We start from the raw sequence: 70044 nt of genomic DNA on the forward strand, positions 1-70044 counted from the left end.
GTTCCTTGAAGGCCAGGGGTAGCGAAGGGAACCTGCACCTCGGCCACTAGACCCATCCCGGGCTGAGTCCCAAAAGGCTCCGTTCTCTCCGTGACGCTATTCAATATTTCCACAAGATTCCGTAGCTCCGTTGCCAGCACGAGGCCGATGCGACACAACTCTATTGTGCTTCACAATCTAAGGTAACACCACAGGCGTCCAGCCAGTGCAGCCACTGACCGATAGCCGCACCGGGGGAGGAAGAGCTGCTAAAATCAAACAGAGATTGTGCTCGTAGGCAGAAGGAGGCGTTTTAAAGGCGCTGCAGCATGCAGGTGACCACTGCTGTAGGACGTCTCCCCACAAACCCTACTTACAGCTCCCCCGTGGAGCACATAGCCCGGTTCCCGCCCCGGAGTGGCGTGCTTGGGCCCAAGACCCCTGCAGGAACTCCTGATGCTGAGACCCTGATCACCCCCACAACTCCTCTCCTGAGGCTCAGTGGAGCTGCCCACAATAAGAGTGGTGGTCTGGTGTGCAGGAGACAGAGCTTTCTCAGGGGCCGGCCTGCAACTGTGGACCTCTCTCCTGTTGGAACGAAGACCCACCACAAACCTCCCCCCATCGCAGTGCAAATGCAAAGCGCACATCGGCAGCCTGGCCTTCCCACATACCCTCACACAGCACACCAGCGAAATCAACATCAATAACTCATTAAAAACATGTCTTTCCTCTTGTGGCAGGATGGTGCAAAGAGGCTCCCCCTGGGAAAGATATTAGTCACTATGTTTGTGTGTTCAGATACCACGGTGATGGGCGCAGTGTAAGAATCTGAACAGTAATGCAGCAACTTTGGTTCCTCTCATTCAGGGGGCACTTGAGGATCCTAGTCTCTGAGTGTGTCCACTGCAGCACAGGAAAGGAGTGAGAACCCCTCGGCCCCACCCCCACCACATGAATTTTATGTGCACCGATATAAAGGTGATGTGTCACACGTCACCTCCATGTTGGTGCACATAGAATCATAGAACTGGAAGGGACCTCGAGAGGTCATCTAGTCCAGTCCCCTGCACTCATGGCAGGTCTAAGTATTATCTAGACCATCCCTGACAGGTGTTTGTCCAACCTGCTCTTAAAAATCCCCAATGATGGAGATTCCACCACCACCCTAGGCAATTTATTCCAGTGTTTAACCACCATGACAGTTAGGAAGTTTTTCCTAATGTCCAACCTAAACCGCCCTTGCTGCAATTAAAGCCCATTGCTTCTTGTCTTATCCTCACAGGTTAAGAAGAACAATTGTTCTCCCTCCTCCTTGTAACAACCTTTTATGTACTTGAAAACTGTTATGATGTCCCCTCTCAGTCTTCTCTTCTCCAGACTAAACAAACCCAATTTTTTCAATGTTCCCTCATAGATCATGTTTTCTAGACCTTTAATCATTTTTGTCGCTCTTCTCTGGACTTTCTCCAATATGTCCACATCTTTCCTGAAATGTGGCACCCACAACAGGACAAAATTCTCCAGTTGAAGCCTAATCGGCGCGGAGTAGAGCAGAATTACTTCTCGTGTCTTGCTTACAATACTCCTGCTAATACATCCCTGAATGATGTTTGCTTTTTTTGTAACAGCGTTACACTGTTGACTCATATTTAGCTTGTGATCCACTATGACCCCCAGATCCCTTTCCGCAGTATTCCTTCCTAGGCAGTCATTTTCCATTTTGTATGTGTGCAACTGATTGCACTCATAACAAAATTCATTCCGCACATGGGTGGGAAAAATTAGAGGGAACACTGCTCACAAGGCATATTTTTACAATGATATGTAGGGTGTGAATACAGAGGTGCATTTGGTCACACCTGGGATGCAGTATTTCCTACAGGAGATAGCTCTGAACATAACCGCTGAGCTGGCAAGGCATTCACAGAACTGTGCATAGTCCATCACAGAATAATGTACTTAGTGTATGGAAGGATGGATTGGAAATCTCCCTGACAACCTGCACCAGGTTTAGCCGGTCACTGACTGTAGCAGCAATTGCAGGTTGGGCAGCTGATATCCATCTTGAGCGCAAGTCCTAGACTAGACAGTCTGTAGAACAGCCTGGAATACACAGGCTCTTTCTCCTATGTTGACATGGTCTTAGATGCAACCTCCATCCTCATATCCATCTCCTGTCTTGTCTCCTGATAAATTTCACAGGCCACCTGCGATCGAACCCACACAGCCAGTCACACCCTGGCCCTTTATCTTTGGATTAGATGTGGACATCACCACCCAGTCACAGTCTTGGACAGGCCATTATCTCATTCAGGCAGTGCTCAGAGCTCTCTGCATCTCCAGGTAATACGAAGGTCAGAATCCTGGCTTAAACCTACCAAATTCCAAACCATGCCCAAGGACAGCTGTAGCCACCAACAGGACAAGGAGCTGTGAATGATTGTCATCAGACACTGGCCGTTATCTTTGACACACGGGTGTTGAATTAGCTTTTTGCTCCTCATTGCCTGCACAGACCTTCCTGATTTTCCAGTGAAGAGCGGGGGATGGAAAACTGAGCATCGGTGTTAAACAGATAGGTCTGAAACAGTCAGACTGATACAAAAATGATTTCTCCAAGCTTATGCGGAGGCTACATTGCAGGCTAAGAGATCACTCATCTCCACCTTGGTAGGCCCTACCAAAACATGCCTTAAAGAGCTGCTCAAGATGGTGAACTTATTGTGTAGAATATAATTAAAGTAGGTGAACGAGTTTGACTTGAAAATATTAATTTAGGAATCAAATCGTCCTTTTTCATTTTATTTGATCTGATCAATAGGGGTAGCAGTCTGATTCTTCCTGGGAGCAATGGTTGTGCTTATCCTGAATGAAATGAATATATCAGAGGGGTAGCCGTGTTTGTCTGTATCCACAAAATCAACGAGAAATCTGGTGGCACCCTAAAGACTGACAGGAACAGTATCCCTGATGAGGCCATGGCACACCTGGTGGCTGAGCTTTGTGTCTTTGTCCTCACCCACAACCCTTTCAGATTTGGGGACAACTTATACCTTCAAGTCAGCAGCACTGCTATGGGTACTCGCATGGCCCCACAGTATGCCAACATTTTCATGGCTGACTTGGAACAACACTTCCTCAGCTCTCGTCCCCTGGTGCCCCTCCTCTACTTGCACTACATTGATGACATCTTCACCATATGGACCCATGGGAAGGAGGACCTTGAAGAATTCCACCTGGATTTCAACAATTTCCACCCCACCATCAACCTCAGCCTGGACCAGTCCACACAAGAGATCCACTTCCTGGACACTACAGTGCAAATAAGTGATGGTCACATAACCACCACCCTACACCAGAAACCGACTGACCACTATTCTTACCTACATGACTCCAGCTTCCATCCAGGACACATCACATGATCCATTGTCTCTAGCCAAGCCCTAAGGTACAACTGTATTTGCTCAAATCCCTCAGACAGAGACAAACACCTACAAAATCTGTATTAAGGTTTCTTAAAACTACAGTACCCACCTGGGGAAGTGAGGAAACAGATTGACAGAGCGAGGCGGGTACCCAGAAGTCACCTACTACCCGACAGGCCCAACAAGGAAAATAACAGAATACCACCGCCCATCACGTACAGCCCCCAGCTAAAACCTCTCCAGCAAATCATCAACTATCTCAACCTATCCTGGAAAACGATCCCTCACTCTCACAGATCTTGGGAGGCAGGCCAGTCCTCGCTTACAGACAGCCCCCCAACCTACACCAGCAACTACACACCACACCACAGAAACACTAACCCAGGAACCAATCCCTGTAACAAACCCTGTTGCCTACTCTGTCCCCATATCTACTCTAGCGACACCATCATAGGATGCAGCCACACCATCAGGGGCTCATTCACCTGCACATCTACTAATGTGATATATGCCATCATGTGCCAGCAATGCCCCTCTGCCATGTACATTGGCCAAACCGGACAGTCTCTACGTAAAAGAATAAATGGACACAAATCAGACATCAGGAATGGTAACATACAAAAGCCAGTAGGAGACCACTTCAGTCTCCCTGGACATTTAATAACAGATTTAAAAGTAGCCATCCTTCAACAAAAAAACTTCAAAAACAGACTTCAAAGAGAAACTGCAGAGCTACAATTCATTTGCTAATTTAACACCATTCATTTGGGCTTGAATAGGGACTAGGAGTGGCTGGCTCACTACAAAAGCAATTTTCTCTCTCTTGGTTTTGACACCTCCTCATCAGTTTTTAAGAGTGGACCACATCCACCCTGACTGCACTGGCCTTGTCATTACTGGTTCTCCACTTGTAAGGTATCTCCCTTCTCTCTGTGTGCCAGTATATTTATGTCTGTACCTGTAATTTTCACTCCATGCATCTGAAGGAGTGTTTTTTTTACTCATGAAATCTTATGCCCACATAAATCTTTGAGGTGACACCGGACTCCTCGAAATGAATATATATATATATATATATATATATATATATGTGCTTTCTATTTGGTATGTATACTCATTACATTCTTATTATTCACATCAACTGTGAGTGCCTGCAATCCCAAGCTATTGTCCTTCTTCTCTGGGAAGGTCACCTGCATTTGGGAAGGGTTCCCAGGACACATGGATCAGGTTCCTCTACAGAGGTCAACAACCAGGTCACCATCATCCACAACTTCATCTGCAGGACACTTTAGAGACATAACTCACTGCCTGCAATTCAGACGCCGGCCCTTCCTGGATCGTTAGGGATGCCAGGAGCAACTGGGTTCCTGTCTGGCAGAAATTGGGCTTTTTTTGCCTTGGAAACCTTCCGAAAATCATGCACAGCTCTGGCTAATGATGAAGTAACTGTATTTGGCTGCAATGTACCACCCGATATCAAATCTTCCATTCTTGAGCAAGCTCGCTGCAAAGTTAACAAAGAAACCTCTTCCAGCTGATCTCTCCACAGCTCCAGTACAGGAAGACAAACCTTTGCGTGCTATTCACTGGTTTAATTCAGGATTTACTCCTGATTTCTATTTTGTCTTCAAGGTCCACTGACTCACACGACTTCACGGCTAGAAGAACTAGGAAGAAGCGGAGGCAGAGGAGAGGAAAGGCTGTGGTGCAGCAATGTCTGTAATCACAGGACTTGTGTTTGTATGGCCGGGTTAGGCAGAACTGAGCACCACGGTTTTATTCCGCACACTAAGGGCTTGTCTTCACGTACAGCGCTTCTCCCTTCCGTGTAGTTAATCCACCTCCCCGAGAGGTGTCTACCCCTGGCATTAGGTCGGGAATTTTTCACACCTCTGAGCGACGTACTGATACCGATATAGGTCTGTAGTGCAAACCTGGCCTAACTCTTAAACTCTTGTCCCAGCCACCACTGGGCTCCTCATAAAATCTGGGATGGATTCTCAGGACTGTCCTTTGACGGTTTCTAAATCCTGGTCCAGTATCTGGCGGGGATAACCCCTGGGCATTGCAAGGGTCCTTCCATAAGAGAGATCATCTCCCAGCCCACTCCCAGCCTCTTGCTTCCCTGGCCTTCCCCGCTGCAGTTTATGTCCTGTTCTAATGACATGATGACCTACCACAAAGTGTTTTTTGGATCACGGTGATGTCCAGAGTTTCAAAAGCATTGAATTAGACTGTCGAGCCGCTAAGCCTAGCATCTGCGGTGACACAAGAGAGGACCCAAATTATACTTACTATCAGTCCTCATCCTCCAGGATATAAACTGATCATCAGCTGAGGTCAAGAAGACCCTTCTACCCATTGTATAGGTTTGCACAATTAAGGGGATGTGAAATGTGATCAGCCCTGTTGCTGGTAGCACGAGGTACAGATTTCATCTTGAACCAAGTCTAATTTAAGTTTTAGCACTAGAAAGCTTTTTAATCTGTATTTCTCTTGTAACCATTTCTGGCTTCAATGCCTTGTACTTGCACTCACTTAAAATCCCTCTCTTTGGAGTTAAATAAACTGGTTTTATTCTTTAATCAAAACTAATTCAGTGGCATGGTTAAACTGGGCTGGGTGGTAATTCCAGTTAAAGTAGCAGACTGCTCGATATTATTTCCTTACGGGGAGATGAAGCTAAAATAGCTGATCTGTCTAAAAAAGGGCTGGGCAGTGCAGAATACACTTTTCTGTGCGGGAAATCCAGGACTGGGAGTGTGCGGAGGTCACCCTGCAAGTGGTGGCCAAAGCTGTCAGAAGCCAGGCTATCAGACCACTGGCTGTTTTACTCAGAATGCGGAAGTGATGTGTTCTGGTTTCCAGGGCTGTTCTCAGGGTTTCCTTCCTCAAGAGTTAAAATCAAACACATTTTGTAGAATCTCGCCACACTTTCCGGGTTGGTTTTTCTCTGAACTCTGCTGACACGTGGCTTGTGAAGGCAGCAAAGACAGAATAAATTGCCTGCCTTTTCCTCCAAGCTCTAACTTCACCGCTTCCTGGGGAAGAAAGGAACAGTTCTACAGCAGAAGAAAACCCACTTCAAAGTCACCATGATCAGCCTGAGGACAGCTCTCCTGGCCACCTTCCTCCTGGGGGTTTCTTATCAATATGCAACAGGTAAGTAGGAACCTTGATACAGGAGCAGAGGCCAGATCCTGAGCTGGTGTAGACAGGAGTAGTTCCATTGAAATCTGTGGAGCTATATTGATTTAGACTAGACATAATTCAGCCCGGAACTGAGCAGGTCAAGCTCTCAGTGGTGTCAATGGAAATTGCACCCACTTATGGCAGGGCTGAATATAACATTAAGATTTTATTCCTTCCTCCTTCATTAATGAGATTTGCATGTAAATAGGATCTGTGTTTAAGGGTTCATCTCCTCTTGCCGCTTGACCCCCATTTGATTTCCATAATCCTCTTGTGACCTTATGATAATTTCCAGGGCAAGTAATTGTGATACGACAGACACAGGATTCTGACTTCAGGTGGGGGTTATGTTGCAGCAGAGAGCAAGCTTTTAGGAAACAAAAATCTGTTTTCATGGAAGTGTCCTTAAGTACTAGAGAATAAAGGGAGGGAAAACCAGAATAATACATTTCAGCAAATTTGTTTCTAATTACTCTAGTGTACAGGCTACTGTGTATTTGTACCATTGCCCCCTACAGGATGGAATTAGTATTATTCAACTGTGTGTCATGTGTCCTATAGGGCTAACAGTTAATGGAGAGTTCCCTTTAGTGTAAGTGGTAAAAGGCTGGGCTGTTTTGAATCAGGAGAATCTGACCCACATTTTCCAAGGTGACAAGTCAGTTTGGGTAGCTGAAGTTCTGGGTACACAAAGGGAGACATTTTCCAGGGGTCTAGTTTTCAGATGGTGGATGCTCAGCACATTCTGAAAAGCAGCCTCTTGAAGGCATCTCAAGTTGTGCACCCAAAATTGGAGACACCTGAAATCATTAGCCCCTTTGGAGAACCATGGCCAGAGCTGAGCTCAAACCCAGTGTAGCTGTGAAATTCATTGTAACCATAGTGCGTCTCAGAATGACGCCAGTGAAGTACCAGGTGGCCCAGGTGTGTTTCCATACGCAGCTTTGCCATCAACTTTAACGTGTCCTTTCAGATTCAGGTCTCCAATACAGTAGCCAAAATGGACAGAGATTCTTAAACTTAACTGCATCTTAGCTTGGGAATTCCCACTCCTGTGGAGACAATGTCAGCCACACACAGTTTTAATGTAGTTTTTCTGAGATGACTAAAAGGGAGAACAGAGCCCCTGAGAAATCCCAATACCAGTCAGTTCTAATGCAATGGCTTTGGGATTAACGAACTCTCTCTTTCACAGCCCTATCAGCTACTCCCGTGGAGTGTTGCTTTAATTACGTGACTGGAGCCATTCAGCTTTCTAAACTGGTGGATTTCTACAATACCCCCCGCGAGTGTCACTTACCAGCTGTTGTGTAAGTAGAGACAATTCCCTCCAGGGCTGATTGTCCTCCTACCCTGTTACAGTGCACCTCACTGGCAAGCCAGAGAAGGTGTCCGCCTGAGATACCAGCTGTCACAACAGGTTACAGAGACCACAGGGTCCCGTTAAGCTCTTGTATATGGGCGGTTTTCTTTATAAAGAGAGTAACACTGGGTAAGCTCCAGAAGTGAGAAGTATCGTTAATCTTACTGCAGGGTATTATTGAAACCAATAGCCTAGCGACACTCAAGAGCATGAGTTATCTATATGGATGGTCTAGCACTTATTAATTATAATTTGTATAATAATTGCATGTAAAGTCCCCAGTCTTGATCAGGGCCCCGATGCGCCAGGTGCTGTAGATACGTATATAAAGTAAAGTCCCTGCTCCAAAGAGATTACAATCTAAATTGACAAGACAGACAAGGGTGTGGGAAACTAATGCAAGGAAAGGGAAGGGGAAGATGTTTGCAAATAAAAATACAAAGGTGGCCCTTTTTAATGAGCTCTCTTGCTTTTCCATTTGCAGGTTGGAGACGGTTGCTGACCGCAAGGTCTGTGCTGACCCCTCAAAGCCTTGGGTGAAGAGGGCAATCAGGGTCTTGGAGGCAAAGAGGAAACAAACCTCACTTTCTGAGAACCACAGATAAACACTCCACCCCAGAGCCACGCCAGACCCAACTGCCTCCGGTTGCCTCTGCACATTTCCTGTCTTCATTCCACATACCTCACTGGACTGTTCTTGTTTCAGCACTGACAGACAGACAGCTCAGTCCTGACAGTGAGCGAGCTCTGTGCACTTACAGAAGGACACACTGTGCACTACAGCCAAAGACATTGTGTTTCAGACTGTAAGTGTTCTTGCAAGAACACCCATAAGCTGTAACAGACGCATATATAATAAAGCTTCATTGCTACTCTGCAAGCATTTGTGATTGTTCCTAATCCTCACGGGTTGGCATTAACGGCTCGTCGGGCTACACTTTGCAGATTCATTGAAAGAGCCACAATCAGGAAGCCTCATTGTAAGTCGGGGCGGGGGGGGGGGAAGCTCCTTTCTGTCGACCTCCCAGCTCCAGCTGTAGGGGGCAGTGCTGCAGCTCATTGAACTCGTGTAGAGCCAATGAGGCCAGTAGAGGGCAGGCCACCACCCAATCAAAGGCAATTCCTCATGGCACGACATGCATGTGCCCTGGGCAACCGGCTCCCCTACCAAAGAGGTGTTTGATGAAGGGAAGGTACAGCTCAGTGAAATGCTGCCCGGCCTCCAGCTTCTCATCTCTGGCACCTACCTTCAAACAGAGTGTAGCCCAGTGGTTCTCAAACGTTTGTACCGGTGACCCCTTCATACAGCAAGCCTCTGAGTGCGACACCCCCCCCCCCTTATGAATTAAAAACACTTTTTTTATAGTTAACACCATTATAAATGCTGGAGGCAAAGTGGGGTTTGGGGTGGAGGCTGACAGCTCATGACCCCCCAACGTAATAACCTCGCGATCCCCTGAGGTGTCCTGACCCGCAGTTTGAGAACCCCGGTTTAGTCCAATCTTTCAACAGAGCCAGGGATCAGTATTCCCCATCTGTGACTACTTCACTGCCATTGCCGGACCATTTATTCCTTACGGGTCCATCCTGCGTGTAGCCACAGGTTACCCCCATCCCCCATGGGAGTCACACATCTGCACTCATTTTGCACCTCCCAATATCTCTCCACTGTTTGCCCCCCCACACAAGAAGGGTCTGCCATTTCTCCACAGGAGCTGCCCACGGGATTAGGGGGCCTGCCAAGCAGGTGGAACCCCCAACAGTTTAAAGCAGAATGCCAGGTAGAGGTGCACCCCCACAGCTGTCAGGTAGCAGAACTGGCTTCCCTGTATAATCCATGGTCCTGGGGTGGAGACATAAACTCCTCTTAGTGTATTTCTGTGGTGCGTGCAACCCTACTGGCTGCTCATGTAATTCAGTTAGAACACGACTGGTAGCAGGTAACACTGGCGCCCCCACCCCCATACCGCCGCCTCACACACACTTTGGGAAGGGAGATTTTTGACTGCTCCGGAACTCAGCTGGGCAGTGGGATCTTTGCTTGCACAGCTCCTACGGGTTAGAGGTTGTCCCAGGTCACACAGCGGGTCAGAGGCAAAACCAGGAGTAGACACTAAATCCCTTGACTCCCAGGCCAAATGCCCTATTCTTTCAGCCACGCTGCCATCCTGTGGGCAAAGGGGGGAATTGAGCTTTTCCAGGAAGTGCTTAAGAATGAGGACAGGGCCCTGCCGTTGACCCTCTTCCCCTCAGCTCCCTGGAAAGAGCCCTGCCCATTAGCACCACATAGATAGAAACCCCACCCCCACCTCAGCTTCATGGCTAAACCGCCCCCCCGCCCCAGTCTCTATTTGCTCTCACAACCTCAGTACATTTAGAAGGGATTTGGCATGACAAAATGCACATGGGAAAAGAGACTCCCCAGGCCCCATAAGCACAGCAAGTTCGCTGGAGTGTGTAGGACAAAGGGAATGGCCCCTCTCCGGGGGAGGCAGGCAGCATGCATGAGGGATCTGAGTTGATAATGGAGGGGAAAGCAGTCCACACATGCCAGGAGCGCTACAGTCCAGGAAACAGAGATACATGAAGAGAGTGAGGGGGGATTTGACAGCAGCCTTCAACTACCTGAAGGGGGGTTCCAAAGAGGATGGAGCTCGGCTGTTCTCAGTGGTGGCAGATGACAGAACAAGGAACAATGATCTCAAGTTGCAGTGGGGGGGGAGGGGTCTAGGTTGGATATTAAGAAACACTATTTCACTAGGAGGGTGGTGTAGCACTGGAATGGGTTACCTAGGGAGGTGGTGGAATCTCCTTCCTTAGAGGTTTTTAAGGTCAGGCTTGGGGTTGGTCCTGCTTTGAGCAGGGGGTGGGACTAGATACCTCCTGAGGTCTCTTCCAACCCTATGTATTAAAATGTCAGCATTGGTCTGGAGGTCGCAGCTTTATTCTCAGGCCCCAAGCGCGCTGGGTTGTTTATTGAGCCATTCGAAGATCATGGGCTGTATTCCGCTCTCAGGAACTGAGCTGTGCTTGAAGTACCTCACGCCATCCAAACTCGGCCCTAGTGTCGCATGGCAGGAGCATTCAGGGGTGTTGTGGGGGAGACTTTTGTAAGTCACGCTGGGCAGGGCTATGTTTGCATGCCCCTCCCATTTTGCACCCCCCCAAACCCTCCAGGTCCCAGAGTAGCCCTGAGTTTATCATACCATGGACAGTTGTGCTCCGTGGAAAGGCCGGTGACCACACTAGTCAGGAGCGCTGGTGGCAGGGACCGAAGAGCAAGCGATTTTGCTGGTGAGTTCTCCTTAGCTTTTCTGTGCTTTCTGGTTTCTCCTCTCTCCCTCTCCACCAGCACCTGCTCCTCTCTCTGTCAAGCTCTGGCCTCAGTCCCCTTCTTTTCTCACTATTCTTTGTCACTGGGTGACCCTCTCTGCCCCCCAGCCTCCACTACTATCTGCATGCTGCAACTCAACCGCTCCACCCTGGCATGCTCGCATCAGGGCTGAATTAACCTTTTGTGGGCCTGACGCCAATCATATTTGTGGGCCCCCATGGGGGCAATGGAGCATGGCGTGGGGAGGTCAGTCCCCAGAGCGAGAGGCCAGCCAGAGGCAATGGGGCATGGCAGGGACGGCCCAGTGCAAGGGCACTAGTTACAAACCAGCAGTTGCCAGACACACAGTGGCCCACCCAGCCCTGTGCTGCCAGCGTGCCCCTTCCCCTCCGGGGTGGGCCTATGGCACAACACACAGCCCCCCCACCTCACCCAACACCCCCCAAATCCCTATGGCCAGATCCCCCCCAGACCCACTGTGTCCAGCACCACTCCCCAGACCCACCTACAAATGAACAGTGCCCTGTACATCATCACCCCTGCCCACAGCCCCACAACTGCCCAGCATCCCCCACAGAACCCCCACTGCCTAGTGCCCCAACACACACATCTTTCCCACCCCCTGCACAACCCAGCACCCCCCCAAGCTCCTCCCAGCCTCACTCCCCCAAGCCCTGCCTCTCAGCCCCACTCACCAGCCCTGCTGGGAGGCAACTGTGTCTCCTCTCTGGGGAGGCCTATGCGCCTCCCCAGAAAGAAACTTATCTCCCTGCTGCCTCCAGCCTTGCAGCAGTTTGTCTCTCCTCCCCCATGCCCAGGAGAGAGATTTTAACAGGTTTCAGGCAGCCCTTAATTGGACTCAGGTGTCCCTAATTGACCTGAAGTAACCCTTTCCCAGCTTATAGGGAAAAGGGCCTTTAGCATTGTAGGGCTAACATACCCGTTTTCCCAGATCCTCCTGCAACCGTCCGGCCTGACTTTGTCACACTCCCTAAAGCCCCAGGCTGGCACTTTTTTGTCTTCTACAAAAATTCAGCACCTGCTGAATGTCTTGCCATTGAGTGCAATAGGAGCACAGATTTCAGTGTGGGCCTTGCAAGTGTCCAGAGACAGCAGGCTCATTCTAGATCCACACTTGTTTCCTAACATCTCCCTTTGGTAGTGCTACACTTGTCACTCCAGATATTCCTGACGTCACAGTGAGTGGGTGCCTAGAATCGTTGGGTGCGGGTGTCTAGGAGACATTTCACTGACCTGTGAAATCCACCACTGAAAATAAAGTCCTCTTGGACTATTTTTTTGGCTCTCTCTTTGGCAGCAAGCACGAAACTGCACACAGAACCTAGCGAGACAAAGATCTAACATATGAAATCATATGCCATGGGCAGGAACCAGTACAAGAGGAAGCATGTGAGTGGAAAGGGGAACTAACTGCGAGAAAAGGAGGGAGCAGAGAGAGCAATCTCAAGAATAACAGCAGGAGAGAGAGGGCACTTAAGCATTCGCTGACATCCCAGGCTCAAGAAGTGAATATTCTGGTAGAGAGAGAAAGAGAGAGAGAGACAGGAAGCCCCAGACTCAGCGAGTGGCTCATAGAAGCCCCTGTTGGCTGCTGCAGAGTCAGTGTCAAGGAAAGACTACATCCTACAAGCCAACATGAACCTCCAGCTGGCAAACATCTTCCTGCCTTTGCTCTTCCTCCTTTGTCTGCATCTGGGTGAGTTTCCCCTTTGAACAATGTGCTTTCATTGTGGTGTCAGAGTCAGGAGTCTCCATTGCTTGCAAAGTAAAAGCTTCTGAAAGAAAGAAACCCAACAACAAAACCCTTTCTCCCGGGGTACACGCAGAAGCTCTGTAAGCAGGTGATACCCACAGCACATGGGAACTGGTAGAGTGAATGGTGGGAACCAATGACATACAGATTCCTGGTTGTCTTTGGATTTGGGGGGTTTGTCTTTGGATTTTTGGTTTTGCCATTTCAAAAAGCGCAGGATTAGACGCGCGGGCTACCTCAATGTTCCCAACTTCCTTTTATCCTATTTAGTTCACCAGCAACTTAAAAAAAGGGGGCGGGGGAAATCACAGAGAGAGCCCCTCCTCCTCCGCCCTCAGTTAGGTCCATCTTGGGGTTATGGGGCACCACAGCCCCATTGAGGGGTCAGAGCCCCATCTGGGCTCCCCTCCATTACACCAGCCAGCTCCTGAAACTCTAACTCTCTCCAGCGTCTCTCCCCCAGCCTCTCCCCGGCTCCTCCCCCAGCCTTTGTCCAGTTTCCCGGGCAGAGGTGTCACCTGGCCTCCAACCCCCTTCCTGGGTTCTCACATTACATGCTCAGATCCTCCCTCAAGGCCGGTCTCCCATCCCCCAATGCAACCGTCCCAGCCAAACTCCCCTGCAACCTTCCCAGGCCAACACACCCCACTCAGCATTCAAAGACCACATTAAGAACAGTCCCAGTTTGTCACAGGGTCTGCCCCTAAATTCTTACAGCACTCACTTAGCCCTGATGAGAACGTGCTTGCTACGATTTGTTTTCACTGATGCAGGGCGCTTCCTTTTAAGGTTGCCAAATTTGAAAGCAGGCTTTTCCTTTCTCCACGCAGGAGAGCTCCTTTCGTTGCATCCAGAGCACAAGCTGATACTTATGTTGATTTTTTTTTTTTTTTTGCCTTAGGACAACCCAAAGCACCTGTGAAGTGCAAAAAATTATGCACCGAATTTTCACAAAAAAGAATACCCCAGAAGCTGTTGAAGACCTATAGGAAGACAGAACCATCATGTCCTAAAGCCGCTATCATGTAAGTACTTTTCTACCATGTGGTCCTCTTCATAATCGATTCAATTAATGTGCAACTCTGAGAATAAATGGGCCAAAATCCTGCAAAGGGCCTCGTTTTGGTGTAAAACGCATTCTGGAAACTGCCCACAGGCCCCAGCTGGACTCAGGGCCCCGTTGTGCTAGGTGCTGTACACACACATAGTGAGGTAGGCCCTTCCCTGAAACAGTTCGCAGGCTAAATACACAAGACAGACAAAGGGCAGAAGAAAGGAAAGATCGTGAGGACTGTTTTACAGATGGGGACCAAGGGACATTAAGGCCTTGTCCACACTTACAGTGCTGCTGCAGCACCACTGGAGCGCTTAGTGAAGACGCTGCCTACGTCGACAGGAGAGCTCCTCCCCTTCCCGGAGAGATGGTAGCTATGTTGACGCGAGAAGCCCTCCCGTTGACCGTGCTGTCTACACCAGGAGTTATGTCGGTATCACTGCGTCGCTCAGGGGTGTGGATTTTCCCTGGGCAATGTAGTTATACAGACATGAATGGATAGTGTGTAGACCAAGCCTAAGGGTTTTGGCCCAGTTTCTACAGGAAGCATGTGGCAGAATCAGGACCTGAAGAGTAGGCCTCTGCCTTAAGCACAAGTCCAGCCTTCCACTCCGAGAGCCCCCGGGAACTCATTAATTCATTTTAAACAAACCTGACAATTGCTACATGTGGTTTTAATTTATAAACACTTTACACAGTTACCAGAAATTCAGCCCTGGAGAAAAGGCTGGGGAAATATGTCACACCTTTTTAATAGTTTACTTAGCCTGGGCCAAATTCAGCCCTGGTTTTAAGTAGGTGCAACTCTCCAAATCAAATTTGTTACAGATTTGGGGCCAGATCCTCAGCTGATGTAAACTGACATAGCTCTATTGACATGGGCGAGACTAGAGCATGATCGAGTGGATCGGGAACCAGGCTGGGAGTCATGAGTAGAGCTGCTCAGAAAGTATTTTTGCTCTCTTCCCCGCCCCCCAGGGATTTTTTTGGATGAAAAATTGGAAATCAGAAATTTTTGGCAAAAACCTTTCAGCTGAAAATATGAAAGTCTTCATTTAAAACTGATACCTTGGTGCCTCATGGTAACTGTAGTTTGGGTGCTTCAAGCTCCCATTTTCCAAAATGGCCTGGGCTCCCTGGATGAACTACATCTCCCATGTTGCACTATGGTCTCCCCCTCTTGATGCAACACGTCATAGAAGTCCCTGGTTGTAGTGCCTCATGGGAGATGTAGTCTAGCTGGGGAACCCAGCCGCAGGAGGTGGAGGGAAGGGGAATGAGGCAGTCAGGATACAACTCCCAGGAGGAACCATGGCAGAATTTCCAAATCACAGCATTTCCATTTCAGTTTCCGGCTGAAAACTCTTCAGGTTTTGGGCATTCGTTTTGTTTGTTTGGGTTTTTTTGGTTTTTCTGGACAAAAAGTCAAACATTTCCTGGGAAAGCGGACACTTTTTCTTAACACTTGGATTGAGTCAAAAACCTACCAGCTCTAGTCAGGAAAGCTGAGTTCTGTTCCCTGTCTGGCCAGTGACCTGCCTCTTTCTCCTCCCACTGTTTATCTGCTCTATTAGACTGTAAACTCCTCTAGCTTCTGCCAAAGTAGCACGAGCTTCCTCACGGCTGCTTTTATCCAGGCTTTGCATATCTCTTCCTTTCTGTTTCTTGTGATTGTTGCTGTTTCTGGTCTCTCTTCAGATTTGTCACTCAGAAGAATAAAGAGTTCTGTGCAGATCCAGAGGCGAGCTGGGTGAAGGAAGCAGTCCGACAGCTAAACCAAGCAAGTGCCCCTCTGAATCCTAGAGTGACCAGACAGCAAATGTGAAAAATCGGGACAGGGGTGGGGGGGGTAATAGGAGCCTATATAAGAAAAAGACCCAAAAATCGAGACTGTCCCTATAAAATTGGGATACCTGGTCACCCTACTGAATCCGCCACTTTCAAGCACCGTCACTTCTGCAGTTGTGGAAGAAGGGGCAGGCGTTTTTCACAGATTCGTTGGCGATGCTGTCTCTAAACCAACACAGCCCAGTGTTCCGGCCAATCCCATTCACGGGGCTGGCACACTAGGTTCACAAGCAGTACATGTTTCTGTTGTGAGGACGGAGGAGCCCAACACATCCATATTGACTGTGCAAGAGGCCAAGAGGTCTTCTACAAAATCCCCCTCTGCTTTACAAGAGACTGTTACTCCATCTACTATCCACCCTGAGCCTGTTGCCAGTGACAGCGAAGTTTCCATAGGACCTATTTGTGACGGGTTGGATCACAGAAACCCCCTTGGGAGTGCCAACAGAGACACCCTCCTATTTTCCCAGCAGTCCATGTGACCTCACCCCCTCCACCCCCCGCCCCCCGGCTTTTAGCATAAGATTCCTTCTTGCTGCTAACCACCCTGGGACAGATTCTGCCATATTAAAGAAATCATTCTCCAGTAGAAATGGTGCAAAATTGTGTGCCACTGTTGCGACAGTCAGTTCAGTCTTCAAATCACTAGTTTGCATGTGTCCCTTAGCTAAAGGTGCAAGGACTTTGTAACCTCCCACCAGTTCTAATTCTGCCATTTTCCCTGGCAACAAATCCTTCTCCTGGATCAGGTCCCTCCTGACCACAGAAATCTCAGCACCCGTATCTCTCAATCCAACAAGTACTTTCCCATTAAGTTTAACAGCATGAATATGCTCACTGCTTGGCTGTGTGGAAGCTTTACAAATCCTGTGTGGAAAGAGGCAGCAGCCTGGCTCTGAGAAGCAGCAGCTTCATGTGTTACCTACTGCCTGTTCCCTCTTAGCCAAGGGCAATTATTCCTCAGGTGCTCGGTGGACTTACAATGATAGCACCTCTTGGGCTCCTCTGCTTGTACAGGAGACTTGGGACGAGTAACAGGGGAAAGGGGAGGTGAACGGCCAGGTTCCTTTTTCCCAGGGGTAAAATGGTGATTCTGCTTTCCACAGGGCCGGCTCCATAGTTTTTGCCGCCCCAAGCAAAAAAAAAAAAGCCGCAATCGCCATCGGGAACTCTAACACCGCTACTTCATCCTTCGGTGGTAGGTCCTTCCCTCCAACATGGACTGAGGGACCTGCCGCCGAATTGCTGCCGAAAAGCCGGATGTGCCGCCCCCTTCCAGGGGCCGCCCCAAGCACCTGCTTGCTGGGCTGGTGCCTGGAGCCAGCGCTGGCTTTCCACCAACCCTGTACCCCTCTGCCAGTGGTTTATGTTTAATTGCTGCTTGTGCTGGCTCATAAGAGTCTGCGAACCCAGCTAATTCACCCACTGCAACCACCTTTTTGTCCCACAAATACTGGTTTACATCATCACTGCACATATTCAGGAATTGTTCCTGAGTAACCAAATCACACGTTCCTTCAAAGCTTGTAATGCCTTTTCTCCTCACCCACTTATCTACCAAATCTCTCATTTCATTTACATAAGCCACATTACTCAATCCAGATCCCCCCTTAAGACTCCTGAATTTAACCCTGTAGGTTTCAGGTGTAATCTGAAACTGTTTCAAAACCAATTGCTTAAATCTACCGTAGTTTGAAGCATCAACAATAGGCATCTTATTGAATATGTCCAGAGCTCTGTCAGTCAATTTTGCTATCAATGTGGTTATCTTTTGATCTTCAGGGATAGCATAGAGGGTGCACAGTCTCTCAAAGGTGATGACATATTCGGCAATATCACTGGATTCATCATACTGTGGACATAGTCACTCCCATTTGTGGATTTTTGGGGAAGTGGAGCCAGCAGCTGGAGGGTTTTGTCTCTTCCACTCCATAACAGCCAGTTCACGCTTCTGGGCCTCAATCTGGGCCTGTATTTCTTTGTCTCTTAACTCCAGGGCTCTTTTGTCTCTGACTGCTTCTGCTTCCGTAGCCCTTTTGTGAGCAGCTTCCTCTCTGGCTGTCTCCGCATTAATTTCCATTTGTTTTAATTCCATCAGTCTTTTATGTTCATTTTCTTTCTCACCCATTTGCAACCTGTGCAGTTCTAGCTTTTTCCGAATCTCACTCACGTTGCTGATTTTCCTGCCTCTATTCCCTTCCCCAAAATAAGCAAACAGAAAATAACAAACCAGCAACCACTTTGTCTGTTCTCCAGCCACCACACCCAAAACTCACTTAAAATCACTACCAGTATCTCAAAGCAATCAGCTGTACACAGACCCTGCTGGACTACGCCACTGAAATGGGTTGGATCACAGAAACCTCTTCGGGACTGCCAACTAATGTGTTGAGACTACCTCTGAGCCGGTTTTCCCTGCCAGATTGGGACTCCAGAACCTTGCCTTGTTTGAGCCAGACAGCTTGCCTACTGCAAACCCAGACCCAGGTCTGAACCACGTCCCCTAAAAGCTGTAGGCTTAACTGAAAACAGCTTAAGAAGTGTTCCTGTCTCCAGCACCCAGATGCCCAGTTCCCAACGGGGTCCAAACCCCAAATAAATCCGTTTTACCCTGTATAAAGTTTATACAGGGTAAACTCATAGGTTGTTCGCCCTTTACAACACTGATAGAGAGATATGCACAGCTGTTTGCCGCCGCCCCCCCCCCCCAGGTATTAATGCATACTCTGGGTTAATTAATAAGTAAAAAGTGATTTTATTAAATACAAAAAGTAGGATTTATGTGGTTCCAAGTAAGAAAAGACAGAACAAAGTGATTACCAAGCAAAATAAAATAAAACACGCAAGCCTATGCCTAATACAGTAAGAAAGCGATTACAAATGAAATCTCCCCCTCAGAGATGTTCTAGTAACCTTCTTTTACAGACTAGCCTCCTTCTAGTCTGGGTCCAACAATCACTCACACCCCCATGGTTATTGTCCTTTATTCCAGTTTCTTTCAGATATCCTTTGGGGATGGAAAGGCTTGAGCCAGCTGAAGACAAAATGGAGGGGTCTCCCAGGGGTTTAAATAGACTTTCTCTTGTGGGTGGACATCCCTCCCTCCCTCCTCCTGTGTAGAATCCCATCTTCAAGATGGAGTTTTGGAGTCACATAGGCAAGTCACATGTCCATGCATGACTCAGAATTTATAGGTAGCAGCCATTGTTCACATGCTACCTTGAACATCCTCAGGTAGACTTCTTATGTGGATTGGAGCCTTCCAAGATCCATTGTCCGTTAAGTTTTTTTTGATTGGGCACTTAACTTGCAAATTCCTTTCTAAAGAAGCTGCCCAAATGCCTTACTAAGGCTACTTAAAATCAAACAAGTACACAGACAATATTAATAACTTTGAATACAAAAATGATACATGCATACAAATAGGATGAATATATTCAGTAGATCGTAACCTTTGCAGAAATATGTTACATGGCATATTTAGCATAAAACATATTCCAGTTATGTCGTATTTACATTCATAAGCATATTTCCATAAAGCACATCGTCACACTATTACAACACCAGAAGCTGACATACCAGACAGCACTTCCAGAAGATTTCATTGAGATCCCACCCCTGTCATGAAAAGCTCTGAGAGTTTTGTAGAATCTACAAAGAAGTCCACAGTATCTACTATCAGTCTAACAACTGATATAACTGGCACAGCTCCTAGCAGATCCAACCCCATGTTCAAAGGGTTTGAGAGTCCCATACAACCTACATACAATTCTGTAGGCTCTTCTAGAAATCAAACAGCTGATGGACTTGCCAGTGCTCCCAGTAAACTTATTTCAGATGCTCCATCCATTGTAAATGGCCCTGCGATTGCCAAGTTATCACCTACGTTCCTGACAACACCTTCTCTACTAGAATCTGTCCCCCGCAAGCCTGTTATAGGCATTGCATCTATAGGGCAAGTGACTGAGAACTCTACCATGAAACCCATAGCTGTTCTAAAAGGAAATGATGCCACCAAGGGATCCACTCCACACCCCACATCTCCTGGAGGAGAAAGTAGTTCTGTCAGTCCCAACAGTGGTGATGAAAGAGATGCTGTTAGTGACTCTACGGCTGATGCTCACACAGGTAGCTACTTATCTCCTTTAGGAAAGAAAGATCCTCCTCGCTCTTTTCCTGAATCCATTTCACCTACAGAAATGTCATGATTTCAGCTTCTGTTCCTAACTTTACACACAGTGGTGTTACACACATTTCACCGGGATATCACTGAGCAGTGAGTTCTTCGTTTTCAAATGACACCTCACAAGCCAAGTTCCCTCTAAGCTGCACGGCCGCGCAGCCGCCTATTTAGCGCCGCAGTCCTGGAGCTGCCACAGCTGGGATAGAGGCACCTATCCCCCCCAGCCCAGGTGCTGCTGCAGGGAGAGAAAGCTGGGGGGAGTCTTCTCTCCCTGCCGTAGCCCCGGAGCACCCTTCGGCACCCTCATCCCCGGCCCCACTCCAGAGCCCGCACCGCCAGCCAGAGCCCTCACACCCCTGCACCCCAACCCTCTGTCCCAGCCCTGAGCCCCCTCCCCCACTCCGAACCCCTCGGCACCACCCCACCACATGAATTTTGTTATGTGCACCGATATAAAGGTGATGTGTCACACGTCACCTCCATGTTGGTGCACATAGACTCATAGGACTGGAAGGGACCTCGAGAGGTCATCTAGTCCAGTCCCCTGCCTCATGGCAGGTCTAAGTATTATCTAGACCATCCCTGACAGGTGTTTGTCCAACCTGCTCTTAAAAATCCCCAATGATGGCGATTCCACCACCTCCCTAGGCAATTTATTCCAGTGCTTCACCACCCTGACAGTTAGGAAGTTTTTCCTAATGTCCAACCTAAACCGCCCTTGCTGCAATTTAAGCCCGTTGCTTCTTGTCCCATCCTCACAGGTTAAGAAGAACAATTGTTCTCCCTCCTCCTTGTAACAACCTTTTATGTACTTGAAAACTGTTATCATGTTTCCTCTCTGTCTTCTCTTCTCCAGACTAAGCAAACCCAATTTTTTCAATTTTCCCTCACAGGTCATGTTTTCTAGACCTTTAATCATTTTTGTTGCTTGACTCTGGAGTTTCTCCAATTTGTCCACATCTTTCCTGAAACGTGGCACCCAGAACTGGACACAATACTCCAGTTGAGGCCTAATCAGCGCGGAGTAGAGCAGAAGAATTATTTTTCATGTCTTGCTTACAATACTCTTGCTAATACATCCCAGAAGGATGTTTTCTTTTTTTGCAACAGCGTTACACTGTTAACTCATATTTAGCTTGTGATCCACTATGACCCCCAGATCCCTTTCCACAGCACTCCTTCCTAGGCAGTGATTTTCCATTTTGTATGTGTGCAACTGATTGCACACATAATAAAATTAATTCCACACATGGGTGGGAAAAATTAGAGGGAACACTGCTCACAAAGCATATTGTTACAATGATGTGTAGGGTGTGAATACAAGGGTGCATTCGGTCACACCTGGGATGCAGTATTTCCTACAGGAGAGGGATCTGAACATCACCGCTGAGCTTGCAAGTCATTCACAGAACTGTGCATAGTCCGTCACAGAGTTATGTAGTTAGTGTATGAAAGAATGGATTGGAAATCTCCCTGAAAACCTGCACCAGGTTTCAGCCAGTGACTGACTGTAGCAGCGATTGCAGGTTGGGCAGCTGATATCCATCTTGAGCACAAGTCCTAGAATAGACAGTCCCTAGAACAGCCTAGACTACACAGGCTCTTTCTCCTATGTTGTCTTAGATGCAACCTCCATTCTCATATGCATCTCCTCTCTTATCTCCTGATAAATTTCACAGGCCACATGTGATCTAACCTACACAGCCGGTCACACCCTGGCTCTTTGTCTTTGGATTAGATGTGGACATCACCAGGGCCGGCTCCAGGGTTTTGGCCGCCCCAAGCAGCCAAACAAAACAAAAAACAAAACAAAACAAAACGCCGCAATCGCGATCTGTGGCGGCAATTTGGCGGCAGGTCCTTCGCTCCGAGCAGGAGTGAGGGACCGTCCGCCAATTTGCTGCCGAACAGCTGGACCTGCTGTCCCTCTCCGAAGTGGCCGCCCCAAGCACCTGCTTGGTAAGCTGGTGCCTGGAGCCGGCCCCTGGACATCACCACCCAGTCACAGTCTTGGACAGGCCATTATCTCATTCAGGCAGTGTTCAGAGCTCTCTGCATCTCCAGGTAATACGAAGGTCAGAATCCTCGCTTAAACCTACCAAATTCCAAACCTTGCCCAAGGACAGCTGTAGCCACCGACAGGACAAGGAGTTGTAAATCATTGTCATCAGGCACTGGCCATTATCTGGTCTTGAATTAGCTTTTCCTCCTCATTGCCTGAACAGACCTTCCTGGTTTTCCAGGTGAAGAGAGGGGGATGGAAAACTGAGCATCGGTGTTGGACAGCTAGGTCTGAAACAGTCAGACAGATACATAAATAATATCTCCAAGTTTATGCAGAGGCTATATTGCAGGATAAGAGATCACTCACCTCTACCTCGGTAGGCCCTACCAAAACATGCCTTAAAGAGCTGCTCAAGATGGCAAACTTATTGTGTAGAATATAATTATAGGAGGTGAATTTGCTTGATTTGAAAATATTAATTTAGGAATCAAATCCTCCTTTTTAATTTTATTTGATCTGATCAATGGGGTAGCAGTTTGCTTTTTCCTGGGAGCAATGGTTGTGCTAATCCTAAATGAAATGAATATATCAGAGGGGTAGCCATGTTAGTCTGTATCCACAAAAATAACGAGAAGTCTGGTGGCACTAACTTCAGATTTATCTGGGAGAAGAAGAATAATTCTAGAAGAAGAAGTCTGCGTGGACTCCTGCTGACGGTCAAAATGTCAGATTGGACTTCTACGTAGAGTGTTTCCGCAAACGTGCACAGACTGAAATTGTGAACAAACAGCATCACTTGCCCCATAACCTCAGCCGTACAGAACGCAATGCCACCCACAGCCTCAGAAACAATTCTGACATTATAATCAAAGGAGCTGACAAAGGAGGTGCTGCAGTCATCATGAACAAGTCGGATTATGAATAGGAGGCTGCCAGGCAACTCTCCAACACCACATTCTACAGGCCACTATCCTCCAATCCCACTGAGGAGTACCAAAAGAAACTACACCATCTGCTCAACAAACCCCTGCTAAAGCACGGGAACAAATCTACACAGACACACCCCTAGAGCCTTGACCAGGAGGATTCTATCTTCTACCCAAGATCCATAAACCTGTAAATCCTGGACGCCCCATCATCTCAGGTATTAGCACTCTTACAGCAGGATTATCTGGCTATTTGGATTCTCTCCTCAGACCCTACGCTACCAACACTCCTAGCTGTCTTCAAGACACCACCAACTTCCTGAGGAAACTACAATGCATTGGTGATCTTCCTGAAAACACCATCCTGGCCACCATGGATGCAGAAGCTCTTTATACCAATATTGCACACGAGGATGGACTACAAGCTGTCAGGAACAGTATCCCTGATGAGGCCACGGCACGCCTGGTGGCTGAACTTTGTAACTTTGTCCTACCCACAACCATTTCAGATTTGGGGACAACTTATATCTTCAAGTCAGCAGCACTGCTATGGGTACCCGCATGGCCCCACAGCATGCCAACATTTTCATGGTTGACTTTGAATAACGCTTCCTCAGCTCTCGTCCCCTAGCGCCGCTCCTCTACTTGTGCTACATTGATGAAATCTTCACCATATGGACCCACGGGAAGGAGGCCCTTGAAGAATTCCACCTGGATTTTAACAATTTCCACCCCACCATCAACCTCAGCCTGGAACAATCCACACAAGGGATCCACTTCCTGGACACTACAGTGCAAATAAGTGATGGTCACATAACCACCTCCCTATACCGGAAACCTACTGACCGCTATTCTTACCTACATGCTTCCAGCTTCCATCCAGGACACATCACATGATCCATTGTCTACAGCCAAGCCCTAAGATACAACTGTATTTGCTCCAATCCCTTAGACAGAGACAAACACCTACACGATCTTTATCAAGCATTCTTAAAACTACAGTACCCACCTGGGGAAGTGAGGAAACAGATTGACAGAGCGAGATGGTACCCAGAAGTCACCTACTACAGGACAGGCCCAACGAGGAAAATAACAGAACACCACTGCCCATCACTTATAGCCCCCAGCTAAAACCTCTCCAGCAAATCATCAATGATCTCAACCTATCCTGGGAAACGATCCCTCACTCTCACAGACCTTGGGAGGCAGGCCAGTCCTCGCTTACAGACAGCCCCCCAACCTAAAGCAAATGCTCACCAGCAACTACACACCACACCACAGAAACACGAACCCAGGAACCAATCCCTGTAACAAACCCCGTTGCCTACTCTGTCCCCATATCTACTCTAGCGACACCATCATAGGACCCAGCCACACCATCAGGGGCTCATTCACCTGCACATCTATGTTAGGGGGCTTATTCCTTCACCCTCTCACTTCCCTGGTCCTTCTCACATGAACAGAGAGCAACAATACCCGAAGTCCAAAGGTGCAAACAATTCGATGTTTATTGGGGTGAACTTCCAGCAAGCATGATTCCAGTTTCCTTCCCCGGTGTCCCCCTTCCCAGCTCTGACACCACAGAGCCATCCCTGTTCCCATTCCCCCCTTAGCAAAACATGATTCCAATTTCCCCACCCCCATTCCCTGTTCCCATTCCCCCCTTACTTCCTGATTGACTGCAGACTATATAGCACAACTTGAGTTCTGCTTAGCTATACCTTAACCAATCATTTTACTGACATTTAACTAACCAATCCTAACATATTGTAACATGATTAGCTAACCAATTATATCCTACCACCTTAATTAGCTTACACCCAGCAAAATTAATTATACAGCAGACAGAAACAATTACAGAACCAGACAGAGACCATGCAAATAAACATACAAAACAATACAGAAGTAAGGGTTTTACAACTACAGGTCTGTCGCGTCTTAGGCGCATTTAACATGTGCAATTTCAGCTTTATGCGGTCGGCAAAAACAAAAAACAAAACAAAAACAAAAAAGAGAAAAACAACAATTTAAATACTGTTTCTGGAGTGCGGGCGATTCCGCCCGCCATTACACTCAATGTAATTTTGACTATATGCGATTTTCGCTTTAGGCCCTGACTGCAGAACGTAACCCCAGCGTAAGATGAGACAGACCTGTACATCTATACAGACATAAGGGTTTTCCAGCTGTGTCTATTGTGACAAAGTTCCTCCTCTATCTTGGTGGGTCCTGCGCTTATTGGCGGATTTTCTTACCTCAGAGATTCACCATGTGGGTTGGGGAACAGCCCAGAGACCTTCCCCTCTGGAAGAACCCACAGTCCAGGTCAATTGGGAGGTTTGGGGGAACCCAGGCCCGCCCTCTACTGCAGGTTCCAGCCCAGGGCCCTGTGGACTGCTGCTGTCTATAATGCCTCCTGTAACAGCTGCATGACAGCTACACCTCCCTGGGCTACTTCCCCATGGCCTCCTCCAAACACCTTCCTTATTCTCACCACAGGACCTTCCTCCTGGTGTCTAATAACGCTTATGCTCCTCAGTCCTCCAGCAACACACCCTCTCACTCTCAGCTCCTTGCGCCTCTTGCTCTCAGCTCCTCACACTCACACCACAAACTGAAGTGAGCTCCTTTTAAAACCCAGGTGCCCTGATTAGCCTGCCTTAATTGATTCTAGCAGCTTCTTCTTAATTGGCTCCAGGTGTCCTAATTAGTCTGTCTGCCTTAACTGGTTCTAGCAGGTTCCTGATTACTCTAGTGCAGCCCCTGCTCTGGTCACTCAGGGAACAGAAAACTACTCATCCAGTGACCAGTATATTTGCCCTCTACCAGACTCCTGTACCCCACTGGTCTGGGTCTGTCACACTATTGATAAGTAAGTTCTTACCAAACAGAAAACTATCAACCTAAATTTTCTTTTCCATCTTCTAGGCTCTTTCCTTTCTCCGGAGGTGATAAAAATACAATTCTGTCCTGATATTCCGAACTGCCCAATAGCACCTTATTTCCATGTGACTAGTTTGGGATATGAGGATGTGACTGTTCACTTCCCAGTTTATGGCTGCCTCTGCTGCTTAGCCAAAGGCCTTACTTAGCCTAAGAACAAAGCCTCAAACTGTGACAGTGAAAGAAGGCCCTTACACATAAAGAAAGAATCAAAATCACTTTCTTTCTTTTATACCTCTATAACTAGCTAAGTAATAAGAATACACGTAAATTCTTAAAGTATAGGCCTTTACAGACAGGCCTGAATATCTATATCCTAGCAATCTACTAATGTGATATATGCCATCATGTGCCAGCAATGCCCCTCTGCCATGTACATTGGCCAAACTGGACAGGACACAAATCAGACATCAGGAATGGTAACATACAAAAGCCAGTAGGAGACCACTTCAATCTCCCTAGACATTCAACAACAGATTTAAAAGTAGCCATCCTTCAACAAAAAACTTCAAAAACAGACTTCAAAGAGAAACTGCAGAGCTACAATTCATTTGCTAACTTAACACCATTCATTTGGGCTTGAATAGGGACTAGGAGTGCCTGGCTCACTAATTTTCCCTCTCTTGGTATTGACACCTCCTCATCAGTTATTCGGAGTGGACCACATCCACCCTGACTGAATTGGCCTTGTCATCGCTGGTTCTCCACTTGTAAGGCAACTCCCTTCTCTTCATGTGCCAGTATATTTATGCCTGTACCTGTAATTTTCACTCCATGCATCTGAAGTAGCGGTTTTTTTACCCATGAAAGCTTATGCTCACATATATCTGTTAGGCTTTACGGTGCCATCGGACTCCTCAAAATGAATATATACATGTGCTTTCTATTTGGTATGAATACTCTTTACATTCTTATTATTCACATCAACTGTGAGTGCCTGCAATCCGCAGCAGAACCTAGGCCCAAGCTATCGTCCTTCTTCTCTGGAAAGGTCACCTGCATTTGGGAAGGGTTCCCAGGACACATGGATCAGGTTCCTCTACAGAGGCCAACAACCAGGTCCCCATCATCCACAACTTCATCTGCATGAGACATGACTCACTGCCTGCAATTCAGACCCCGGCCCTTTCTGGATCATTAGGGAAATTCAGGAGCAACTGGGTTCCTGTCTGGCAGAAATTGGGCTTTTTTGCCTTGGAAACCTTCCGAAAAGTATTAGCTCTGGCTAATGATGACGTAACCGTATTTGGCTGCAATGTACCACCCGATATCAAATCTTCCATTCTTGAGCAAGCACGCTGCGAAGTTAGAAAAGACACCTCTTCCAGCTAATCTCTCCACAGCTCCAGTACAGGAAGACAAACCTTTGTGTGCTATTTCCTGGTTTAATTTAGGATTTGCTCCTGTTTTCTGTCTATTTTGTCTTCAAGGTCCACTGGCTCACACGACTTCATGGGCAGAAGAACTAGGAAGAAGCGGAGGCAGAAGAGAGGAAAGGCTATGGTACAGCAATCACAGGACTTGTGTTTGTATGGCCGGCTTAGGCAGAACTAAGCGCCACGGTTTTATTCCGCACACTAAGGGCTTAGCTTCACATACAGTGCTTCTCCCGTCCACGTAGTTAATCCACCTCCCCGAGAGGTGTCTACCCTGGGGATTAGGTCGGGATAACTATGTTGCTCAGGAGAGTGGATTTTTCACACCCCTGAGCGACGAACTAACACCGATATAGGCCTGTAGTGCAGAGCTGGCCTAACTCTTAAACTCTTGTCCCAGCAACCACTGGGCTCCTTATAAAATCTGGGATGGATTCTCAGGACTGTCCTTTGATGGTTCCTAAATCCTGATCTGGTATCTAGAGGGGATAACCCCTGGGCATTGCAAGGGTCCTTCCATAAGAGAGATCATCTCCCAGCCCACTCCCAGCCGCTTGCTTCCCTGGCCTTCCCCGCTGCAGTTTATGTCCTGTTCTAATGACCTGATGACCTACCACAAAGTGTTTTTTGGATCACGGTGGCGTCCAGAGTTTGAAAAGCACTTGGTTCACACTGTCGAGCCGCTAAGCCTAGCGTCTGCGGTGACACAAGAGAGGACACAAATTATACTTGCTATCAGTCCTTATCCTCCAGGATATAAACTGATCATCAGCTGAGGTCAGGAAAACCCTTCTACCCATTGTATAGGTTTGCACAATTAAGGGGATGTGAAATGTGATCAGCCCTGTTGCTGGTAGCACAAGGTACAGATTTCATCTTGAACCAAGTCTAATTTAAGTTTTAGCACTAGAAAGCTTTTTATCTGTATTTCTCTTGTAACCATTTCTGGCTTCAATGCCTTGTACTTGCACTCACTTAAAATCCCTCTCTTTGGAGTTAAATAAACTGGTTTTATTCTTTAATCAAAACTAATTCAGTGGCATGGTTAAACTGGGCTGGGTGGTAATTCCAGTTAAAGTAGCAGACTGCTCGATATTATTTCCTTACGCGGAGATGAAGCTAAAATAGCTGATCTGTCCAAAAAAGGGCTGGGCAGTGCAGAATACACTTTTCTGTGCGGGAAATCCAGGACTGGGAGTGTGCGGAGGTCACCCTGCAAGTGGTGGCCAAAGCTGTCAGAAGCCAGGCTATCAGACCACTGGCTGTTTTACTCAGAATGCGGAAGTAATGGGTTCTGGTTTCCAGGGCTGTTCTCAGGGTTTCCTTTCTCAGGAGTTAAAATCAAACAGTTTGTGGAATCTCGCCACACTTTCCGGGTTAGTTTCTCTCTGAACTCTCCTGACACGTGGCTTGTGAAGGCAGCAAAGACAGAATAAATTGCCTGACTTTGCCTCCAAGTTCTAACTTCACTGCTTCCTGGGGAAGAAAGGAACAGTTCTACAGCAGAAGAAAACCCACTTCAAAGTCACCATGATCAGCCTGAGGACAGTTCTCCTGGCCACCTTCCTCCTGGGGGTTTCTTATCAATATGCAACAGGTAAGTAGGAACCTTGATACAGGAGCAGAGGCCAGATCCTGAGCTGGTGTAGACAGGAGTAGTTCCATTGAAATCGGTGGAGCTATATCGATTTACATCAGCCAAGGGTCTAGCCCCAAGTGTCTGGAATGAGGGAGCTGGTGGCCTGCAGCAGAGGTTTTTGGGAGGGTCCTAGAAACCACCTGAGAGAATAATAGTAGATTAGACATAATTCAGCCCGGAACTGAGCAGGTCCAGCTCTCAATGGTGTCAATGGAAATTGCACCCACTTATGGCAGGGCTGAATATAACATTAAGATTTTATTCCTTCCTCCTTCATTAATGAGATTTGCATGTCAATAGGATCTGTGTTTAAGGGTTCATCTCCTCTTGCCGCTAGACCCCCATTTGATTGCCATAATCCTCTTGTGACCTTATGATCATTTCCAGGGCAAGTAATTGTGACACGACAGACACAGGATTCTGACTTCAGGTGGGGGTTACGTAGCAGCAGAGAGCAAGCTTTTAGGAAACAAAAATCTGTTTTCATGGAAGTGTCCTTAAGTACTAGAGAATAAAGGGAGGGAAAACCAGAATAATACATTTCAGCAAATTTGTTTCTAATTACTCTAGTGTACAGGCTACTGTGTATTTGTACCATTGCCCCCTACAGGATGGAATTAGTATTATTCAACTGTGTGTCATGTGTCCTATAGGGCTAACAGTTAATGGAGAGTTCCCTTTAGTGTAAGTGGTAAAAGGCTGGGCTGTTTTGAATCAGGAGAATCTGACCCACATTTTCCAAGGTGACAAGTCAGTTTGGGTACCTGAAGTTCTGGGCACACAAAGGGCGACATTTTCCAGGGGTCTAGTTTTCAGATGGTGGGTGCTCAGCACGTTCTGAAAAGCAGCCTCTTGAAGGCATCTCAAGTTGTGCACCCAAAACTGGAGACACCTGAAATCATTAGCCCCTTTGGAGAACCATGGCCAGAGCTGAGCTCTAACCCAGTGTAGCTGTGAAATTCATTGTAACCATAGTGCGCCTCAGAATGACGCCAGTGAAGTACCAGGTGGCCCAGGTGTGTTCCCATACGCAGCTTTGCCATCAACTTTAACGTGTCCTTTCAGATTCAGGTCTCCAATACAGTAGCCAAAATGGACAGAGATTCTTAAACTTGACTGCATCTTAGCTTGGGAATTCCCACTCCCGTGGAGACAATGTCAGCCACACACAGTTTTAATGTAGTTTTTCTGAGGTGACTAAAAGGGAGAACAGAGCCCCTGAGAAATCCCAATACCAGTCAGTTCTAATGCAATGGCTTTGGGATTAACGAACTCTCTCTTTCACAGCCATATCGTCTACTCCCGTGGAGTGTTGCTTTAATTACGTGACTGGAGCCATTCAGCTTTCTAAACTGGTGGATTTCTACAATACCCCCCGCGAGTGTCACTTACCAGCTGTTGTGTAAGTAGAGACTATTCCCTCCAGGGCTGATTGTCCTCCTACCCTGTTACAGTGCACCTCACTGGTAAGCCAGAGAAAGTGTCCGCCTGAGATACCAGCTGTCACATCAGGTTACAGAGACCACAGGGTCCCGTTAAGCTCTTGTATATGGGAGGTTTTCTTTATAAAGAGAGTAACACTGGGTAAGCTCCAGAAGTGAGAAGTATCGTTAATCTCGCTGCAGGGTATTATTGAAACCAATAGCCTAGCGACACTCAAGAGGATGAGCTATCTATATGGATGGTCTAGCACTTATTAATTATAATTTGTATAATAATTGCATGTAAAGTCCCCAGTCTTGATCAGGGCCCCGATGCGCCAGGTGCTGTAGATACGTATATAAAGTAAAGTCCCTGCTCCAAAGAGATTACAATCTAAATTGACAAGACAGACAAGGGCGTGGGAAACTGATGCAAGGAAAGGGAAGGGGAAGATGTTTGCAAATAAAAATACAAAGGTGGCCCTTTTTAATGAGCTCTCTTGCTTTTCCATTTGCAGGTTGGAGACGGTTGCTGACCGCAAGGTCTGTGCTGACCCCTCAAAGCCTTGGGTGAAGAGGGCAATCAGGGTCTTGGAGGCAAAGAGGAAACAAACCTCACTTTCTGAGAACCACAGATAAACACTCCACCCCAGAGCCACGCCAGACCCAACTGCCTCCGGTTGTCTCTGCACATTTCCTGTCTTCATTCCACATACCTCACTGGACTGTTCTTGTTTCAGCACTGACAGACAGACAGCTCAGTCCTGACAGTGAGCGAGCTCTGTGCACTTACAGAAGGACTGACACACTGTGCACTACAGCCAAAGACATTGTGTTTCAGACTGTAAGTGTCCTTGCAAGGACACCCACAAGCTGTAACAGACGCATATATAATAAAGCTTCATTGCTACTCTGCAAGCGTTTGTGATTGTTCCTAATCCTCACGGGTTGGCATTAACGGCTCGTCGGGCTACACTTTGCTGATTCATTGAAAGAGCCACAATCAGGAAGCCTCATTGTAAGTCGGGGCGGGGGGGGGGGGGGGGAAGCTCCTTTCTGTCGACCTCCCAGCTCCAGCTGTAGGGGGCAGTTCTGCAGCTCATTGAACTCGTGTAGAGCCCATGAGGCCAGTAGAGGGCAGGCCACCACCCAATCAAAGGCAATTCCTCATGGCACGACATGCATGTGCCCTGGGCAACCGGCTCCCCTACCAAAGAGGTGTTTGATGAAGGGAAGGTACAGCTCAGTGAAATGCTGCCCGGCCTCCAGCTTCTCATCTCTGGCACCTACCTTCAAACAGGGTGACGCAGAATGTAGCCCAGTGGTTCTCAAACGTTTGTACCGGTGACCCCTTCACACAGCAAGCCTCTGAGTGTGACCCCCCCTTATGAATTAAAAACACTTTTTATATAGTTAACACCATTATAAATGCTGGAGGCAAAGCGGGGTTTGGGGTGGAGGCTGACAGCTCGTGACCCCCCCCCCCCCCATGCAATAACCTCGTGATCCCCTGAGCGGTCCTGACCCCCAGTTTGAGAACCCCGGTTTAGCCCAATCCTTCAACAGAGCCAGGGATCAGTATTCCCCATCTGTGACTACTTCACTGCCATTGCCGGACCATTTATTCCTTACGGGTCCATCCTGCGTGTAGCCACAGGTTACCCCCATCCCCCATGGGAGTCACACATCTGCACTCATTTTGCATCTCCCAATATCTCTCCACTGTTTGCCCCCCCACACAAGAAGGGTCTGCCATTTCTCCACAGGAGCTGCCCACGGGATTAGGGGGCCTGCCAAGCAGGTGGAACCCCCAACAGTTTAAAGCAGAATGCCAGGTAGAGGTGCACCCCCACAGCTCTGAGGTAGCAGAACTGTCTTCCCTGTATAATCCATGGGCTTGGGGTGGAGCCATAAACTCCTCTTAGTGTATTTCTGTGGTGCGTGCGAAAAGTTCATATCAACCCTACTGGCTGCTCGTGTAATTCAGTTAGAACACGACTGGTAGCAGGTAACACTGGCGCCCCCACCCCCATACCGGCGCCTCACACACACTTTGGGAAGGGAGATTTTTGACTGCTCCAGAACTCAGCTGGGCAGTGGGATCTTTGCTTGCACAGCTACTACGGGTTACAGGTTGTCCCAGGTCACACAGCGGATCAGAGGCAAAACCAGGAGTAGACACTAAATCCCCTGACTCCCAGGCCAATGCCCTATTCTTTCAGCCACGCTGCCATCCTGTGGCCAAAGGGGGGAATTGAGCTTTTCCAGGAAGTGCTTAAGAATGAGGACAGGGCCCTGCCATTGACCCTCTTCCCCTCAGCTCCCTGGAAAGAGCCCTGCCCATTAGCACCACATAGATAGAAACCCCGCCCCCACCTCAGCCTCATGGCTAAACCGCCCCCCCGCCCCAGTCTCTATTTGCTCTCACAACCTCAGTACATTTAGAAGGGATTTGGCATGACAAAATGCACATGGGAAAAGAGACTCCCCAGGCCCCATAAGCACAGCAAGTTCGCTGGAGTGTGTAGGACAAAGGGAATGGCCCCTCTCCGGGGGAGGCAGGCAGCATGCATGAGGGATCTGAGTTGATAATGGAGGGGAAAGCAGTCCACACATGCCAGGAGCGCTACAGTCCAGGAAACAGAGATACATGAAGAGAGTGAGGGGGGATTTGACAGCAGCCTTCAACTACCTGAAGGGGGGTTCCAAAGAGGATGGAGCTCGGCTGCTCTCAGTGGTGGCAGATGACAGAACAAGGAACGATGGTCTCAAGTTGCAGTGGGGGGGGGGGGGGGGTCTAGGTTGGATATTAAGAAACACTATGTCACTAGGAGGTTGGTGAAGCACTGGAATGCGTTACCTAGGGAGGTGGTGGAATCTCCTTCCTTAGAGGTTTTTAAGGTCAGGCTTGGGGTTGGTCCTGCTTTGAGCAGGGGGTGGGACTAGATACCTCCTGAGGTCTCTTCCAACCCTAATCTTCTATGTATTAAAATGTCAGCATTGGTCTGGAGGTCGGAGCTTTATTCTCAGGCCCCAAGCGCGCTGGGTTGTTTATTGAGCCATTCGAAGATCATGGGCTGTATTCCGCTCTCAGGTACTGAGCTGTGCTTGAAGTACCTCACGCCATCCAAACTGGGCCCTAGTGTCGCATGGCAGGAGCATTCAGGGGTGTTGTGGGGGAGACTTTTGTAAGTCACGATGGGCAGGGCTATGTTTGCGTGCCCCTCCCATTTTGCACCCCCCCAAACCCTCCAGGTCCCAGAGTAGCCCTGAGTTGATCACCCCATGGACAGTTGTGCTCCGTGGAAAGGCCGGTGGCCACACTAGTCAGGAGTGCTGGTGGCAGGGACCCAAGAGCAAGCGATTTTGCTGGTGAGTTCTCCTCCCAGAGAGCAGCAAACAGCAGGACACGCTGGGCTTGGCTCAGGGCCAGGCTGTGCTCCTGTATCATCTCAGAGACGGGGCCAGGACGCAGCGTACACGTCTGGGCCTGTCACCCACAGGGGAGCTGCTGGTTCTGTTGCCTGAGCAATAGTGTTTACAGCGCTGCTTTGAAAGCACAGGACGGCAACTCAGCACATGAAGTCCACTGCCTGGGGCGGGAGCAAACCAGTGGGCTCACTCGGGGGAGTGGGGGGCATGGGGAGGGGAGGACTATTTGCCCTGCTGATGGTACAGTCGCAACATGGGCCTCCACACCCGAGGCTGCTTCCACTAATTTTGGGCTGTAGCAATCAGTCTGCCCTTCCTGAGCCTCTGCTGCCCCCATCAGGCCCTTCTGAGGTATAGCAGCCCATTCTCCTTCCTTGCCCCCACATGCCGACACCAGCTCCCTTCCCCGCTGTGACCCTCTGCTGCCCTCGCGCGTCCACTTCCCTCCACTGATGTCTAGGGTTACCATATTTCAACAATCAAAAAAAGAGGAAGGTGGGAGCCCCGCCCTAGCCCTGCCCCCAACCCCCCGCTCCTTGTCCCCTGACTGCCCCCTCCTGGGACCCCTGCTCCTAACTGCCCCCCAGGCCCCTACCCAAGCCTCCCTGTTCCTTGTCCCCTGACTACCCCCTTCTGAGACCCCCCCGTCCTAACTGCCCCCCTAGGACCCTAACCGCTACCTGTCCCCTGACTGCCCAAAACCTTATCCACACCCCTGCCCCCTGACAGACCCCCGGGACTCCCACACCCCATCCAACCCCTCCTCGCTCCCTGACAGACCCCCCCCCAGAACTCCTGACCCATCCAACCCTCCCCCTGCTCCCTGTCTCTTGACTGCCTCCTCCAGAACCCCCCTGCCTCTTCTCCGACCCCCTTGCCTCCTTACCGTGCCGCTCAGAACAGCGTGTCGGGCTCCACGCGGAGCCCGACATGCTGCCGTGTTCCCCCATGGAGCGCATAGCCCGGTTCCTGCCCCGGAGCGGCACGCTGCGCAGCCGGGGAGGGGGAGCAGGGGGAGGAGCTCCAGACTGCTGGAGGCCCGATGCGAATGGTCGGCGATCTGCGAATGCAGGGAGGGGGAGAGAGAGGAGGGGAGTGATCTGAAGCTGCAAGGGAGAGGAGGGGGGAAGTGGAGGAGGGGCTCTGGCTGCTGGAGCCCCATGTGAGTGGCTCAATCTGGCTGGTTGCCCTGTCAGCCGTGCCGTGCTCTGCATGGAGGGGAGAAATCTGGACATTTACAAATTCCCCCCCAGACGCTATTTTTAAACTCAAAAAGCCGGACATGTCTGGGAGAATCCGGACGAATGGTCTACTGATGTCAAACTGCAGAACCTCCAGCAGCTCAAATCAAAGTCACTGCCCTTTGTCAGAGGGCTCTGTGCGGCTGGTTGTGCATGTGACCATGCTGAGAAGATGCAGGAAATGCAGAGCTGCTGAGAACATGATTCCCCTGGGTCAATACACAGCAGGGAAGGGAGCTGCCTCTCTTGTATTTAGTTCACTTTCACCACCAACTTGCAGGCACCTTTCTGCCCCAGCCGTCTCCCACTCACGGCCTGTCCCCACAGATCTGCTTTATGACCAGGAGTGTTTACAAGCAGCTAGTTAAGCCCTGTTGACAAAGTGTATTTGAAACCGAGAAGCTACCAGACCTTTAAGAATTCACAGGTCACTTGTTAACTTCCACTTCTTACTGAAACAATAGGGCTCCCTTGGAGTCGGATTTGTCCCTTTCCAGGTGGCAGGGCATTTCCAGCCTGAAAGGCACCTGTGAAAATACCTTTGTAAGGGTCCATATTTGTCATCTCAGGGACCCACGATTACATGTGCTCAGTTAACAATTAAAAACACGGGTTTGTTTCCCAGCTCCTGGGCCTGTAAACGGAGCCTGGGCTCTGAGACTCAAGCTGGGCCTTTTCCTCCTTAGGCCTCATGGCCAGCACTCAAGGGCCAGCAGGCTCACCTATGTTCTCCCTGCCACGTGCGCAGCCGCGTCCTATGGTCTTCGGTGCATTTGCACAAGTGTCACTGATTTTAGCTGAGTAACCAATCTGGTAACGAGATGAGCCGGGTTTAGCAGGCACCTGGAAGACTCACTGGCTGTTTGCCTGGTGCCTTTTTGTCCTGGTTCCTTATTGTAACCCACATACCAGTGTGTGGTGCTCTGTCCCAGCTAGTGGCACCGAGACCACTTAGAGAGATTAGGAGTCTGCTCTACAGCCTTAGCTAAGACCCAGATGGCTTTTGGCTCATGCACTAAGCTCCAGAGAGGCCCCAGCTTCGATACCGCCTGCCGCCGACCGGGGCCTGTTGGTGTTACATTGCCATGCTGTCTCTCCTGCGCTCAGGTCATTTCGAGCACTAGGAAGCCATGGAATGGTTTCAGGAGGTAACTTTTCGGAAGAGCTGGTACGTTAGCCGGAAGGCACTGGCTGGGTTTTCTGATCAAAGCCAGTTCTTTCAGCCTTTCCCAGCACTGAGCTGCTAAACCGGGGATGATGCAATTTCCCACCATTCGTTTTGCTGCTGTTGCAAAAAGCAGCCTCCAAGGCACCTTGCATCCTTGGCCACAATCGGCCCGGCTGTAAGTGAGCATGTGATGTGTCTCCAGTAGAGTTGCACTAGCTTATACCAGGGCTGAATGTTTCCCAGGTCGTTGTCCAGGCTGAAGCATTTGTTACATCCCCTGAAAGCTGTTGTGGACTACAAGGCTCCTGCAGATTCCTAGGGTCTGATTCTCAGTTCCTGTGCTTGGGGCAGAGGCTGAAGTTAGCCAAGTGAAGGTGGGTTTAAGCTACCTGTGCAGTCTCTGTTCTCTGGCTCTTCAGGGCCCTGTCTGGTCCTCGCTGTCAATTAGAGCAACCTCATGGCTGCTCTAAATTATGTTCTGCTTCCCACGGCCTCTTCTGGAGCTTGGAAGTAGAGAATAAATGGCAGTGGGAATCTGATTGGTGGGAATAATTGGGAATCAGGCCCCAAAAGGCTGCATTGTAACCCCATGCTCTTAAAAAGCAAGGAAAGACCGGCCAACATTTTCATAGCTGGGAGCCTCCAGAGTCCATATTCAGGCACTTAACTAAAGGCCTTTTCAGCAGGGGCGTGCAGGTGGGAAATGTAGAGCTGTGTGACCGCGGTGCAGCCAGTGCTCACTTCCCTTCGCTTTTCCTTCCTCATCTAGGAATCGCTGATTGAATTTCTTGATTGGTGAATTTGCACAAAGGTTGATTTGCATCTAGCGCCTGTGGCAGACTGCAGGAAATGTAAAAATAGGTGCGAGAGAGAGAGAGAGAGAGAGAGAGGGGAGAAACTCAGGCTGGGCTAGGCAAGAACTTCCCCACCACATGGGCTAGCGGGTCTCAGGATCCCTGACCGGAGAGCGAACATGCGAGCACTCAGGCCCACGTCTCCTCTTAGGGAAGCAGGGTTTGTGCCCACAGCCACCTGCCCCCACGCCTCGGCCTCTCCTTCTGGATGATTGGGACCCCAGTGCCCAGCCTCGTTAGGCCCTGACTTGATGGGCTGGAGAGAGCCAGGCTGCCATCGAATAGACACGCAGGGAGGCCAAGACTCATCACAGTGCGACTTGCTGGCCTAGCCCTGGGACGGTCATGTGGTGCCATCACGTCACCTTGCATGTTGCTAGGACAGCGTGAAAGAGGCAGCCCAATGCTGCAATAAGGCATCATGCCATGGAGGGTTTGTGGCTCTCAGTGGCTCCGTCTAAACCAAAATCACTGCTCTCGGTCTCTCCCCACCCCCAGCTGCTGAAAGGGAGAGGGGGGCGTTTCACCATCACCCTCCATCCCCTCCTCACCTCCATCTTGCATCACCCTCCTCTCACGGTTTCCCACCCTGCACCATGAGCCCTGCCACCTGCTCTCCGTGCCCACCTCACCATCCACCTGCTGATGCATCCTCTTGGCCTTGCAGATCTTCCTCCACCCTCAGCTTCTGTCTTCTGACGACACTCGCCCCCCACATCCCTCTCCTGCTCTGGGCTCCCCCGTAAGCCTGTCCATTAGAAAACTTATTCCTACCACATGATTTCCTCCTTATCTCTCGCTGTCACCCAGCAACCCCTGCACCTCACTCCACTTCATCTTCTCCGTGTTTCCTGCTCCCTGCCCTTTCTTCCCCACACTCCCCAACTCACTCAGCCTCTGCAGTGGCTCCCTCCTCTCTCAGCCCCCTGAACGAAGGTCTCAAGCTCCCAAGTTCCTGTTTCTTTTAGCCCCTCCCTGCACAGCCTGCCCCCATTTGCCCTTCTAAGTTCACTCCAACCGACACTTCTCTCTCTGTGGCTGTGATCGCTCGTCCCTGGGCTCTTCTTTCACCTTTGGCTCCCTCGTGTCTAGCTCATCAACACTTATGCCAGGCAACATCCTCTCCCGGGTTGCTGGCCCATCTGTCTCCACCCAGTCTCACTTCTTCTCTCTTACTTCCTTATGTGTGTGCCGTAAGATTGCTGGAAAAGGAGAAATCTCCAGTGGGCAGACTGAAGATAGAAAGTGGCGATGCTTTTCCCAGCTCCACGCACCACACACTGCCCACGGCAGACGGCAGGTGTTCAAAATGTGATCACGTCTGTCTTTGGGTTCAGCTAGCTTTCTAGAAAACATAGGGCAGCCCCCTCCTGAGGGCCCTTCGGCGCCTTTGACAGACACTAAACAGAGTACTACTTAAACAGCCAGACCAAACCAGAGACCACAGCACACACATACCCCTGCCCTCAGCTTCCCCGCCTTCCCCAGATGCTGGGGAAAGTGAGGGGCTTTGGAGAATGCCCTGAAGGTCAATAGATCTGGGTTATTTTGTGCCAAGGGAGCTGGGAGGGAGTTCGCATGTCCTGGCCCGGTCACGGAGAGCACCCTACCAGCAGCCCCCTCTCTTTTAAACCCAGGTGGCTCTAGTTCAGTTTGTGATTCTGTTTTCACATAGTTTGCACCCTCCCCTCTCCCCCCATGGTCTCACCAGTTTCCCCAAGGAGAACATGGAGGGTCTCTGGTGAGACTTTCCTTCTCCTCTCTGCATTCCCCCTGAACTTGCCTCAGTTTCCCTCCATTCCACCATGCTCATTTTTAACCTGGAGATGTCCCTCTTCTTCTGACTCCTCTTCCTGTCCCATTGTCCCTATGCCCTTCTCGTTGACTTCACTAGCTTCTTCTCACGTGCCCTCCCTCTCCCTCATCCTCTCTATGATGTGCCTAGTACCAAAACGTTCCATTCCCCTTACAACACCCACTGGTTCCATCATAAAACCCTCACTTGACCCCTTTCCCCTCTCCAAGGACTGGCCTATTGCCTCCCTCTCCTTTTACCCAACTCCCTCCCCGTGCAGCTCACACCCTCTGCTTTGACATCTTCTCCTGCCTCGGCTGCAGTCTGACTCAGCCCTTTCTGCTCACCCAAACCACTCCTGAGAGTCCAATGAGCCTCTCTTGGCCAAATCTAAAGGCCTTTCTCTGTCATGGTCCTTGCTTGATCTGCGCCCTTTGCTACGGTTAGTCATTCCTTCATCCTCAGCTCTTCTGTGCTTTCTGGTTTCTCCTCTCTCCCCCTCCACCAGCACCTGCTCCTCTCTCTGCCAAGCTCTGGCCTCAGTCCCCATCTTTTCTCACTATTCTTTGTCACTGGGTGACCCTCTCTGCCCCCCAGCCTCCATTACTATCTGCATTCTGCAACTCAACCGCTCCACCCTGGCGTGCTCGCATCAGGGCTGGATTAACCTTTTGTGGGCCTGATGCCAAACATATTTGTGGGCCCTCGTGGGGGCAATGGAGCATGGCATGGGGAGGTCAGTCCTCAGAGCGAGGGGCCAGCCAGAGGCAATGGGGCGTGGAAGGGGCAGTCCTGGTCTGCCCAGTGCAAGGTCACTAGTTACAAACCGGCAGTTGCCAAACACACAGTGGCCCACCCAGCCCTGTGCTGCCAGTGTGCCCCTTCCCCTCCAGGGTGGGCCTATGGCACAACACACAGCCCCCCCACCTCACCCAACACCCCCCAAATCCCTATGGCCAGATCCCCCCCAGACCCACTGTGCGCAGCACCACCCTCCAGACCCACCTACAAATGCACAGTGCCCTGTACATCATCACCCCTGCCCACAGCCCCCCCTCACAGCCCAGCCCCCCCACAGAACCCCCACTGCCTAGTGCCCCAACACACACATCTTCCCTGCCCCCTCCCAGCCCAACACCCCCCACAGAACCCCCACTGCCTAGTGCCCCAACACACACACACACACACACACATCTTCCCCGCCCCCTTCACAGCCCAGCACCCTCCCAGGCTCCTCACAGACCCACTCCCCCAAGCCCTGCCTCCCGGCCCCACTCACCAGCCCTGCTGGGAGGCAACTGTGTGTCTCCTCTCTGGGGAGGAGCGCAGGCTCTCACACTGGAGAAACCTATCTCCCTACTGCCTCCAGCCTTGCAGCAGTTTGTCTCTCCTCCCCCATGCCTAGGAGAGAGATTTTAACAGGTTTCAGGCAGCCCTTAATTGGACTCAGGTGTCCCTAATTGACCTGAAGTAACCGTTTCCCAGCTTATAGGAAAATGGGCCTTTAGCATTGTAGGGCTAACATACCCGTTTTCCCAGATCCTCCTGCAGCCGTCCGGCCTGACTTTGTCACACTCCCTAAAGCCCCAGGCTGGCACTTTTTTGTCTTCTACAAAAATTCAGCACCTGCTGAATGTCTTGCCATTGAGTGCAATAGGAGCACAGATTTCAGTGTGGGCCTTGCAAGTGTCCAGAGACAGCAGGCTCATTCTAGATCCACACTTGTTTCCTAACATCTCCCTTTGGTAGTGCTACACTTGTCACTCCAGATATTCCTGACGTCACAGTGAGTGGGTGCCTAGAATTGTTGGGTGCGGGTGTCTAGGAGACATTTCACTGACCTGTGAAAGCCACCACTGAAAATAAAGTCCTCTTGGACTATTTTTTGGCTTTCTCTTTGGCAGCAAGCACGTGACCAAGCATGAAACTGCACACAGAACCTAGCGAGACACAGAGCTAACGGATGAAATCATATGCCACAGCCAGGAAGCAGTACAAGAGGAAGCATGTGAGTGGAAAGGGGAACTAACTGTGAGAAAAGGAGGGAGCAGAGAGAGCAATCTCAAGAATAACGGCAGGAGAGAGACGGCGCTTAAGCATTCGCTGACATCCCAGGCTCAAGAAGTGAATATTCTGGTAGAGAGAGAAAGAGAGAGAGACAGGAAGCCCCAGACTCAACGAGTGGCTCATAGAAGCCCCTGTTGGCTGCTGCAGAGTCAGTGTCAAGGAAAGACTACATCCTACAAGCCAACATGAACCTCCAACTGGCAAACATCTTCCTGCCTTTGATCTTCCTCCTTTGTCTGCATCTGGGTGAGTTTCCCCTTTGAACAATGTGTTGTGAGTTCAATCCCAGGGTTGTGAGTTCAATCCTTGAGGGGGCCACTTAGGGATCTGGGGCAAAATCAGTACTTGGTCCTGCTAGTGAAGGCAGGGGGCTGGACTCGATGACCTTTCAAGGTCCCTTCCAGTTCTAGGAGATGGGATATCTCCATTATTTTATTTTATTTTATTTTATTTATGTTTTCATTGTGGTGTCAGAGTCAGGAGTCTCCATTGCTTGCAAAGTAAAAGCTTCTGAAAGAAAGAAACCCAACAACAAAACCCTTTCTCCCGGGGTACACACAGAAGCTCTGTAAGCGGGTGATACCCACAGCACATGGGAACTGGCAGAGTGAATGGTGGGAGCCAATGACGTACAGATTCCTGGTTGTCTTTGGATTTTTGGTTTTGCCATTTCAAAGAGCGCAGGATTAGAAGCGTGAGCCGCCCCAATGTTCCCAACTTCTTTTTATCCTATTTAGTTCGCCATCAACTTAAAAAAAGGGGGGGGGGAAATCACAGGTCTTTTTGAAAACTTTTGAACTTACTTTAGTCTGTACCAGCAACATAAATGAAAGAGATTTGAGAGAAATATGTATATATTTTTGAAAGTTGGTTTTCTTGATGCATTTAACAACTTTTGTACAGTCAGTTTCATGGTTTCCCATGCTTAGTTGTTTAGATCAATCAGATCCGCACAGGCACAAGGGTCTGCTCGTGTGGGGGTGATTCAGGATCATGGCTGGAGTCAGTTACCCTTGCAATTTGCATGGGTCTTTCACTCTCTAACAGGAGAGACTTTTTTTTTTTTTTTTAAACAAGCTAATTTGACTATAACCACAGAAACAGGCAGGGGAGACTCAGAGGCATGGGTAGTGCCTAAAGATACTTGAACTTGATTTGCTTGTCCATTGACTAGGTTTCAAGTTGACTGTGTCTCTGGAAATCCAAGCAGCTGGAAAGATGGGAATTGGATTTTTGGTATTGTTTTGTTGTGCAGGAACCATCTAACTGATACAATAAATACTATAAAGACACCTGAATATCATCTAAAATTGCAGAGCACATAATGTCTTTTTAGCTGACAATTCTGTTTTAAGACACTAAGCAGTTCAAAGGTTAATTACTATGGAATGAGTGATTTTTATACTGCAAAACGGTGCTTAGATAAGCTAAGCTTATCTGATTATTTCTGCCTTGTGAAGTATCTGGTATCATGGCACAAGTGGTGTCTGAACTTCCCTTTTCTGAGGGAAACTATCTGGGTTGTGAACTTGCGTCTTTTTATGCAGTCTGCAATCCATACGATTTCCTTCCATTCCAAAACTCTCCTTGATGGGAAACTAGAGTGGCATGGCCTGGCTGCATTGCTCCTTCCACTCACAGACCTTGCACTTGGTGAAAAGGAGTCGGAAGATACTGGTAGAGAATCATAAAAGCATAGGGCTGGAAGGGACCTTGAGAATTCATCAAGTCCAGCTCTCTCCGCTGAGTCAGGACCAAGCAAACCTAGACCATCCTTGATAAGTGTTTGTCTAACCTCTTCTTAAAAACTTCCAGTCACAGGGATTCCACAACCTCCCTTGGAAGCCTATTCCAGAGCTTAACTACCCAGATAGTTAGAAAGTTTTCCCTAATATCTACCCTAAATGTCCCTTGCTGAGAATTAAGCCCACTAGGTCTTGTCCTACCTGCAGTGCCCATGGAGAGCAATTGATCTGAGTTCTCTTTAAAACAGCTCTTAATATTTGAAGACTGAGGTGGGGCCTGAAAACAGTCTTCTTTTCTCAAGACTAAACATACCCAGTTTTTTCAACCTTTCTTCCTGGGTCAGGTTTTCTAAACCTTCTATCATTTTTGTTGCTCTCCTCTGGACTCTCTCGGTTTGTCCACATGCGTCCTAAAGTGTGGTGCCCACTGCCCAGAACTGAACTCAGAACTTCAGCTGGGGCCTCACCAGTGCTGAGTAGAGCGGGACAATTAGCTCTTGTGGCCGACTCATGTCACTCCTGTTAATACAGCCCAGATTGATATTAACCTTTCTGGGAACTGTGCCACATTGTTGACTCATATTTAATTTGTGATCCACTGTGACCCCCAGATCCTTTTCACATTTTGGGGTTGTGCATTTGATTTTTCCTTCCTAAGTGTGGCACTTGTCTCTATTGTGTGGATGTGCTAGTTTATTAATAAGGCTACTGCCCCACTCTGCCCTGAAGAGCTTAACATTTTACAGTTGATTGTATTTCCCTAAATATTTGCGTTAATTGAGGCCTGGGAAATTGAGGGGGGAAATTTCCAGGCTGGTTTTAGATTTGGCAGACTGTCTCTTCTATTTGCTTGTACAGGGCCTGGCACTATGTGGTCCTAATCCTCTGGGTGCCACTAAAAGACGCATAAATCATCATCATCACAACCTCAAAAATAGACCATTCCTTGACTTTCTTTGCTTCTGTCTCTTCATTCCTCACTCACTCATTCACTCCTGGCATGGGCCAAGCCACTGCCCTCTGCTCATGGCAGTCCTGTCTCAAACTGCGTGTGTGCAAATGTTAATGCTCTAGCTATAGAACGAGCTGTTTTGTACATTGCTTGGAGATTCAATCACCATCGTTAATCTGCTATTTCTGGACATGGTGTTCTTCCTCTCACTTAGGCCACACCTACCCTTGTGGCAGTGTGTACAGTACAGACACTACACGCCCAGACAGCACGGCTATAAATACCAGCGTAGCCAGTGAGGCACAGCTTAGGCAAATATCGTAGAGTGCCCTATATGGCTGAACCCCCATGTTATATTGTGACACTCTGTACCTCAAAATAGCGCCCTGGAACGCCCATATTCACCACTGTGATGTGATTCGATGTTTTGTACAATGCATGCCTTGTGAGGTATCATTTAAGAAATCTTGATCTGTTGAACATTGATATCCTGATGAATTGTAGGCACTATCACTGTATCTGAAGTTACAAAGTTTTGCCATGTGCGCATTACTGAAATGTGTTGTGAAGTTGGGAGCAACTAACACTGACCAGAGAGGCACTGATGGCCCATTAAGGAGAATCCACTCTCCCAGTGGCCCTCCCAGAGACTCCTCAGCGAGGGCACATATGCAATGGGAACTGCCTGACCCCCACGTCCCAGCAAGCATCGTTCTAGCACTTGGAGAGAAAGTATAAGTGAGGGTTGATGACATCACACCTGGGCCTCTCTCCTCCCCCATCTCAACACCTGGAAGATCAGTTGGAAGACCAAGACTTTGAACTGGGGAGATTGGTCCCCGGCTGAAAGGGAATTCAGTCTGTGTATTAAGAGCTGCCTGTAACATCTACTAGAGTGAGAAACTGCTTGATTCAAATCTTGCTTATTCTGTAGAATTTAGACTGCAGATTAATTTTTTTATTTCTTATGTAACCTACTCTGATCTCTATACTTGCTACTTATAATCAATTAAAAATCTGTCTTTCTTAGTTAATAAATCTGTTTTATATTTTATCTAAAATAGTGTGGTTTTGGGTGAAGTGTTTGGGGAATCTCAGCTCAGGTTAATAAGGGCTGTTACACATCCACTACCCTTTGTAGGAGTGGCAAACTAATTAATGAGCTTGCCCTGTCAAAGAGACGGGTGTTGAGTGCAATGGCTACTGGGAGTCCACAGTGCTGGACTGTGATGGAGGAGGAGGAGTGGAATGGTGCGGGTACAGACTGGAGCCAGGAGGTTGATAAGAGTGTGTTGGCGGTGTCTGGGGGTAGCATGGGAAAGTGTTTTGTGACAGTGGCTGCAGGGGAGGGCGAGTGTGGAGCTGCTCGGTTTGCATTTCTAATAGCACCTGGAGCGTGTCCACTTGGCGCTCCATAACCTTTAAGAGCCTCTCCCTGGCTTCATTCCAGCACGCCACGTTCTCCTTTCAGTCCCTCTTCTTGCTGTCCCGCCACTCCTTCAATTCCTGTTTCTCGGTGGCGGAGTGCATCATAACCTCACGCAGAAAGTCCTTCTTAGTTCTTCGTGGCCACTTTCTAATTCTGCGCAGCCGTTCACCCATCGATAACAAAGAGGGAGGCTGGGCTCCCAAGGTCGTCTCTGTGAAGTTTAAATGCAACATTTTACAGAAGCAGTATTGTTTGCAACACAGACAACACTGATTCAGTGCTTTAAAACACAGCCAGTACTCACACACCTATCACTGACTGGCTGACCCCAGGCAAGCACACATGAGCAACAAGACCCCCCACATGGTGAGTAACCGCAGGGGCAGGGGAAATCACTCTTCCTGGACCCTGCTGTACACTGGGCACATGGCTCTTGGGGAGAGCCAGCACTGTAGGGGGGCCTGATAATCATTCCTGTCCCCACACTTTCCACAGGCTGTGTTCAATATGGAAGATCTCTCACTGCTGAGGGTGAGCAGGGACTCAAGGGAGGGTCTTCTCCAAGCCTGTGGCTTCCGCCCTGGCCCCTATGCGGCTTGCCTGTGTGCAGCAATGGTCCCCGTCCTCCCCGCCGTGATGGCACAGTGGTGCGGGAAAGTTACTGTTAATGGGGCAAGAAACAAAGCAACTCTGCCGAAGAACCTGTGGCAGCAGATTGCCCAGTATCTCCATGAGAGTTTCCTGGAGATCTCTGAGGGAGATTTCTGTGAAGTGAGGGAGTCAATCAACAGCCTGTTCCGCCGCTCAGACTAGGCATGTGGTGGTACATGCATCATACAGACACAAGCCTGCTTTCTGCAACCCTCCTGCCCCCAACAACTCGCTTCAGCGATTCCCAAAATCAAAGCCACTTACCAGGGGCCTCCTCTCCTCTTTGCGCTTTGCCAACATCCGATAGCTGTGACTGGCTAGTCTCCTCCGGGGTAGAGAAGAGCTCCTGGCTGCATGCATCTCTGACCTCTGAGTCATCCTCTGCCTCTGGGTCCTCGTCCCCCTCCTCCACATCCTCGTCCAAGATTTCCTCCTCCTAGCTCAGTTCACTATCGACTGTCCCCTGAGCCACCAAAGTATCCTCAGTGGCCTTCGCAGTGGAGGTGGGGTTGCCACCGAGTATCAAGCCCAGCTCTTTGTAGAACCGGCAGCTCGTGGGCGCAGCACCGGAGCGGCGGTTTGCCTCCCGTGCCTTATGGTAGGCACTCCGCAGCTCCTTCACTTTGACCCTGCACTGCAATGTGTCCCGGTCATGGCCCCTTTCTGTCATGCATCGTGAAATCTGTCCGTAGGTATCATAATTCCTACGGCTGGAGTGCAGCTGGGATTGGACAACCTCCTCTCCCCAAATGCTGATGAGGTCCAGCAGCTCAGCATTGCTCCAAGCCGGGATCGCCTGGTACATGGAGCAGGCATGGTCACCTGGAAAGATGTGCTGAGACCACTGCACACATCACCGAGAAAACAGGAAGGGGACTTTCAAAATTCCCAAGGAATTTAAGGGGTGGGGCTCACGGTTGGTCACCAGAGGGCAGGGCAGTAGAGTTCAAACCGATGACCAGAGAGGCGAGAACAGGCATTGTGGGATACCTGCCGGAGGCCAATCACAGCGGTGTAATCACAATGATGTCTACACTGGCACCGCAGCGCTGTAGCCCTGGCGCAGAAAGCTCTACACCTCTCGTCAGGGTGGTTTTTTTACAGTGCTACAAGTGCGCAGTTTCTGCGCACTAAGTGGCTTGGCAGCGTGTGCACCTCAGGAGTTACACGGCAGAAAGAGGCTTTACTGTGCAGAAAGTTGTCAGTATAGACAAGGCCCAACTTTGATCTCTGCCTGCTACTTATAATCACTGAAAATCTGCCTTTCTGTAGTTAACAAATGTGTTTTATATTTTATCAAAAACAGTGTGGTTTTGGTTGTCCTCGCTCGCCAGGGTGCACTGCCCAGGGCAGGTGGAGGGTTCAGGGCTCCCCTCAGCAGACCAGACTGACCTGCTCCAGCCCAGGGTCCTGGGCCCCGGCCCCACAGTCACTGCTCCCCAAGGACTCTTCTAGCCCCGGAGTCAGATCCCCCCATCTGAGCAGCTCTTACTGGCTGCGAACAGCCAGCGCCCCGATTCCTGCCCGATTCCTGCCTCTGACCTGGCCAGGAGGCAGGGCCATTGAGAGGGGCGGGGCCTTGTGGCAAGGGGGGCACAGCCTCCCAATTTTCCCTCTGGGCCCCCCACAGCCCCCACACCAGGAACAGGCTGGTGGCGCCCCGGTGCATAGGGACTATGTAGACTCCCCCTTTGTGTCTTTCTTCTCCCACTCTTTGTTTAGACAGTGAGCTCCTCAGGGCAGGGACGGTCTCTTACAGTCCGTACGTGCTGGGCCTAAAACAGTGGGGCTCTACGAGTGGTTGAGGACTCTGGGTGCAAAGGGAATAAATTATAACGTGAATTGTCCTTTCCTTCCATCTCAGACTTTCTTCCTCACCTCATTTCCTTTTTCTTTGTCTATTTTACTTCCCCTCTCCTTAGACGCCTACATCTTTCTATCCCTCTCCACTGCTTTGCACACACTCTCTTTCTCTCTCTCCCATCCTTTCTTTTCCACTCCCAGCTCTCTCTTTCCCTCAGTCTTCCCGTCCCGCCACCTTCCTTTTGTCTCGTGTCTCCCATCTCTAGCTCCCTTCTTTGACCCCCCACTCAAGTCTCTGGTTGGCCCATTGTTGAGATTTGCCTCCCTGGAGCAGACACTCCACCGTGGGGCCTGCAGGCCCAATTCCCTGCATCTGGGCTTCTCTCTAGATCCCTAGGAGCCACCCAGTTCTCTCGCTGGCACTTAGGGAGAGGCCCCCTGGAGCCTGTACGGCAGACTGGAGCCAGTGGGTTAGGCCAGCTAACAGTGCCAGTGGGGCCTGTGGAAACTGCCCAGTCTGAGCCCTCCACACTCACCGCTCTGAACTTCATGACGTGATCATCAGCAGAGAGTTCTTGCTCGTGCACTTGGCTTCCTTGTAGAGAAATGGAAACATTCTGCAGTGGATCATTTGGAAACAATTTTGTTTGATTTAATTCTTCCTCCTGTTGCAATCATTTTATATAGTGACACTGAACTTTGTGTTTCAGGAGCTGCAGAAAATACTGCTGCTGTCATTGTGGTGAATCAGGCACCCCCTTCTATCCGTGCAATGGAAGGGTCAGAGTTCACCATCGAGTGTACATTCAACACAAACAATAATTCAATCAAGTGGTATGCTGAATGGTATAAAACCAGAAACAATGTAACAGCAAAGGTGAACAATGGAACAGATCGAATCATATCAGCAGATACAGAAAAGAGGTCTCTTTCCCTCACTGTGAAGAAAGTCGATGTCATGGATTCTGGAACCTACGTATGTGGGGTTGGGAGCAAATATGGGACATCTCCTGGGACTGGAACCCAAGTGACCATCGATGGTAAGTACCAGCATTTCCTTCTCTGTTCTACAAAACCCTTCCGGGGGAGCTCAGGACACTGGCTGGTTCCAGACAGGGCCGGCTCCAGGCACCAGCTGAGCAAGCTGGTGCTTGGGGCGGCAGATTGAACGAGGCAGCATTCTGCCCAATCCTAGGGCAGCACGGCTGCTTTTGTTGTTGTTGTTGTTCCGCTCCAGCCGCCCTGTAGGGGGCGGCGGCGTGGAGGACGGGAGCGCCCTGCTGCAAGCCAGGCAGGGCAGTCCTCATCCTTCCCTCCCCGCCGACCGGAGCGGAGCCCTCCCAGCAGGCTGCGATGGGAGGGGCCACGTGGCAGCGCCCCACTGTAGCCCTGGCCGCCCCCCTTCTCTCTCTCTCCCGCCCGCTCCCTCCCCGCCCCGCTAGCCGGGTCCTCTGCACCCGCGCTCCGGCCGTGCCGCGGGTTTTTTTTTTTTTTTTTTTTTTGCTTGGGGCGGCCAAAAAGCCAGAGCCGGCCCTGGTTCCAGAGAGGTGGGGCTGGTGGCGCTGGGGGAGATGGAGCAGCACAAAGTGTAAAGGGCAGAGCTGTGGGCAAAACTGGGGGACATTCTATGGTACGTACAATGGTCCTGATCCTGCATTCCACTAATTTCTGTGGGGGTTTTGGCTGCACAAGGAATGCAGGGTCAAGCCCCAGATATTCAAAAACTGTTTTGAGATGGGGTGTGAGGGGAGGTTTCTAATTGGCTAAGCCTGTGAGGCCTTACACGCAACTAGAGAGACTAGGTGGGTGAGGGGATATCTTCTATTGGACCAACTTCTGTCGGTGAGAGAGACAAGCTTTCGAATTTACACAGAGCTCTTCTTCAGCTCCTGGAAACATAGATCTGGTCTACACTACAGACCTATGTCGCCATAACTACGTTGCTCAGGGGTGTAAAAATCTACACCCCTGAGCGACGTAGTTAGTTACACCAACCAAGCCTCCTGTGTAGACAGTGGTGCAGCTGGGCTGATGCAGTGTTTTCAGTAGAGACGTGCCCTTACTCAGAGTGTCACAGGTAAATACAAGGAAGAACGGCTGGTTTAGAATAAGTAGTTAACACCTATTTCAAGGGACCATTCAAGGCAGGGTGGCCCGTTAACACTTCTGCAGTTATAGGACAAAAAGAGGGGGTTAGTAGGTTACAGATTGTTGTAATAAGCCATAAATCCAGTGTCTCTGTTCAGTCCATGATTTTTAGTGTCTAGCAGAGTTATGAATTTAAGCTCCCAGGCTCGATTTTTGAAAGTGTTGTGCAGGCTTCCTTTGCGGATGAGGACCATTCTGGATCTGACCTGTGAGACGTGTTCCCCCACAGGAAAGAGGGTGGTTTTGGCTTGTATCATTTTCCTGTGTGAGTTCATTCAAGAGCATAGTGATTGTCTGGTTTCACCCACATCGTTGTTATTGGGGCATTTAGTGCGCTGGATGAGGTACCCCACAGGTTGTGATAGGCTTGTGTAGGATCCGTGGATCTTGAAAGGTGAGTTGTGGGGGGTGTTGATCATTGTAGCAGTGGAGATATGTAGCAGATTTTGCATCTGTTGTTCTGGCAGGATCTGGTGCTGCTTTGAGTTGGTGTGTCCTGGTCTGTGTGGAGCTTACATCTGATGATGCCCTTGGAGAGGCTGCAGGGTTGTTTGAAGGTCAGAAGTGGGGGTTCAGGGAAGACTTGTTTCAGGATGTGGTCCCTATCGAGTATGGGTTATAGTTGTTTGATGATACCCCGTATAGGTTGCAGTGTTGTGCGGTAGGTAGCAACTGGTGTGCAGTCAGAGGAGGTTTTATTTCTGTATTCAAGCATGTTCTCTCAGGGTATTTGGACAGCCCATTCCATGATGCAATCTACTTCTCTAGTAGGATATCCTTGTTTGGTGCAGGTGGTTTTGAGTGCATTAAGGTGTGTATCTCAGACTGTCTCCAAGGAGCGTATTCTGTGCTATCTGAATGCCTGGCTGTAGATTACAGATTTCTTGGTTGTTTGGGGTGGTTACTGGGTTTATGAAGGGAGGTGTGGTGATCTGTGGGTTTCTTGTCTAGGGTTGTCTGTAGGGTTCCATTGTTGAAGCTGATGGTGGTGTCCAGGAAATTGATGCTAGTGTGGGAGTGTTCCCCAGAGAGTTTAATGGCTGGGTGGGTGGGGGTTGTTGAAATTGTGGTGGAAATCTAGACGGGAATTTAAGCATTGCATTGTGCTGTGGTACTGGGAGTACCTCTCCCAGACCCGAGGAAGAGCTCTATGGAGCTCGAAAGTTCGTCTCTCTCACCAACAGAAGTTGGTCCAATAATAGCTATTCCCTCACCCAGCTTGTTTCTCGAATATCCTGGGACTGACACAGCTACAGTGCACTCAATGTGATGGCATTTCTCTTGGTCTGTGACACGATAATTTGGAACTCCGCAGCCCATCAATTCCAACATTTCAGGGAGTATTGAAGGCATCACTGGGCAGAACTCTGTTGATACTGGGGAAATCAGAAAACCCAAAAGAGGAAAAGTGGGGGACACATGGAGTGCCTGTTTCCTGTTTAGCAGAGTAACAGCTTGGAGCAAAGCCACCTCTAACTGTCTAAATCAAAGAACCAGTTTGTGGCACCAATTAACACTTTCCAGTAGCAAAATATTCCTGTTTCATCTCTGCTCCTTCCCCCAGTCGAGTGTAACATGCTGACACTCTGGATGATTTATGTCCCAGGCAGAAAGAGGAGAAATAATAATAGTGGGGAAGGGAGGAGGGGAAGGCTTACAGAGCCCCTAACATGGGGAGGATGGGGGACCTGGTCTGGGGATAATGCTGGAATGAGGGTACAGCCAAAGCCCTGAGCATGCAGGGAGAATGGGGGACCCTGGAATGGTGGAAAGGGAGAGGATTAGGGCACAGAATGCTCCTGGCTTGGGGCAGAATTGGGGACTGTGGCATGGAGGGGGGGGTGGAAGAAATGGGGGATACACAGAGCTCCTGGCATTGGGGTGGGGGCTAGGGAGTCCCTGAAATAGAGTGGGGTGGGAGGGTGGCCCCAGAGACCTTGTGGGGACAGCGGTATGCAAAGAGTCCCTGGTGCATGCAATGTGCTTGACCTACAGAAGCAACAAAACGTGGGCATCCCTCTAGTTTAGCCCCCGCAGAGTCTAACCCAAACCCACAAAAAGTTGAGCAGAGTCAGGATGAAGTTGTATGCTCAGTAATAGGTTGTTATTGAGTGTTTGTTTTGCAATGGTGCTTAGGGTACGTCTTCACTACCCGCCGTATCGGTGGGTAGCAATCGATTTATCAGGGATCGATATATCGCGTCCCCGAATGCGCTCACCGTCGACTCCGGAACTCCACCAGAGCGAGCGGCGATAGCGCAGTCGACGGGGGAGCTGCGGCCAGTCCAAACCAAGACGGATCAGGACTGCACCTGGGCCAGGGACCCGAGGGCTTCCAGAGTCCCAGAGGCCAGTTACAAGTAGAGCAGCCTGGGGAGTCACTGTCCCAGGACTCTAGAGGCCCTGGGATCTCCAGCCCGGGGCAGTCTGCATGGCGGAGCGACCCCAGAGCTGCACCCCTGGGAGCTGGTTCTGGAACTTCCAGGCTTCCAGCTTCATGGCAGGGACACTGGAAGCGCCAAGAGCCCTGGCTTGAGCAGGGAGCCTAGCAGACAACAAGAGCCCCTAGAGACCTGGCTCTGCCTCAAAGTGGGGAGCCCACATGCCCCGAGACTCAACTCCGACTCCCTGAGCTGGGGCTCGCGGGACACAAGAACATAAGAACGGCCAGACTGGGTGAGACCAAAGGTCCATCTAGCCCCGTATCCTGTCTTCTGACAGTGGCCAGTGCCAGGTGCCCCAGAGGGAATGAACAGAACAGGGAATCATCCAGTGATCCATCCCCTGTCGCTCATTCCCAGCCTCTGGCATCCCCATCCCCGCCCATTGTGGCTAATAGCCATAGATGGAGCCATCCTCCAGGAACTTACCTGGTTCTTTTTTGAACCCTGTGGATCTTGGAACACCAACAGAAACCGGTGTGTGTTTTGACGAAAGTGGAGTGAAATCTGTAGTAGATTTGTTGAATCAGTTCTCTTCAGTGCATTGGCCTTTTCAGTCTAAGGTAAGTTTTGCCAGAACATTTGCAATCAGCTCTACTGTAGATGGACATAGTGCGAGAGCCCCTGAGCCAAAGAATTTACACTCTAAAGAGACAAGACAGACAAAAGGGGGAGAAGGGGCAGACGTACTAACAGTAGATTGAGAAGTGAGAGAGAGTTTAAAGGACTAAATCCACACAGGGCTTTAGGCCCTTACATCCAACATCTGGGGGCCATGGAGATCCTCAAACCCCCTGCTTAGCTGCCGCCTGGTCCTGGAGCTGCTGAAGTTTCCACCAGTAAAACCAGCGCTAAAGACTTGCTGACACTCTCTCGCTATGCTGTAAGCACAGCCCTGCCCTGAATAACAGTTGCACCCTGATCCTCACTCCCCTGCCATTGCCAGCAGAAGTGCATCACTTCTCAGAACTGCCCATTGCACGTCCTTCAGGGAATCCCATTTTTCTGTAACGAAGGAGAATTGGCCACCCTCTCTCTTGCCCTGCATTGGGCTGGTGGAGGGAAATAGGTCTCAAGACGGGTTTGAATGTAAGGAATTTGGCAGGCGTGTCAGGCATACACAAGGTTCGGGTAAAAAGTCACATTGCTGGAGGGGGTTTGTCTAGACTGAAGCTTCTGGGGTTACCTGCTCACTAAACAGAGCACAAAAGTCTTGACATGCACGAAACAGCTCTATATGGGGCCAAACAAAAGAACATCCGTTTAAACTCTTAACAAGCAGGGGAAACTAAATAGCAGGACTGGAGAGATTCATTTTATACATGTGCCCTTGTCTGGTGGCACATTGAACTATTTCTCAATGAAAGTGCCATCATCTGTGTTTCTCTTTCTGCAGAAATTACCGACCTGATGGTGAATCAAACCCCAACCAGTGTCAGTGATGTCGAAGGCTCAGAACTTACCATGAATTGTACATTCAAGACAGTCAATAACCACAGCACCATGTATGTGCGATGGTATAACTATGGGACTGAGGGACTAAAGAAAGAGCTGGTGAATGAGAGCGATGTGATCACAACCCTGCATTTGGACAATGGGTTTGCCTCTCTCACTTTGAAGAACGCGAATTCATCTGATACAGGAACCTACGTGTGTGAGGTGGGGATCACAGCAAGGAACCTCTCTGGGAATGGAACAGGAACCCAAGTGACCATCGAGAGTAAGTGCCAGAATTTCCTACCTGATCTTCTTGGGGAAATGGGGGCGAGTGAGTGAGAACAAGAACTAACGTCTCCTGGAAGGTGTTGAGTGTCTTCAGTTCTACCTTCAATGGGAGCTGAGGGTGCTCCATGCCTGCTCAGAAGCACTAAACTCCTTGCAAGATTGAGCCCTGTAGGACAGTATTAATGGGGAACAATGTTTCCATTTTAGATTCTTTACAGCCAAATGTTTCACATGGCCTCAAATTAGTCTCTAAACGTATGCTTGCCCAGGTTGCATGCACACCCATTGGTAGATTCAAAGCCTGCCTGCATGCCCAGACTGAACATTCGGGGGGATGGAGGGGAGGTGCGGGGATGTTTGCTGGTCTTGCCCGGCATCATAAAGCTATGAATGGAATTAAGTGAAAGCATCAATTTAACCTCTGATAAGCAGGGGATGTTAAATGGCCAGGCTGGGAAAAGAACACAAAATACTGGAGGGGGAGACATTTATTTTAATACATCCCCAGTCACCAGCCATTGCCGCTGAAATTCTCCTGCATCAAGGTGCAATCGTCTGTTTCTCTCCTGCAGATTTTCCCGAGCTGATGGTGAATCAGACCCCACCCAATATTCCTGTGTCAGAAGGGTCAGATCTCACCATGGAGTGTAGATTCACGGTATGGAATAAACACAAGACCTTGTATGTTAAATGGTATAAACATAGCGGAACTGGGGGAACGAAAAAGGAGCTGATGAGCGAAAGAGGCGGGGGCCCAGCAGCTCTGGCTTTGGAAAAGGGTTTTGCTTCGTTCACTCTGAAGAACGTGAATGTAACCGATACAGGAACCTATCTGTGTGAGGTGGGGAGCACAACGAGGAACTGGTCTGCGTCAGGAGCTGGAACCCAAGTGATCATCACTCGTAAGTATCAGTATTTTCCTATCTGATCTTCCTGCTGTGAGAGACAGCAAATGGCAGCCTAAAGGACAAAGAATGAATGACTGTAGCTGGCAAAAGCGGGTATCAATTCTCAGGTGTGTCCAGTATATAACCCATAAAAATATGGGCTCCAGCCTGTGAGGAGCTGAAGATAACATAGTTCAAAATACCTAAGTGATTTAGGGGCTTCCAATTTTCACAGGGGATTTAGGCACTTGCAGGGCAGATTTTTAAAGGCGTTTAGGCCCCAAAAATTGTAGGTGGGCTTTTCAAAAGCACCTCAGTACCTAACTCCCATTGAAATCAGTCACTTTTGCCAACAGGACTTAGGCTCCTAAGTGACTTAGGTACTTTTGAAAATTCCCCCCAAATGCCCCTGGAGAGGGGTGTTCAGAACCTCCCAGGACTCAGACCTGTCATAAGAACATTAAGGAGGGTGATGAATCTAACTCACAACTGCACTGGATGGGATAAGCAGCAGCCCCCAATGTGCATCTGCATCCGGAGCTAAACCGATCTTATGGCTAAAGAGTTGCTTCTTGTTCTGTGAGAACATCTTCATCCATCATCGAATACATCCCTCTATGGAAAGTATGTAGAAAAGCTGGAATGGATCCAGAGGCGAGCGACAAAGATGATCAAAGGGATGGAATGCAGCCATATGAGCAATGGCTGGTATGTGCAGTTTGGAAAAGAGAAGATTAAGGTGGGGGACATGATAGCGATCTTCAAATCCTTGAACGGCTGCCATAAAAAAGGTGGAAAAAAGCTGTTCTCTCTTGCCACAGAGGGCAGGACAAGAGGCAATGGGTTCAAACTACAGCACAGCAGATTTAGATTAAATCTCAGAAAAAACTTCCTAATTCTGAGCATGGAACAGTCACCTCGGGAGGTTGTGGAAGCTCCTTCACTGGAGGTTTTCAAAAGGAGGCTGGAGAGGATCGGTCTTGGATGGTTCTCAAACTGTGGGACAGGACCCTAAAGTGGGTCACAACCCCATTTTAATGGGGTCGCTGGGGCTGGCTAAGACTTGCTGGGGCCTGGGGCCAAAGCCAAAGCCGAAGCCCCACCGCCAGGAGCCGAAACCCAAGAGCTTCAGCCCTGGGCAGTGGGGCTGAGGTTATGGGCCCTCTGCCTGGGTCTGAAGCCCTTGAGCTTTGCCCCCCCCCCCACCTGGGCCAGTGGGGCTGGGGCAGGCTCAGGCTTCGGTCCCCCCTCCTGGGGGCGTGTAGTAATTTTTGTTGTCAGAAGGGGGTCACCGGGGTGGCTCCAGGCACCAGCGCAACAAGCGTGTGCCTGGGGTGGCAAGCCACGGGAGGCACCCTGCCAGTCGCTGTGAGGGCGGCAGTCGGGCAGTTTTCGGCGGCCTGCCTGCGGGAGGTCTGCCGGTCCCGCGTCTTCAGCGGCAATTCGGCGGCGGGCATGCCAAAGGCGTGGGACCGGCAGACCACCCGCAGAAACACTGCCAAATCCGTGTGACCAGTGGACCGTCCGCAGGCGTGCTGCCGAAGGCTGCCTGACTGCCGTGCTTGGGGCGGCAAAAAAAACAGAGCCGCCCCTGGGAGTCATGGTGCAAGGAAGTTTGAGGCCCCCTGGTTTACACACAACAAATCCTGCATCTTGCCAGCGGGGGAGACTAGCTGACCCTTGTGGCCCCTTCTAGCCCTGTGGCTGTAGGATTCTATGCCTACGTGGAATCTGCACTATGCGGGCATGACAATACGTACAGAGAGGTTCTGCTGTAACTCGATGGCCATCCACTGATCTGGTTCTAGCTCTGAAGGATCCTTCCCTCTGCCAAGTGAAGAGGAAAACCTCATCTGGAAACCCCACATCCCGGTCACAATAAACCCAATGTTTCTAATGCCGATTGCTTCCTCTAATCTCACAATTCTCACTACTGGCAATGGGGTGAGCACGTGCTGCTGGGAAAACGGAGCAGTGATACATATTGTGTGTATTGTTCTGATGATTTTTGTTGCAAGTGGAAGATGTTCAATTGACATCCTGTGATTGAGAACAGGAGAGTGTAACATGAGCTGCTCTCAAGGAGCAATTTGTGGCCAGAGGCCACTTTCAGCACCTTGCCTGTTTCCCCTTCTTCAGGGCCCTTTAACAACTCACTCGGTTTAAAGGTAGTTCAAACCATCATCTCCTGCAGTCCAATAAATTGAGTCCCCAGGGGCATCTTGTCCCTCTAGGCCCCAGTGCAGTGTCTTGCTCCTGATAATCCAAAACACAGACTTTCAAAAACAGAACACAAACTCACCCAGTCTTCATCCCAGTTTCAGCTGGGAACAGCCCTACCTCCTCGAGGGACTGTCTTCCTGCTTCCCAGCACCTCCTACCTGGTGTTTGTCCTCCTCCACAGGCCTTTCCCACTGAGCCTGGGCAGTCTCTCCCCTGCTTGGACAGGGTCTCTCCCAGGCCTCCCCGCCTGGAGAGCTTTCCTCACTTTCTCCAGCTTCTTGAGCTTCTCCCCTGCTGGCTCCGAACCCTGCAGGAGTCGTCTCACTCGCTGCAGTGTCCACACACGTGGCCACAATTTCCTGGGCTTGCCCCCTTCTCAGCAGCTTCCTGCTTCTTTTGTAGTGGAAGCACCTGATTCCTCTCCGGTGGGACTTACCCTGTAATCAGGGTTAGCTTAGCCCAGGCTCTCCAGCCCAGGGGGCAGGCGCCCTGTTGCAGATGGGAACAGCAGAGGCAGTATATGGTAGTGGTTAGAGCAGGAGACTAGGAATTAGGAGGTTTTCGTTTTATTTCTGACTGTTGCAGACTGCCTGTATGACCTCAGGCAAGTCATTTAGTCTCCGTGTGCCTCCATCTGTAAAAAGGAGATAATATTTCTTCTCCCAGTTTCTGTCTGTCTTGTCTATTTAGACTTTAAACTCCTGGGCAGGGACTGACTCTCTACATGTATGTACAGCGCCTAGCACAAGATCAGGGTGTGCCTGGTGAATGCTATGACGCCTGGCATGCCAGTATTCATCTGTGATGGTTCCGAGTCACAACTGGAAATGCCAGCATGGAGCAGGTTTAATGCATGAACAGAAATGAGATGATTTGTTTGTACATGCAAATTCGAGTTTGTTTCCAGACACATTAGTCTGAGGACAATTTGTCTGTAACTCTAAAACAAGAGAAATGGAGTTGGGTTCTCAATTCGCAGTTCCTTTGTCTCCTCTGTTCTACTGGAGCAGCTGATAGAGTGTGCAAACCTCAAAGATCAAAGTACCCGAATCCCATCCTGCACTCCAGGCTCGATAACTGTCCTTGAGCATCTTTCCAACGTCAGCCAGTTTTAATTTCCTCATTGCCTTTCCCCCCCTTATGCTCTAACGTTCCTTAGTGACTATATTGAGGTCAAGTTTCCCTCTCACCCACATCTAAGTGTCTAACACAGGAACCCACAAATTTCTCTGAACGTCACCAGAATCATAGATAACACCATTAATATTATAGTAGGTTTTTCTCCTTTTGAGAGTGCGTGAGATGCAAGCTCAAAAGATTTGGTGTATTCCTTCACACTCTGGATGCTTATCTGACTATTATCCAAACTGATCTGAACTTTCATGAGTTGCCTTCAGTCTCTGTGGCTCATAGTTCCCCCTCACTGCAGGGCCCTAGAGCCTGGACCACAGCTCGAGCCCGGAAGTCTACACCACAATGAAACTGCCCCGCAGCCGCAGCCCTGAGAGAGCCTGAGTTGGCTGGCATGGGTCAGCTGTGGGTTTTTCTTTGCTGTGTCAACATACCCTACATTAGTCCTCTTTTCCAAGTACACTCAGCTCTCTTTGGATGGGTTTGGCGACACCCCTGCTTTCTAAAGCTCTCTTAATATGGAGATATACCTATCACATAGAACTAGAAGGGACCTTGAAAGGTCATCAAGTCCAGTCCCCTGCCTTCACAATAGGACCAAGTACTGTCCCTGACAGATTTTTTTTCCCCCTCCCCCAGATCCCTAAATGGCCCCCTGAAGAATTGAGCTCACAACCCTGGGTTTAGCAGGCCAATGCTCAAACCACTGAGCTATCCCTCTGTCCCTCTTCTTCCCATGTGAAGTGAAATTGAGCTTCAAAGCCACATTAATGGTTGCCTCATTTCCCCTTGTAATGACCCATAATTGTAGCTGGGAGTGGCACGTACCCAGAAGGGTACTTTGTGGTTCTTCTTTTGTGGCACTAACAAGAAGAATTCTCTTCAAATCACGTATGACTCTCAAAGTTCAGGTATACTCTTAATAGGGAAAAAATGAAGTCTCCAGTGAAATTAGAACACAGGACAGCAAAGAGATCAGGTTCACTCATTGTGCGACTCAGAAAAGGAGTTATCCCAGCAGATGGCCAGAAGAATTCTACAGTCCATACAGAGCTTGCTATGGCACTTTGCCTCATCTTCTGTGGGGTCCTGCCTATGACTTTGTATCAAAAGGCTTCATACGAAGAGATGTTTGAAGATGATGTTTAGGAAACTGTAATTTTCCTGCTTTTAGTCAATGGCCAGAATTGTTTCTGGGAAACACAGAAATCTTGCTATGGCTACAAACCGGAGAGCATCAGTTCACTTCTTAACACCCACAGGGGATATTTTAATGGCCAAGCTTTACAAAGGGGCCTGAAATGCTGGAGAGAAAAACGGTTTCTTTAAATACTTCAGCTGATTGACGTGTTTCTGCATCAAGGTGAAGTCACTTGTGTTTCTCTCTCTCTGCAGCTGTTGACCTGCTGGTGAATCAGAGCCCTGCCTGTGTCAAGGAAGAGGAAGGGAAAGTGCTGACTATAGAATGTAGATTCAGGGCCCTGGAGAAACCCAGCACCAAGTACTCTGTTAAATGGTATAAAAACGGGACCGATGGAGACGAGACGGAGCTGAAAAACGAAACAGGCTCAGTCACAACAACTCTAGATTTCTCAACGGGCCTGGCTTCTCTCACCTTGACTAAAGCCAGCGTGAGTGATTCTGGGTTCTACAGATGTGACTTCGGTAAAAATGGCCGTGGGAATGGAACCAGAGTGACGATCCAGGGTAAACAGCAGCATTATCTTCTCTGATCTGTATTGTCAGGATAGTACACTGTGGTCACCACTGACTCACACTTCCCACATGGTCACTGAAACCCCACAGCTACTTCCTAGCCTAGGACAGGGAGATGCAGTGTTATCTCAGAGATAGGCTGTGTGTAAATTATGGAGTGTTGTTGTAGCCGTGTGGGGCCCTGGATGTTAGAGAGACAAGGTGGGTGAGTGTGTGTACCAGGCTCCATTAAAGGAGCAGCGAAGGTGGGTCCTCCAGACCTGCCTAGAAAGGCTGCAGGGAAGCAGCCAATCAGAGCACAGCAGGCTCAGTTAAAGGAACTGCTGGGCCTGAGCAGGTCAGTTCCTGGCAGGGACCAGAGGAGTAAGGAAGGGTGCTCCCTGACGAAGCTCAAGGGAGAACAGAAGATGGGTTCTGGTGGCATTGGCATTTGGTAAGGAAAAAGAGGAGTTAAGAAGTTCAGCCCTGAGATAAGGGTGAAGAGGAAGGGACTACATGGGAAGCAGTCCAGGGAACAACAGCAGCAACTATGACAGGAAGCAGCACGTGGCTGCTATTTGTAGAGTCCCGGAGTAGTGGGTGGGCCTGGGTCAGGGTGGCCAAAGCCCTGAGAAGGGGAGAAGTTTATTTAGACGCCCAAGCACAGGGCTGGAATTTAAAGGGCTGAGGACCCCGCAGAGGGCCATTTGCTGGACTTTGTTACCCCAGAAGGGGACTGAACTTGCAGGCGTGACCGAGCTGGAGAGCTGGGGCAATAAGAACTGATAAGGCAAAGAGTCTCCAGGGAGAGTCCTGGGGGCACCGCTCTATACCAGAGCAGGCGCTCCTAGTTCCAGCCACTATCCTGTGCCAACGAGCAGGACTCTTCTCTATCCCCTGCTTCCCCATCATTGATTTGACTCCAATTAGGAGGGCTGGATTGCCCAAGAGTATTGACTCTTCATATGTCAATGGACGACATTTTAGTCTGGCTGCTAGATTCTTTGGGTAGCATCAATTTCCAGTGATCATTCCTGTGACTATCTGCGATACATGGACCTTGAACACCACAGTAGTGCAGGGGTTCCTGTTCTATGTGGATCCATAATGGGGCATTATGAGCTATGTCTACATACCACTTAAGAGGAAGAATTTATTACAATGCCTAATACAATCCTTCTTTGCTTGCAGGAAGGTATTGTTTTTCCATGGATATCAGAGCTCCATGTTTAAACGTGAGGTCTAATTTTTTTTTTTAAAGTAAAGAGCATGAACAAGAAGGATGGGGCCAGAGGGACACTGGCAGATCTTCCCCTTCGTTCTGAGCTCTTGATGCTGTAGGAAGCAAGGGGTCAGGATTTCTTTTGATCATGTGAGTCAGTAGCTGAGAGGACAAGCTTCCCTCTGCCCCCAAATTAAAACAAAACTTAGATCCACAACCAGAACCGGGAAGAATTTCCAGGGCAGTGCAGTTTGTTTTAGATGATGGTGAGTAAAATGGGTTGAAATAGCAGGACCAGAGCATTCGAGAACATTTCAATGAATGTCCTACACCGGCAAGCCCTGCTTGCAAATAGTGTCCTTCACATCAGATCCATGAGCCAAATCCTCAGCTGATACCAAGGGAGTGATGCTGCTGATTTACACCAGTAAAGGCTCTGGAACTTCACACCTGGGATAGGAAGAAACCCTGAACACAGCTGTCACAGAAAGTTTCTGAAAATTACCCCCACCCCAGGTACGAGGGCTGTAGCAAGAACTCCTCCCGAGCCTCTGAGTGTGAAAAAAAGAACCTATTTTCTACGAAAGACCTGTAATTCTAGCCAGACCGAAACACAAGGCACCCAAGAATCTCCACGTGCTTCTTGAGTAAAGAGGAACCAAAAGCAAACAAATAAGAACAAATTACTGGCAGAGCCCTGCAGAAACACCCTCCACCCACAGTAGCAATCTTGCTTCCTCCCATTGGAGATCTTGCCCAGTCATCTTTATCCATGACATTTAATGTGTGTATACACACCACACACACACACACACACCCCTCAACTGAAATGTTCCTGCACCAAGGTACAGTCACTTGTGCTTCTCTCTCTGCAGCTGTTGACCTGCTGGTGAATCAGACGCCTGCCGTAATAAATGGATTGGAAGGAGAAAAGCTCACTGTAGAGTGTAGATTCAAGGTGGTGAAAGACTCCAGCACCACGTACAGTGTTACGTGGTATAAGAAGGAGGCTGATGGACATGAGAAAGAGCTGAAGAATGAAACAGGCATTGTCACAACAGCTCTAGATTCCTTGAAGGGCCTGGCCTCTCTCACCTTGATCAAAATCAATAGGAACGACTCTGGGCTCTACAGATGTGACTTTGGTAAAAATGGTGGTGGAAATGGAACCAGAGTGACCATCCATGGTAAATAGCAGCATTGTCCTCTCAGATCTTCACTGTATTTTCTAGGGAAGAATAAGGACTAGGAAAGGAAGAGCTAATGCCAATACTTTGCATGGGGTGATATTGATTGGACAGGAGTTGCTGGCAAACAGAAGGAGAAGGCAAAGCTATGGAGAGATTTGCAGTGAGAAGTCAGTGATTCCCGGTGGCTTTCCAGATCCTGCCCATCTTTTTTTTTTGTCATCCAAGTACTTACAACCCTCCCCTTTTCCTGATGTCCCTCGCACAGCAGCACAGCATTGCTGCCCACCAGAATTCTCTGAGCCACTCGGTGAATCACAAAGGGTTCGGAGGTTCGGAGAAGCACCTCCAGGTTCAGAAGCTCTTCTCGCCCGTATTGAACAGTCAGTTTCACCATGACAGGCTCTCGCGTAAAAAGATTTCCAGTATTTCCCAGGTTTGAGTAGGATGAAAATGCTTCTCGGTATATTGCTGATTCTGCTTTCAGTCTTGGACAAAAACAAAAAGTGTCTAGAGAACAGCCCTAAAAACCCACTCACAGCAGTACCACTATTGTAAGCTGCAGTGTTTTGGAACATAACTGCAGAATACTGTTTTCTTTTAAAATGAGGGAAATCTTGTTGAACCTCAGCACAGATTCCAGTTTGATTCTGGGTGAGGGTGTAAGCTAGTCCTTACTTTATCCTAACTGATTAGCTGCTTGCAAATACCATCTTCTGACAAATGAATCTACCGGGTTGGTGTTGGTTATCATTCTTCCAGTAATGGTGGAGCAGCGACCCAGTTTGCCTTTTCTCCTTCGGCTGTTCTGCCACGGGACTCCTCGGGTGGTGGTGGTCTAGTGACCTAGCTCACAGCATCGTCTCCTGCCCCTATCCAGTAGGACTCCTGTAGAGGTGCTAATGCCTGACCCAACCTATGTTGTCTTTCCCTAGAACTAGTGGTGATGGGAGTGTAATAACTCAACTTGCCCTGCCTCTGTAGCCCCGTCTAGTAGGACAGCAGCTAATTAATGTTTCTTTCAACAGCACCTGACCAAAGGCCAATGAGCTCTTACATTGTTCCTGGAGCTGTGGCTGGGACACTTCTCTTCTTGCTGGTGCTCGGTATCCTTTTGTGGAGATGGAGACAGTGCTCCAAAGGTAAGATTTACTTGGACAATAAATGTAAGCAATTTCTGCATGAGGGGAGCTCATAGGATGCCGATAGATTCTTCTTTGTGTCCTTCCTTTAGCTGAATAAAGAGTAATTTGGGGAATTTTTGCCAGTGAACGTACAGTAGCGGTGGTGAACGGGCAGCCCTAGTTAGTGAAGTCTCATACCTAAGCACAGATACGGCCTGGGCAATGGTAGGACTATTCTATGTCTCCTCCCTGACCTGAGGAAGCACCTCAAGCTGTGAAAGGTGGATTCAGTGTCCACGTCTATTCCACCTTTGGCTGGATTGCCAACAAAGCCACCAATTATTGGCAATTGCTAGTGTGGGAACGTGTGGGCTGTAGATTCTGCTCCACTATGAACTAACGAGACTGACAACTAACTCCTTCAGTTAAGTGACCCAAAGGTCATCAGAGAATAACCAGCTTGGCCACAACTTCATTTTTTTTCCAGAACCACTTCAAAGCAGGTCAGAGGCAGAGATGAATCAGATGGAGACGGTGAGTTGGAGAGCTTATCGTAAGAGCCTCATTTAATTTTTCTCTCTAGCATAAGGGAACTGGGTGTAGAGCATCAACTCCGGGAATACAAGGTAATAAAGAAATCTGTTCTGCTTTTACAGACTGTAGCTCCAAGAACTTCAGAGTAACAGAAAATGCAGCACTAGTCCTGGATAGGATCGGGGTGGTACGACATTAAAAAGTTAGAAGGGATTAAGAATTAATTAGCCTTAGAGCAAAGATAAAGAGGACAAATTAGCAATTGCACAGGATCGTTAGCGATAATAGAGAATGCAGCATTGGTTCTAGGCAGTGGGACTGGGAAACCTCAAAATACTGGAGAATGCAGCATTTGCTCCATGAACTGTAGAGGTGTTTCATAATCAGAATACAGCTTCCTAAAAAGTCAGCGCACTCTTTTACAGTGCCTGTGTCAGTGGAAGATGGTCTAGCATTATAACAGTACGATATGGGCATGACAGGAACGAGCAGTCTTCACTCATTTTCCTCTTGCTTTGCAGTCTTCTCCTCCACCAGCTGATGAGGTGACTTACGTTGACTTGAACTTCCACAAAAGAGACGCAAAAGCAGAGGAAGAGGTTGTTTACACGGAAGTGAAGATACGGCCAAAACAGAGAGATGACAATGACATCTATGCAAAAGTCAACCCTCGTCATCGCTAGGGGAAGAGCTAGTGGGAATTAACAGAGGGGTAACCAGCATTTCACATGTCCATTAAATGCAAATCTCCATGGAGCAACGAATTAGCTCTTAGTAAAATATGTCCTTGGAGATCAAAGTCCACTAGTTATGAATAGAGCAGGTAGCAGTGCAAGATTCCCTCGTTTCCTGCTCCACCAACATGCCTCAACTCTGATCTGGAGAGACCAATTCTGTGGCCAGACGGAGAGTCCTGCTAACCCATCTACTCTTGGTCTATGAGCTGCGATTGCAGCCAGGAAACGGGTTGTGCAGTGGACAGTTTTTCACTAGGAACTGAGTCGAGACCAGAAATTCATTTAACAAACTCACCAGCCATCAGATTGTAGCAAGTTTTAGTTGCTATTTACCAGCTCTGTATTTGAACAAGTGACCGAGAGCCAAGCCCTTGAGCCACCCAAGTATGGAAAATGTTGCCATCTTGTTGTGGGAAGCGCTGTCCTCCACTGAAGATGCCAACTGTGCTGAATGAGGAAGGAAAAGCCTCCGAAGAGCCATGCTCCCTACACTGGAGGATGTACAATAATGCTGATAAGGCTCAAGAGCAATGTCCCATACGTTCATGAATGACACTGACATGATTGTTGAATCTTTCTAAGCACAAAGCAGCTTCTCTGTTGGGAGTGAATTCAGCTTCCCTGGATTCCACCCACTTAAGAGCCAAACAACAACAATATGAATTGCTTCGCCAGCAGATTTTAAATATTAACTAAAGCTTTTACAGCAAGTTTAGGCCAGGATTAAGTGTGTGCAATTGCACTGATTGAAATGGAGTTGTACCTACTTACACCAGGAATGGATTTGTCCCCGTGTGTCTGTGTGGCTTTACTGTAAATTTAAAAAGGAAATGTGTAATTTAAAAAAAAAAACATGCCATCATTTCTAGTGGTTTAAATAGATTGTGCTTTTGAAAATATCCCCAATAATTTTCGATAAACCCCCAGAAAAAATAACCCAAAGGGGCTGTTGTGCTCCCAAAAATGGAGAGACCCCCAAAAAATCAACAGGAATGCCTTTGAAAGTCTCCCCATAATGCATTGATTTTTATGACTACTGCAGATGCATGAGATATAACTTGTGCAGACCACAACTCATGGATGCCATAAGGAGACAACCAGAAGAAACAGCACAGCAACCATGTGAACACCTGCAAAATGTTCTGCTTATTATTAATACCTGCATCAATTCATTATTAACTAATACATGGCATCACCAGTTTTCAAGCCTGAACTCCCAAAAGAAAAGACAGCTATCGAATTGCATTGTGATTGCACCAGGACTGGGTTTGGTCCCCTTATGTGGGGTAGGTCTTTAGCCCCATCAGTTTCATTAATGCAAACGATGGGTTATTCAGTGGTAACAGTTGTTCATTGGATATGTGGCCTCTGCAGATCCACCCAGGGCAAATCTGCAGAGGCAGTCCTTCCAGAAGAAGAATTAGGTGACTAAATACCCACCATGAACACCACATATGCTGGGTGGAGACCAAATTCAAGCCTGGCTGAAGTCATTAAGGTTTTCACCCATTTACACCAAGACTCTACATGTGTCTTACAATATAGATAAGAATGGCCAGGCTGGGTCCGATCAATGGTTCATCTCGCCCAGTATCCTTTCTTTGACCAGTGCCAGATGCTTCAGAGGGAATGAACAGTACAGGGCAATTTCAAGTGATCTATCCCCTGTTGTCTAGTCCCCCCTTATGACAGTTGGAGGTTGAGAGACACCACACTGAATGACTCAGCTGTGTACAAAATACACAGCGGTTGCCCTAAACTCTACAGCTTGCAGCAGAATTACTGCTAGTGGTTTAGGCCATTACTATACAATACTGCATTGTAAGGGGCTCGACTCACCGCCTGTAGCGCCTCCTGCTGGTCGTCCTCAGGGAATTAGCTCTCCCAGCATCCAGAGCGCCCTCTGCAGGCCGGTGATCCACCTTACTGCTGGCCCCATGTCCCTCCCAAGACCCCTGTGCCCCGTTTACCTGGGGTGCTGCCCCTCTGGCAGTAACCCCTCACAGTCTCAGGGTCTCCCCCTCCCAGGGGAACCCCCACCCCCTATCCCCACTTTGTCTCAGTGTTTGGCTACTGCCAGTCCCCATCTAGCCCCCCGCTCACTGGAGCAGACTGCAGTGTAAGCCACTCATCATAGGCAAAGGGGGTTCAGACCTGCTGCCTCTGCCTACCCATGGGCTGCCCCCTGCAACCCAATACCTAATGGGCCTTACCAGGCCTGCAGCCTGGGACTTTCCTAGGCCAGAGCTCCCCGGCTCCCTAGGCCTTTCCCCAGCCCTGCTCCAATCTAGGTTTCCTTCTTAGCACCTTGCAACCAGGCCCTTCTCCCTCTACAGGCAGAGGAGACTGCCTGGGTCTCTGACTCACAGCCTTTTATAGGGGCCAGCTGGGCCTGATTGGGGCATGGCCCCGGCTTAGCCTACTTTCCCCCAATCAGCCCAGGCTTCTTGCCCCAGCCACAGCCCTCTCCTGGGCTGTCTCTAGCCCCGCAGGGCAGGAGCGGGGAACCACTGCGCTACATATACGTCTTACCGAACCAAATACTTCCACTTAAGGGCTTCTTAAAATGCCTCAAATTCCACAAGATTAGAAATAGCCAACTTTGGTTATTGACAAGACAGTGCATTATTATTATTTTTGCCATTAGCAAAAGCCAGATCCTCCCCAGTGAAAATGACTGCTGCTTGCTGTGGGAAAGTGAAGTTTATGAGTCACCGTGAAAAGGGGAAGTAAAGTCAAAGGCTAAATTCTTGCGGCTGCTGTGCCAGGGGCTTTTTATGTGTAACGGAACCAGAGTCGGTATCAGCCTTTCTGAAGAGGGAGAGTTTGGCGGGAAATCAGCAGCTCATCAATGTGGATAAAAACCACTCATTAAACAAACAAATTCTTCTATTCGTGGTCTTTCTTCTTTCCACTATGACATTAATTACTCCATTATTTTAAAAGCAGCGTATTTGAGTAGAAGGTAGGGTTTCCAGAAGCTCCAGGGTGAGTTTTAGACACAAGTCTCAGTGAAAGGCAAGGGAGCCGGGCACCTCGCTACCTTATATCCCTTTGCCATCCCCAGGCTAAGGCCTAGGGCTGTAGACTGACTGCACATTGGGTCAGAGCCTCCATGGAGTCAGAACTGATGAGGATCTGGGTCCGTAACGTTTGAACAGGATTTTGTAAACAAGACACTTTCTAAAGGCTCTCGGTCAGAGGTGCCCGTCACCATCAGCTTGGATCTACTGGTGTGGCAGGATGTTTTGCCTTCCGAGGTCTCACGTGAGCTATGATCGGCCAACCTTTAAAAGTAACTCAGAGTCAAATGAAAATGAACACGCTGCAAGTGTGTGGAGATCTTGCTGCATATCCAGCTGATTGTCTAAAACAGGGGTGGGCAAACTACGGCCCATGGGCTGCGTCAGGCCTGTCAGAACTTTTAATCCGGCCCTCGAGCTGCTGCTGGGGAGCGGGGTCAGAGGCTTTCCACGCGGCAGCATGTCCCCACTCTGGCTCTGGCTCCTACGTGTAGGGACAGCCAGGGGGCTCTGCATGCTGCCCATGCCCCAAGAGCTGCCCCCCTGTCTCTGCAGCTCCCATTGGCCGTGAACGGCCAATGGGAGCTGCAGGGGCGGTGCCTGCGGATGAGGCAGCATGCAGAGACGCCTGGCCAGTGCCATGCCTCCATGTAGGAGCTGGAGAGGTGCATGATGCTGCTTCCGGGAGCTACTTGAGGTAAGCGCCACCCAGAGTCTGCATCCCACTTTGCCCCAACCCCCTGCCCCAGCCCTGATTCCCCTCCTGTCCTCTGAACCCCTCGATTCTAGCCCGGAGCACCCTGCTGCACTCCAATCCCCTCATCCCTAGCCCCACTGCAGAGCCTGCACCCCCTGTCAGTGCCCGCAACCCCCCCTGCACCTCAGCCCCTTGACCCACTCCTAATCCCCCTCCTGCCTCTGAACCCCTCAGTCCCAGCCCAGAGCATCCCCCATGCCCCAACCCCCAATTTCATGAGCATTCATGGCCCATCATACAACTTCTATACCCAGATGTGGCCCTCAGACCAAAAAGTCCTCTTTCCAGCATGAGCCCTCATCTTTAAAACCCAGCCTTATGCTCACTCCAGTCCTGCTTTAAATCCTTCCTAGGATTATAATTCTAAGAGGCCCTGAACTAAACCCCTCCCATAATTCCTGTCAAAGGGGCAGCTCTTGCCAGTACTGACATTGATCTCTTTGTTATTGAGAAAAAAATCACGGATATTCCTTAGATTGCAAGTTCCTCAGAGTGAGGAATCTCATCCGCATATTCTCCATCTGCCTGTAAAAGTTCCTCCCCTGGAGTCACTTCACAGCTCTCCCTGCTTCTCCCACACTGCGGGGGTTTCTGATGCAGGCTCTAGACAGGTTGCTAGGAGACATCAGCTGGTTTCCTCTACCTTTACCTGCTCTTTGCCTCTGCCGCTGCCCTGACCTAGAGGATGACGCTGCTCAAAAGTGAAACTAGAGGGAGGAGTTTTCACACCTTCTCCTGCCACGTGTGCTCTCTCCTCCTTTCGGGTTCTCCGCCCTGTGCACCCCGACGCTCTCCCGAAGCAGAGGCACCGGCTGCTGCCTTCTTCACAAAGGCTGTGACTCCACCGAGCTGTATCAGGTTTTGCTCTGACGTACAAGAGGGGCAGCGGGGATAAGAAGAGTTAAACACTGGGCATTGTCCCATGCACTGAACAGCAGGAACTCGCAAGGCCTTGGCATGTCCTCACCCTCATTCACAGGCAGAAATGACCCGGACCTGCTGACAGTGGGGGGCAGAATGAGGGCAGCGGCTTCAGCAGCTGTTACTGAGCATGCTCAGTACAAACCAAGCAGCAAATCTGGGGAGCATGTGACTCCGTGTGCCCCCCTTCCCCCCCCCGCATACGTCACCATTGACATTGGAACAATTTGTATAGTGGGGTTGAGGACTGAAACCCATTGAACAAAACTGTAAACCCCATATGTGATGGAAACCACTTCAAGCCAGGGGGTGCTGCCACACCCCCAGCACCCCTCATTCCAGCACCCCTGCACATGGCCTCTGTTCACAGGGTATAAAAGGAGCAGGGTGTGGGCAGACAGTCACATCTGAGAACACTCATTCTACAGCACGTTAATGATCAGAGGCTGTTCAGAGCTGGCCTCAGCACTCATTTCCAGTGAAGAACAACAACTTATTGAAGTATGTGTAAAACTGATCCTAAATGAATAGTTTATGTGCCAGTAGGTGGTGCTCTTTGCATTGACTGTCTGCTTGTACACAAACAGGTGGGTGAGGTCGTATCTTTTACTGGACCAACTTCTGTTGGTGAGAGAGACGAGCTTTCCAGCTGCACCAAGCGCTTCCTCAGGCCTGGGCACGGTA

At 49.3% G+C, this 70044-nt stretch overlaps 4 protein-coding genes across 5 annotated transcripts; all 4 read left to right on the forward strand.

The window, feature by feature from the left end:
• Positions 1-6437: 6437 nt before the first annotated feature.
• Positions 6438-8838, forward strand: LOC128848969 (C-C motif chemokine 17-like). The gene is made up of 3 exons (XM_054049279.1): positions 6438-6572; positions 7798-7912; positions 8450-8838. The coding sequence occupies exons 1-3, from the start codon at positions 6506-6508 to the stop codon at positions 8568-8570; spliced, it is 303 nt and encodes a 100-aa protein (XP_053905254.1). The 5' UTR covers positions 6438-6505; the 3' UTR covers positions 8571-8838.
• A 3932-nt stretch (positions 8839-12770) lies between these two features.
• LOC128848992 (eotaxin-like) lies at positions 12771-16511 on the forward strand. The gene is made up of 3 exons (XM_054049308.1): positions 12771-13016; positions 13975-14098; positions 15826-16511. Exons 1-3 carry the CDS (start codon positions 12956-12958, stop codon positions 15950-15952), a joined length of 312 nt encoding a protein of 103 aa, XP_053905283.1. The 5' UTR covers positions 12771-12955; the 3' UTR covers positions 15953-16511.
• Positions 16512-28776: 12265 nt separating this feature from the next.
• On the forward strand, positions 28777-31327 carry LOC128848996 (C-C motif chemokine 17-like). Its single transcript, XM_054049313.1, has 3 exons — positions 28777-29005; positions 30335-30449; positions 30987-31327. The coding sequence occupies exons 1-3, from the start codon at positions 28939-28941 to the stop codon at positions 31105-31107; spliced, it is 303 nt and encodes a 100-aa protein (XP_053905288.1). The 5' UTR covers positions 28777-28938; the 3' UTR covers positions 31108-31327.
• A 9735-nt stretch (positions 31328-41062) lies between these two features.
• LOC128848820 (tyrosine-protein kinase-like otk) lies at positions 41063-67521 on the forward strand. 2 transcript variants are annotated; one of them, XM_054049005.1, is made up of 8 exons: positions 41063-41271; positions 48316-48645; positions 53591-53914; positions 54492-54821; positions 59556-59867; positions 63293-63406; positions 63876-63922; positions 64444-67521. In XM_054049005.1, exons 1-8 carry the CDS (start codon positions 41211-41213, stop codon positions 64603-64605), a joined length of 1680 nt encoding a protein of 559 aa, XP_053904980.1. In that variant the 5' UTR covers positions 41063-41210; the 3' UTR covers positions 64606-67521. The 2 variants fall into 2 exon arrangements, with proteins under 2 accessions (XP_053904980.1, XP_053904981.1); XM_054049006.1 differs by lacking the exon at positions 59556-59867.
• Positions 67522-70044: the final 2523 nt, after the last annotated feature.

This window comes from Malaclemys terrapin, chromosome 14 (genome assembly GCF_027887155.1).
Source record: "Malaclemys terrapin pileata isolate rMalTer1 chromosome 14, rMalTer1.hap1, whole genome shotgun sequence".
Lineage (NCBI taxonomy): Eukaryota > Metazoa > Chordata > Testudines > Emydidae > Malaclemys > Malaclemys terrapin.

Coding starts and splice junctions, on each gene's coding strand:
- LOC128848969 (XM_054049279.1), top strand. CDS start 6,506: ATGATCAGCCTGAGGACAGCTCTCCTGGCCACCTTCCTCCTGGGGGTT. Junction 6,573..7,797: donor TTCTTATCAATATGCAACAG/GTAAGTAGGAAC, acceptor TCTCTTTCACAG/CCCTATCAGCTACTCCCGTG. Junction 7,913..8,449: donor TGTCACTTACCAGCTGTTGT/GTAAGTAGAGAC, acceptor TTCCATTTGCAG/GTTGGAGACGGTTGCTGACC.
- LOC128848992 (XM_054049308.1), top strand. CDS start 12,956: ATGAACCTCCAGCTGGCAAACATCTTCCTGCCTTTGCTCTTCCTCCTT. Junction 13,017..13,974: donor CCTCCTTTGTCTGCATCTGG/GTGAGTTTCCCC, acceptor TTTTTGCCTTAG/GACAACCCAAAGCACCTGTG. Junction 14,099..15,825: donor TGTCCTAAAGCCGCTATCAT/GTAAGTACTTTT, acceptor GTCTCTCTTCAG/ATTTGTCACTCAGAAGAATA.
- LOC128848996 (XM_054049313.1), top strand. CDS start 28,939: ATGATCAGCCTGAGGACAGTTCTCCTGGCCACCTTCCTCCTGGGGGTT. Junction 29,006..30,334: donor TTCTTATCAATATGCAACAG/GTAAGTAGGAAC, acceptor TCTCTTTCACAG/CCATATCGTCTACTCCCGTG. Junction 30,450..30,986: donor TGTCACTTACCAGCTGTTGT/GTAAGTAGAGAC, acceptor TTCCATTTGCAG/GTTGGAGACGGTTGCTGACC.
- LOC128848820 (XM_054049005.1), top strand. CDS start 41,211: ATGAACCTCCAACTGGCAAACATCTTCCTGCCTTTGATCTTCCTCCTT. Junction 48,646..53,590: donor AACCCAAGTGACCATCGATG/GTAAGTACCAGC, acceptor CTCTTTCTGCAG/AAATTACCGACCTGATGGTG. Junction 54,822..59,555: donor AACCCAAGTGATCATCACTC/GTAAGTATCAGT, acceptor CTCTCTCTGCAG/CTGTTGACCTGCTGGTGAAT.